This window comes from Mytilus edulis, chromosome 9, assembly GCF_963676685.1.
Source record: "Mytilus edulis chromosome 9, xbMytEdul2.2, whole genome shotgun sequence".
Classification (NCBI taxonomy): Eukaryota; Metazoa; Mollusca; class Bivalvia; order Mytilida; family Mytilidae; genus Mytilus; species Mytilus edulis.
This window is the reverse complement of record NC_092352.1, coordinates 76,375,733-76,447,821: the sequence shown is the minus strand read 5'-3', so window position 1 is coordinate 76,447,821 and position 72,089 is coordinate 76,375,733. Positions and strand designations below refer to the sequence as shown.

Here is a 72,089-nt window from a genome sequence, read left to right as displayed (position 1 = left end):
ATTTTTTGTAATAAGTCGTAATATGTATATGTATAGATTATAACATGCCCTTTTCCATATTGGCCTTGGTATCATCCCGAGACTCCCATATCGGCCCGAGGCTTTATACCGGAACCAATCAGGGGCGTAGCTAGAAAGAAATGATGTGCAAGCAACTATCGCCGAGCGGATCGAGGCGAAATTGTTTTGGGGACCCTTTTATGCAGAAACATGGTTTTTTTTCTTCGGTTTTCGGTCGTAGGACGGTTAAAAAAGGAGCTATATATGTAGATAGAACTTATAAAAAATTTCTGAATGTAAAACTATTAATAAATCTTTTGAATAGAGTAATACATAAACAACACATATTTGTGATACAGAATTTACTCAAAATTGTCCAAAATCTGCTCTTCGGGTCTAGGCAGAAACAAACTTCTGTAGTACTTTAATTGTCAACATTCACACTGAAATCCCGATGAATATGCAGTAATGCTTGTAACTGTCGTTGTTCATTGTTGATCATACATTTGTTTTCAACATACGTAGTACACTGATAGATCTCCATGGTAGCACTCGCGAGATGTTATAAACCAGCGTACGTGTTCGCCATCGAGCGACCTCCTAATTGAATTCGTCAAAATTACATGCCATGTCAGTTTCGTATCTCAGACCATAAATGTAATGGGTATTACATCTATATGCTCAGACAATGTTGAGATTTGTTCGTTGGTTATAGTTCTTACAACACGTTGAAGCAGATACAGCGCAAAGAAGCGATTTTCTGATAATACTAGACGCGACTCCACTATCCAGTTCCCTTATTATATGGTCTATGAACGCAAAAAATAATATGACTTTCAAATACTGTTTTAGCGTGTTTGTAAGGTCACTGTCGACCACATCGCCTCGGCATATTTACAACGATATCGAAGGGTTCTGATAATTCTAATGCCGATTGGTACATCTCATTCCAAACTGATGAACCGTACACTGTAAAATGTGCTCCAAAAAATACATGTCTAAGACTGAGTATTACAAATTCAAAACTTGTAAAAGATACAAGTTACTGTCCGATGATTTTGTCATAATTTTGAATAAAACTTTTATTTTGAAACCAAATGCCGTTATTTAATGATATTTTATCAATTTAACATTCAATCTATAAATTTTTATTTTGCCATTTTTAAAAATTTTTTTTGCATGCCGAATCGATGTGCACGTAACTGCGTGTTAGCGTATAGGGAGCTCATGGAAAAGACATGTTATAATCTATCTATCAAGTATTCAAATTCTATAGAAAAGAGAAAAAAAAGTTCAATTATCACAATTTAATGAAGCATAACAGGTAAAATCTTAAACATTTTGTCACAAAAGATCAATTATCGTTAATGATGCAATGACGTCACATCATTTTGAATCAGGGGAAACAATCAAAATACTCTTTTTTGCCCCTGTCACTTTAATCGAGGTTATTACATATGATCTCACATATGCAAAACCCAATGTATTCGTAACAAATATGTGATAGAAAAAAATACATCATAGGGTACTGCAAATACGTTTGGTTTTTTTTCGTGATGAACTTATGTAAAAATGGGAAAATGTGGTATGTTTGATAATGAGGCAACTCTCCACCCGAGACCAAATGATGTATAGAACTTATATATTTAAACCCAAACCGTAAGGTAAAGAATAAAAGGCTCAGAAATGAAAATGTGAACTATTCAAACGAGAAAACCCAACGTCCTGATATGAGTATAAAAGATTTAATGAAAATCAAATATGATATACAGCAACAAACGACAACCACTGAATAATAGGCTTCTGACTTGTAATCGGCACATGCAGAATGTGACATGTTCGATGGCGTCAAACCCTGCACTAAACGTGCACAGTTGTGTAACAGTACAACATACGAACAAATTATGGAAATGAACTGAAAAGGTTTATCATATCTAACCGATACAATGCATGGAAAGCTAGTAAATGAACAAACAACTCAATGTAGAGATCCGAGATTACTCGTAGTTACTGAAAAATTAACATCCCATAAAAACTTATCATGTATCTAGGACTAAAATATCAATCAGTATACATCCAACATCCAATGGATTGAGTTTAAAACGTCATAAACAGTCAGAGAGAAACACAACCTTGTGCAACGACAAAATGATATCGACTGATAGTCGGAAAGTGATTGTAAAGATGTGCATAGCAAGGATATTTAGTTTAGTTTTTATTTATTGTTAACAAAATCAATATTTCTACCAATAAAAACAACATTTAAATGTTGAAATTGTAATATTTAGGAAAACGGTTTTAAAAGGATTTATATGTTAATCTGTGTCGTATCTACGCTTACTGACTTGGTAAGCAACATCGCCGTCAACTTAGGATGTACAAACCCATTTGTAATAGCCACATTTTATAACCTTGAGGCTAAGTTAATAACATCAGAAACTGAATTTCTTCTGAGGCATTTACATCGAAGGTAATCACGGTACTTCTTGATCCGTAAAACGTAGATTACTGGATCTAGTAGAGGATTTAACAATGCGAAAATATTGTTGAAAATTATGAATAAAGTATCGTTTATGTCAGATCCATTTCCTATGTATAGAAGGCCTATAGCAATATATCGTAGTAGAACTAATAATAAAATAAGTGTAATTATCAGACCAAGCGTTATAACGTTTTTACGCATTCTTATTGTATCTGCCTTTGTCGACTGACTAGCCCTTACTCCAATAGTTCCAACACGTTTACGGGTTATCCGATATACCACAACTCCATAACAAGAGGTTATCAAAACAAAAACACTGATATAAGGAATGTCGTGTGAAAAAAGAATCAACGGAACAGCGCTGTTTTTAGCATCACATGCTATAGGTCCACTAATTGTTTGTATACCAAATCTCAACAAAGCACTAACGTGACAAACTATAAAACAAAGTATAACAGATTTGTTACTTGTTAAATGGTTCAATATTGTTTTCTTTAATGTGAATGTAGCATTAAGTCGCTCAAGGCATATCAATAAAGTTTGTATGAGAGACCATAATACTGTTCCGCATATTAGATTCGTCAACATCATGCACTGGTATTGGAATGTCGCACTTTGCATGCTTTGTGTATCAAAAAGACGCAGAATATTGTGATAGATGAATTCTAGAGCTAAAGCGATATCACTGAGACTTAGGTACAAAGCTAATACCACAAAACGGTTCTTCCTTAATTCTTTTGAAGAGCGCAATGTGTATATGGAGCAACCATGAAGCAACAACATTATAGTAACAATTCCAAAATTAGCTATCTTTACACCTTGCCGCATTTTTCAGTAATACAATGGGATGAAATTTAGACCATACAGGAGCATAAAATGAAGTCCATTCAATAGCAAGAAAATTAGTCCATACAATGGCTTAAAATTTAGTCCACGCACTGGCATACAATTTAGTCTATACAATGGCACTAAATTAAGTCAATACCATACTACGCAAGCCATAATAAATGATTATAATATAATCAACTGACATTTAACACCCGAGTTATATATATGATAATAGGTATTATTATAGAACAAAAATCAGTGTAATGAAAATCGTACAATCATTACTAATCAGACATCAAGGTACCTCCTGAGAAGGTAATGGAATAACTGTCAAATCTTCTTCGTAATAAAGATTTAATTTCTTGTATAGGATCTCAAAAAAACATATGAAAAACAAGAACTATCTTTAAAAAAGATATCCGACGTATTTAAATTTGAGTATATGTTTAAAACTATCATTTCGATAACCTTCAGAAGCACAAAGATACCATTTAAATAACGTTTTCTCTTGTTTGTGTTCAGTATTCTCGGTCCTGTTATTTTTCTGTTTACATTTACTAAAACCCCGCGGAAATCTCACATGCGTAGGTGCGTTCTAAAAGTCATGTACGTTCGTACATGAAAGTTTACATTAAAAATTATATAATTATCCCGAATAAACAGCTGTCACGGATGCAAAGAGCTATTGGAGAAACAATTATTTTAATAAAAATATAAATCTTTGTAAGATCTATATAGTTCAAATATTTATAGTCATCACTTGCTTTCCATCACGATATAATTAACGAGACGTTTTTTCAAACACAACCAAATCACCCACCATAACAGCATTTTGTCCAATCACAGAAAGGATTTTAGAGCATGCGTATTCTGTTGTCATAGTTAAGCGTCCTTAAGTTCAAAGGGCACAAACCGAAACTATACCGACTACGTCGGGAAAAAAAATATTATATGTATCTTCTTCGTTCTTAAAATTGATCATTAGTATGTATTTCCTCAGATAGAATTTTCTTATAATTTGCCAAATTGAATATTTGACTATGCTTTTTAAAAAAAATATAATAAAAGGTATGGGTCATCTCGCTATTTTTCAAGCTACAAGTCGTGCAAAATTGCCCAAATTCATGAGGAGAAAAAAACATTTTTGAGTATTAAAAGAAATCTATGAGATAGAAATTTGAAATAAAGTATAAAAAAATATGTTTTAAAATATGCTGTAAGAAAATGAAAAGCATGCGTATTCTGTTGCCATAGTTAAGCGTCCTTAAGTTAAAAGGGCACAAACCGAAACTATACCGACTACGTCGGGAAAAAAAATATTATATGTATCTTTTTCGTTCTTAAAATTGATCATTAGTATGTATTTCCTCAGATAGAATTTTCTTATAATTTGCCAAATTGAATATTTGACTATGCTTTTTAAAAAAAAAAATATAATAAAAGGTATGGATCATCTCGCTATTTTTCAAGCTACAAGTCGTGCAAAATTGCCCAAATTCATGAAGAGAAAAAAACATTTTTGAGTATTAAAAGAAATCTATGAGATAGAAATTTGAAATAAAGTACAAAAAGATATGTTTTAAAATATGCTGTAAGAAAATGAAAAGAAAAATTAGGAAATGAACTAGACCGATTGTGTACTGTGATTGTTTAATCCAAGATGACGGTATACCAGGAATCTACCTTAAATTGACCAAGGGGTTCATTAAGAACCAAAAGAATAATATAGTCAAATCAGAATATATTTGAAGAGGTTTTATAATGGAAACTATTTTAAAACTGTAAAGTCTTGAACGCGTGGTGCCTTTCTATTGTTACAGCTTGTTAATATTTATAGTTTTTGATTGTGTGTCTGGTTTTGTTTCTTTTTGTTTCTTTTTGTTTCTGATTGTTTTTTGTTGTTTGTTTTATGAATCAGTTAAGAAGAGAAAGGTTAAGATAGATGATAACTATATTTGAGATATATACGTTGGTTAAATATTTGTTGTTTTATACGTCATTTATGCCTGTGTTCCCGCGGTTGTGTTCCTTCGGTTTTGGTTTTTAATTCAGATTGATTTATGAGTATTCTACTGTTCTTGTTTTCTTTTTTTTTTTATGCCCCACCCACAATAAGAGAGGCATTATGTTTTCTGGTCTGTGTGATCGTTCGTTCGTCCGTCCGTCTCTTCATCCGTCCGTCTGTCCCTCTTCAGGTTAAAGTTTTTGGTCAAGGTAGTTTTTGATGAAGTTGAAGTCCAATCGACTTCAAACTTTGTACACATGTTCCCCATGATATGATCTTTCTAATTTCAATGCCAAATTAGAGTTTTTACCCCAATTTCACGGTCCATTGAACATAGAAAATAATAGTGCGAGTGGGGCATTCGTGTACTGGGGACACATTCTTGTTTATCATATTATAAATCGTCAATGGTGTTTTGGGTACACTATTTAGGCAACATTATATTTTATCCAATTACGTAAATTTGAGTTTGAGTAAAGACCATTGTATTTGAAATGCCGAAAGTCACTCAAAATGATTAGTTGATTAATAATTTGGCTATCACTGATCCTCCAGAAAGGAAGTCTAATTTTGTGCTTTCCGATCATCTTAAAGCGGCCAACAAAACTTACGAAACAAAGTGTAAAAACAGATTTTTTTCAAGTTCAAATCTGCCATAGAATTTGGAAGTGGTGAGAACATATGACAAATAAAAGTTTACATTAATTAATGTTCAAAATGTAAATTGGTGCATGAATATACATTTATGAATTAAGGGAGGTAATTCTGTAATTTTACTATAATTCAAAGAAAAGTCGTCTATAGAGCTTTCTCCATTTACCAGTCTTAACTGCGGATGAGAGTGTCTTCGTTTGATTTGTTTTATCATTTGATTTTGCCATTTAATTTTTCGTTTTAAATTTTTCCTCGGAATTCAGTATTTTTGTGATTTTACTTTTTTCAAAAATATTTGTTGCACGAGTACTTTTTTTTTAAATTTTTTGCTTTGTTTTGAAACTCTTCTAAATTGCCTGATTTTTACAAAGACAAACACGTTACGTAATTAAATCTTTATTTAGTAAAATTAATGTATGTTGGTTAAAGAAGTACATATATATAAGCTTAATAGGTGTCACCCAAAATTGACTACGTTCATTTAGGATCTCTGTTTGAAGGAGTATACACATTTTATTTTATTTTTAAATGAAAAGTGTGATATATAATTTAGTAATTAGATGAATTTTAAAATAAGTGTGCTGACCTTAAGGTTCATCATAACCTTTTGGCTAAAATGGCCGTATTTACACCCGAAATTTTACTCGGAGTACAGACTAACCTATACACCTGCAACAGTTTTAAGGGATGGCAGGAACTAGATATATAAATTTTAAATGCATTTTATGTTTCAGAAAATTGTAAACTTTTCTAGATTTTGCTATCCATTTTTTTTCGTTCCTGCAGAAGGTGCAAAAATTAACTAAGTAGTGAAAACGATTGAGAAGCTCCCCTCATATAATCAATGTTGTGAGTTGTATTGATTTAAATGGACAATAGATGGACAATAGACACCTGTAAACAATAGGTGATTTAACAGGTTTAAACTGTGTAACTGAGTGGACCGTATCAAATGAAACTCGGGTGTTTGTTTATTTTGCTATCTTCTGCAGACTGGAAAAAAATGAACATCAAAATCCAGGTAAGTTTTTAATTTTCTGAAACGTAGGCTTCATATAACTTTTATATATCTAGTTCCTGCCATGCCTTAAAACTTTCCTGGATGTACCAGTTTGTCTGTACTCATAGTAATTTTGGAGGGGTAAACACGGCCATATTTTTCAATTCCTTATGATGAACCTTAATTAAAAATTTACAAGTTTTTTTGTTTAGTCATTCCATAGAAACTGTGAATATGAAGACAATGATACAAGTTATTAAATGAATTTGTACAGGTAAACAGCAAAATTTCACCAGGTAAAGTGTGGAACTTATTTTATAGCGATGGAACAAATTATATAGAAATCATCTGTGAAAAAGGTTCTCCCACACCATATTTCCTGTGATATTAGTTCCACTGGAACTTTTATCACAGGAACAAATATGGACTCACACTTATACGTGAATCTCACGTGAAAATCTTCATTGTGATTTGACGTGAATGAATCTCATACAAAATATTTCACATGAATCTCATATGAAATATTTCACATGAATTTCATGTGAACTTTAAGGTTCATTTGGACCCTATGGCTAAAATGGCCGTATTTTCACCTCAAAATATTCTCTGAGTACAGACAAACGTGCGCATCTGTAACAAATTTCAGGCATAGCATGCCCTAGATAAATGAATTTTAAGTATGTTTCATGTTTTAGAAAAACAAAAACTTACCAGGATTTTGCCGTGCACTTTTTTTCATTCCTCCAGAAGGTGCCAAAATAAACTAAGTTGGGAAACAGGTTTGACAACTTCCCCACAGGTAAAAATTAAAGTGAGCATTTTTTATTGATATGGACATTACATGGACAATAGATACCTGACAATAATTGGTTATTTAAACTGTGTACCTGAGTGGACCATATCAAGGTAAATTCAACTGTTTGTTAATTTTATCATCTTCTGCAGAGACGACAAAAAGTGTACGGCAAAATCCAGTTAAGTTAAGAATTTTCTAAATCATACAATGCATTTGAATTCTATTTATCTAGGGCATGCTATGCCTTAAAACTTTTCCAGATGCACAGGTTTGCCTGTACTCACAGAAAAATTTGAGGTGAAAATACGGCCATTTTAGCCGTAGGGTCCACATGAACCTTAAACCCCCTCTCTAAAAAAAAATGAAAATCACATGAACTGATTTCCCGTGAGTTTCACAATATCTCAGTTGAAACGTTCTGCTCGTGCATGCTCACACTATACGGATATCATATACAGAAGTGTGCGCCTTACGCAGAAACATCTCCATCAAAGTTTTGAGGAGGAAAGATTAAAATGACACTCCGTGAATTTTATGGACACCACCACGAAATGGTTGATCCATATTCTGTGACTGTGTCTAAACTAGCAAAGGATAGTTTTACCACGTCTTAGATTGTGGTTTACCATTTACGTCGTTTAGTCTTTAAAGTACCGAATATGACCTATTCCCGAATATGACTGTTTTTCATGCGTGTGAATTTGCATTGCTATAAGACATGTCACTGTTTTTTTTGTATCCAACATTCATATATTTAGTTAAAATGCGGTATTTGCAATTCTGATCGGATATTGTTAAATGTATTATCGTTTGTAGTTATGTCACCCGATCGACAATGTCGGGTGACATATTGCTTTTCCTCTGTTTCTTTTTCTGTATTATTATTATTATTATTATACTTCCACCTATTTTGTCCGGTAAGTTTTTTGGAGTGAAATGGAACCAATCTTAATGATAGTTCACTATAAGGTGGAACAAAAAATTTCGGGGTGCAGGTGGGTCTAAGACCATAAAAAATGGCTGCCGTTTCCATGGAAACAGAATAATTGTGAAAAATTCCAGTTTTTGGTTTTGGTGAATAATTTGGAGATTCTTAAACTCAGAATCATCATATTTTGATACAATGTAAGTGCCAGCCATATACTGGTTTTGGATGATTTTGGCAATCATTGGAACTACTACGTTGCCATGGAAACTGCACCAAAAATTTCAAAAATATCAAAATGCTCCAAAGTTTTTGAAACTTCATGGTAACGATGAGCAACATTGGTAGATGTAGAATTTGGCGTTGGAATTTCCAAAATGTCTGCTGTTACCATGGAAACAGAGCATAAGTGTCAAAATGCTCTAAAAACTTCAGGGTTTGGTGAATAATTTTGATATGCTTGAACTTGAAATCAACAAATTTTTACACAATATAGTTATCCACTATATACAGGTTTTGATTGATTTTGACAATCATTGGAACTACTCTGTTACCATGGATACAGGATCAAATATCTCAAAAATTTCAAAATGCTCCAAATTTGATGAAACTTAATACGATTGTAGACTGGCAAGTCTGGATGAGACTTTTTCAGTTGGAATTTCCAAAATGGCCACCGTTGCCATGGAAACTGCAAAAATGTCAAAAATTTTCAAAATGCTCCAAACTTAATGAAACTTAATATTATTGTAAACTGGCATGTATAGATGAGACTTTTGAATTTGAAACTTTCAAAATGGCTGCCGTTGCCATGGAAACTGCAAAAATGTCATGTTTTTAAAAATGATCTAAATGTACTGAAAATTTACAGAAAAATGTATAGCCATGAAAATATGTCTTTTCACTGTTAAAAGTTTTTGAAATGGCTGCCGCTTAGTGGCAATGGGGGGAAGGGTGACATCCGCTATTGCTTGCAATGGCAATTCTAGTTGTAATTCTAATCTTTTGAGTTTCTATACGTATGTAAAAGTATAGCTAATTTATAATCACCCAGTCATTTTTATGATTTTAGTTTAACGCAATTATATGTACATGTTAGTGTACGATTTATTTGTTTAACAATTAGATTTAGAAGATATATCGACATAGCTAGATAATACTATTAATTATTCAATGACTAATTCAATTATGTATTAATCGTGTTAATATTCTTGACATTGTTAGAAAATATATCATGTAACATAATTACAAACCTAATCTTGAATTACATCATTCTATTTTTTTTTAATTTACATGTGACTCTACTTTTGTGGGATACCGACGTGTGACGCACAGTTCGTGGTTCTGTTGTGTTGTTTTTGCGTGCTCTCTTAGATTGTTTACACCCGTAGGAAAATTTCAACAGGAGTTCAACTGGACTTCAGCTGGACTTGAGACGTATTCCAGTCTGACTTTGAAAAGTCCAGTCTGACATGAGCCGTACACGTACTTTTTCTTATACTTCGGTTATTTGCCAGCCGGTATTTTCTTAAAAGTCCAACCGCACTTTTTGTAATTCTGACAAGAAAATAAACACGGCTGGGCTTTTGAGGGAAATTATTCTTTCTGTAGAATGATCAGCAGGATTTTTGTCTTAGAAAATTTTACAGTCATTTATGAGCAGGAATCAAGACTTAGAAAATATTCATCAGCCAAATCTGCCCTTACAGATATAAAAAGTTTGTCACTAGGATTCTGTTCTTTGAAAGGAACAATTTCTTTCAAAATGGAAAAGAGTTATAAATGAAAATTTGCAAGTTATAATAATGATATCATATTTTTTTACAATATACTTTAAGATCAAACTATAAGATGTGATCTTTTCCCCTAAAATTTTCAATTCCATTATAAAATATCTAAAATAGACTGTAAATGGAAAGTTGAAATTTAATATAGGTGATATAATTTTGATTGAATTATATCCCAGTTAATATGTTTTCAACAATTATTTAACATTTTCACTTTTTCATTAAATAAAACCCCTAGCAAAATTACATCTATTAATTGGTTAAATTTATACATTTTCTAGTATATTTATATTTAATAAGATGAATGCATAAAATAAATAATTATCATCATTCTTTGATATCAATTAGAAATTTGAGCCATAACAGTGATTTAATAGCAGTAGTCTTGTAGAGAGTGCCATCTGTTTTCAATTAACCTCAGTCTGGACAGGTCACAGGAAGTAGCATCTACACAGAGGTTGATCATGAGGCCATTTGAAGGATAACACATTTCTAAATACATATATCTGCAATAACTATCACTTTTATTAAACATTTCATAATTGAACAAATTAATAATTGATTTTCTTTTTTTTAATATATCACATATTCAAAATTAAGACATAATTTGCAAGAAGTCATAAGAAGAAAAATTTTCACAGCTCCTCAAACAACCTCATGTATTGCAATACAACAAAATTTGAATTTGGAATAAACAGGAAGATGTGTCTTCTTTCTTAAACAAAATGAGAAATTTACATTGGATTAAAGCAAATGTTTGGAAGTAGTTCTTTTCACATTTTATTAGAGAAGATGGATCCTTCTGACTGGCATTAATTTCAATTTAGGAAGATTGCTGTTTGCATGTTTTTTGGATTGCATATTCTGGTAAGTACAATCTGATATGCTCTTTTTCTTCAACATATTGATGAAATGATTACAACATTAAAAATAGCTTAATTTTTATTTTTGAAGAGTAAAAAGAATTAAAAAAACTACATTAAATATTAAATTATTTCAGTTTGAGTGATTTTCAAAGCTTTACTTTTATTTTATTCACTTTAAATTTATTTAGTCTTAATATGTATAAATCATGATAATTTAATATAACCTCACATTTTTAGGAGTAAGCATTTAGCTTCTCAATTCCCTGTTTCTTGATTTTTTTATCCATTTTGATAGTAAGACAGTAGAAAAAAGAAAAAGAAATAAGCAGTATATGCATATAATGCCATCTGTTGTTTTTTTTTCAGATTGTAACAAGGGATGCATATCAAATCAGAAGAATCCACCATCTGAAGAAAAACTAAGCAGCAGTAATCGAGAGGGAGGGGTTCTGCAGGGGTGGACCCCCCCCCCTCATTTTTTGTGGATCAACCCCTACTGAGGTCATCTTTAAAGGTCAAACAGAACTTTTTAAAGTCCAGCTGAACTTTTATGAGTTCAGCTGGACTTCTTAAAGTTCAGCCGGACTTTTTAAAGTCCAGCTGAACTTTATAGAGGCCATATTTTTGCCAGAAATGCCGGCTGGATTTTTTCAGACGTACTTTTATGAAAGTTCAGCTGGACTTTCTGAACCGGACTCCTGCTAATTTAAATATTTCGAGCCGGTTTACGGCTAATTTCGCTGAAAGTCCAGCCGGGTTATCCATTTAAAGACATTCAAAGAAAAGTCCAAATGATTATTATAAGTACGGTTCTCAGTACGGCTACTGTCCAGCTGGAGTACGTGTCATGTTTTTCGTACGGGCGTGTTTGTTGTTATTCTGTGGTTAGCATGTCGAAATGTACTATTGTATTGTGTTGTTTTTTTTGTATTTCTCTGTCCTGAATGTTATTGCATGTATTTGTACTGTATTCCTATCATGTAATGTTATCATTTTAGAGGTTAATTAAACATTGTTATAAAAGCGCGTAAATTGGCTTGCCACAAAACCAGGACCAACCAATCGTGTTTGCTTAAAATGTCCTGTACCCAGTCAGGAAAATAGCAGTTGTTCCTCTTATAGTTCGTTTATGTGTGTGTTGCATTGCCGCTTGTTTTTGTTGCACTTCTGTATTTCTGATGTTTCGTTGTTTTCCTCTTTTAGTTGATGTTTCCATCGGTTTTAGTTTTTAACCTGTATTTGTTTTCTCTCAATCTATTTATGACTTTTAAGCAGCGGTATACTACTGTTGCCTTTATTAAGAATAAATATTCGAAGCCAAAAAGAACTAACAAAACAAATATAACACAGATAAAAATAATATTACAAAATGGTTGTATAGGCATTATAAGCCAGTTTATTTCCATATTCATCAAATTTGCTGGTTGGTCCTTTTTATAGACTTTTATATATGTTAGCGGCAATAAGTGAAATTAGGCATTAAGCTTAAATCCTAGGCAATAAGCTAACGCCTAGGCATTAAGTCTAATGCCTAAATGATGTTAGGCATTAGTCTTAAATCCTAGGATTTAAGCTTATATCCTGAAAAATGTGTCCAGGCATTAAGCTTAATGGCTTAAATATAAATGCGAGCAAATAATAGACATTTATTTAATTAAATAAAAATTATACATTTGTTACATAAAAACATTACGAGAACTGAAGTTTAAACTGTCATCTACTGGGGGAAAAAAATCACAGATAAAATATGTTTTATATTAAAACTCATCAAATATTTAGACATCAAAGATTCAAGAAATTTTTCTTCAATAGGCATGGTGTCACTTAATGCGAATAATTCAGATAAAGAAAAGAAAAAGACAAGATAGTTTAGGGTATTTAACAAATATTTTAACAAAGAAAATTTACTTATCCAATAAAATGATATGAGCAAAAAATCATATCTTAATTTTGTCTACTTTTGACTAGTTCAAACTAGCTTGACCAGTGAAGTGTAAATATTTTCAAATAGTTATTATTAGGATTATGTAGAATCTCCCCTTTTTAATGGGATACAAACACTTTTTAAATCTTTTTTATTTTTTGTACTTCCACAAAAAATATGAGTTAATTCTGTTTTAAATAAGAAAAGTAATAAAATTTGAAGATTTGTCAGATAAACATATTAGGAAAATAATTAAGAAAAGACTTTATTTCAAGAAAAATCACTAAAAACACATAAATTCCAGATTTCACTTATTGCCTAAAATCATGTTCGGCAATAGGATGAATAATCATCACCAAATTTCCGGTAATAAGCTTAATGCCTAGGCGTTAGCTTATTGCCTAGGATTTAAGCTTAATGCCTAATTTCACTTATTGCCGCTAACATATATATAAAACATCCATTCGTATGTTAAGGCATTTACGTCGATTGTTATAACTTTATGACTAAAGATATGAAAGTTGTAGCTTTTAGCTCAGAATTATATTCCAGTGCTTTTTTTTAAATTTATTTGGGGGATGGGGATAGTTTGGTGTACACGGATTGAAAGTAAAGGTATTTTATAAAAAGCTGTGCAAAACAGTACTAAAAACTGAAACCTCGAGAAGATAGACGTACATAAATTCGTTAGTTTTATCGTTTGAATTATTTTATTGTCATTTTGGGGTCTTGTATTGCTGACTATGTGGTATGGGTTTTGTTGAAGGGCGTAAGATGACCTATAGTTGTTAATTTCTGTGTCATTTAGTCTCTTATGGAGAGGTGACTCATTGACAAGCATACCACATCTTCTTTTTTATATGTTCATATAATTTCCATTAGCAGCAAACAATGCATCGTACAGACAACCTGATTTGTTACAGACATAACCTGTTGTTGTATAAAACCTGTCCAGACAATAAGTTTGAAAAGGCAAACAACCAAAACACCTGCACAGTCTAGTTGTCAAGTGTTTTCATTTACAATATATCTACTAACGATTGCAAGGTCTAAAAATACTTAACCAAAAATCAAAATGCATGCTCAAAATGGTCTCACTACACCAGAACGTCAACCTCTTTTGTTGAACACTGTCTTTTCAAAGATCGTAACAACATTGCAAATCATTGATAGTTTGAAATTTTTCAAAGATCATTGTACAACGAACATGTTTGTCAAACTTTTTTTTGTCTTTAATGAAAGGGATTTATCGGTTGTGCATCTGTTTTGTGACCTGAATCAATTACATGCACCGCGGCGCAGTTCCAAGCCTGGTATTTGTCTTGTCTTTCTTATTATTTAACAGTCGGTTCTATCTCTTTTTAGTTTTTCTCTTTTGATTTTTTTCATTTTGTGTCATGTAAAGTGCTTTTGTAGCGTACTATATAAAGTAACCCGCTATTTGAAAGTCATAATTCGAGACACAAAAAAAAACGACATATTATACGATATGAATGAGGTCAATATAGTTGAGACCTGCAAACGTTGAAATCCTCGTTTTACGGTTTCTGTAGTCTGGTTGATAGTTGATTCATTATAACACTTCTCCTTATTATTATTGCGATATATTTCACACATGAACTTTATTTCTTATTGCAATTATAGGGAATATTTCGAACATTTTAGTTGAGAGCATCACCGATATATGAAATTAATAAAGTAAAAACAACTTCACATTAAAGGGGCACTAGCTACGAGATGTATAAAAATTTAAAGTATGATTTGTTTCTGTTCAATCAATAAAGTGAAATAGTGAAATAATAATTCGCTTTTTGCCAGGGTTGGCAAAAACCCGGGTTTTATGAGTATTGCCCAGCCCAGTGGGAAATACTGGGAAAACCCGGGTTTTACTGGGTTTTAATGGGCAATACTGGACAATACTGGGTAATATAAAATACTAGCCTGAATTTTAAAGAGGATTCAGTGATCAAACTCAATTGCAATACATTTAAGATATTTATAAACACATTTTGATTTATAAATTAGTTTACTTGTTTTAGAGTGATAATACATTTGAAAAAGTACTATTCTTGCAACTATGAGACAAGTAAACATGTAGGCACACATTACACAAATATTAATGGAAAAGGCCTTTATCAATAATTCTCTTCTGAAAGTCTATTAAATCACCCTCTCGTCTAGATTGGTCAAAATGTTAACATACATACAAAGAATTCATTTTTCAAATGTATATATCTTACATTAAGAATTAACAAGAAAATGTAAGAAAATTACTTTTGCATAATTTATATGTACATCACTAATTAATAAGTAATTATTCAGATTTGGACATTGATATGTTTATATAACAATATTCAGCCTTTTCATTTCTATAAGGGTTAATGACTTGACCCTGTAGGGTGTTTATTTAGCAATATGATTGCATAGACATTTAAATTTATAATTCACATAAACACTACTATAAAATGCATTTTCTTTTAAAGTTTGGATAGTTGAAATTAACAAGGTATTAATAATCCTAAAATATTCAAATTTTGTATTCTGCCTACATATAAGTAGTGGAGAAAAGAATGAAATTGAATTTTCAATCTTCTAGAAACATGACTCTCAATGGTTATCTGTATAAAATGTATATATTTAGCTATAATACTATGGAACTACAAAAAGACTTTACTATTTTGTGTTAAAATAAGCTTTAAAAGTCTTATTGCCCAGTATTACCCTGTATTACCCATTTCAGGGAGTATTGCCCAGCCCGGGAAAACCCGGGAATTCCCGCCTGGGTTTTCCCGGGCGGGTAATACTTTGCCAACCCTGCTTTTTGCAGCCAAAATGGTTCAATTTTGTCAAATTAAGCTAAATAATATTGATAATGAAGTATACACTTGCAAGTGAATAAGTCGACCTCATTAAATCCGTATTCATGTGAACTTCAATTTAACACCTTAACAAGAGATGGACAATGCATACTTTGTACGTGTACTGTTTATTTAAAGGAAAGGATTGTCAACATTGACAGAGAAACAAAGGTAAATCATTTGATGACTGATTCGATCCACAAAAAATCTTTCTTCTACATGTAAAAACGATGAGAAACATATATTTTTAATATATTAAATAAAATTAAACATACCTATAAAAATCCAACTGCACGTGTTGGCTTAATCTATTTATACCTAATCATTAGTATATTTATGTTTACATCGCTTATATGGTCATCTGAGGTCAACTCTATATTTAATTAGATGGAGTATAGACTAAAATGCACACAAAACGAATCTACATATTATTGACCCTAATTTCTGTAAACTGTTTATTTCACACTTTTGATAGTTTGGATAAATGTTTTACATTGTTATAAATAAAATATGAGAATTTGAGTCAAATCACGGTGGGTATGGTTGTCCTGCGAGAGAACGTACTGTGCTGGTGATTTGGTCCTGACGGGTGCTGGTGGGTCCTGATTCTGTGCTGGTGGGTTTGTTTACATTGTATCAAAACAGCAATAAAACGACTGTTTTGTTGCTTAATTTTTCTCTGATGTGTCATAAGTACCATGCAAAGTATATTACAACAATATTATATTGCAAAAGTTTTGCAAGTTCGTTAAACGGAATTGTCCTGACGCTGTGCTGGTGATAAGAAAAACGGTCCTGGTTCTGTGCTCCTATGTCCTGGTTCTGTGCTTTTATATTTTAGTTAAAAGTGGCATATATTCAAGATCATTGATGCTGTACTGTTATTGACTTATTAGCTGTTGTCTGCTTTCTTGAAATTGACATTGTTGTGAATATGATAACTGTTATTATGAGAGAAAAAAATACCCCTATTTTTTAATTTATTTTTTAAACTATAAACTGTAATCTTATCTATTGGCCTATTAATGGAACCCTTCTTGTCCCCTTTTAAGATAAGAAAATATGTTTACGATTTTCGGGATTACGATCATTTTGCAAGATCACCAAAATACGTTGTAATTTATACAATACTTATATATAGTAGATGATGTGGTATATTTGTTGTAAATGGACAAATTTCCATAAGAAACCAAAGGAAGTATGTGTTAACAACCATACGCCATCGTACGACCTTCAACAATAACCCATAAAATAAAAAATGTAAAAGGTTTTGCATAAAAATGGAGAGCAAAAATATAGAACAATTAAAGGACTTTCTGAGCGTTTGAATCATGTCTTTAGCAGCTTAAAACACATTTGTTTGTGAACAATTGAGTGCTGACTATAAGAATGACAATAGTATTGCGGGTTTGTTTGTTTGGTGTTGTTTTTTTGTTGTTTTTTTGGGGGGGGATGGGGATAAGTTAGAGCGAGGTTACAGTGAAAGCTTGGAATAGTTTCCCGTAAGATTTAAAAGTTGTATTGTAAAAGAAAAATGTATCTTTAGCTATTTAGAATCACTTACTGTAAGATTTTTCCAACAATTTTTTTTTGTCTAAACGGTTATCATGTATTTTTTTTCGAAAATTCGATAGAACACTAAAAAAAATCACTATTTTATGAAAGGGCAGGCTAGAATATGTCAGAGAATAAAGACGAGATAACCTAGAGAACACTAATAAAATTAAGATTTCTTAGCTTTTTTCATTTCAAAATAAATATTTTTGATAAAGAATTCTTTCTTTTCTTTTCTATATATAAATATTTTTCATGAATAAAAATAAAATGTGCCTTGATTATAATTGAAAATGAGTAAATGGAAAAAATACCCAACTAAAATACACTTATATTTTAATATTGGTAATATCACTAAGCTTTTAAGTTTTGTGTGTCAAACACACCATATCTGTAGTAATTACTCCTTACTAAGATATTTCACTTCATTCATTTTTTTCTGCTTTTTTTTTATATTGTGAATTCATAGAATTATTATATTAAAATGTAGCCTTAATTTATATTAAAAAAAAAATGAATCTAAAGTCAGATATATCAAACATTTTTGTTTCCATCTATCCGTTTTCAGGACTTTCACAATCAACAATAACACGCCTGGAAAGTAAAATGCGTACTCGGCTGTCTGTAATCGACCATTTTTAGACACACCAGGCTCCTAAAAAAGCAAGCCGGGGTGGTGGTTCAAAGATGCAAATTAAGTACTTATATCAATATTTTATCTTTTCGTGTACGGTTTATGACCCCTCCTGTGGCCTGTCAATTCCGAAATGTGCAAACTGCAATAGTATCAAAACAGCACAGAAAATGAATAATAGAGATATAATTTTGTACATATATCAAGGGGAAACTTCTTGCAAAGCATTATTATTTATTATTGTTCATTATTGTATTTAGTAGAAAAAGAGAATTTAGTGAAAACAAAATCACTATTTTTGTAGAAAATTCACAGACCTTTGTACAGAGATTTTTGTTATGTTTAGCATGGGATCAACACAATGGTTCATTACCGAGTAAAAAAATCAAAATGTCTATCTACCTTGCACATTTCAGAAAATTCAGATCAGATAACGAAACTGGTTCCAGCAACATTTATAAGCAATTTAAGATTTTGACCCTCACAGTTTCCATTCACCACAAATATTCTCGTTACAACGAATCATTTTAAATACAAAAATACGTGTTGCATGCAGCCTTTTGTTTATCTATTAATATATGTATACGGTTAAAGTTATGAAAGGCAGCAGGGTCATCAGGGTGAGGAGTCCATGTCATCTGAAATAAATGCTAAGCATAGATCTAGAAAGCGACATATAATCATGACATTAAAAAAATCTCTTCTTTTCGACTTTTTTCGAACAAATTGACACATAAAATGAATTATATAGTATTGTGGAATTTTTAACTTATTTTAGATACTATATATTGTTATCTGATATTGGACGAAAGATGTTGCCCTTTTATGTTATTATGTTATACAAGTTCAGATCATTTGAAAACACATATTAAACAGCCAAATGGATGCACAAGAGCTAAAATAGGAGTCATAGATCCTGTTGGCAACAATTATCTGGCTAATTTTATTGATTTTGTAACATTTGTTTCAAATATGACCAACTTCTTATCCAAAATCACCAGCACCGTATCAGGACCCACCAGCACAATGACAGGACCCACCAGCACAGTATCAGGACATGAATAAATTGAGAAAATGCAAAATTTTAATAAATTGCAATGTTTTTTCACAAAATTGTTTTGTCGTGTAGATTGCGGTATAGAAAGCGGACTCTATGAGCATTTTTGTTTTATTTTTTCAGTTCGAGATTTTCTGAAAATGAGCATTTTTGTGTTACGCTTTCTGAAACAGTTTACAGGGTCATTTTTGTTATGGTTTATATATGAACCCATAAGAAACGAAATTGAAAAATCTCAACTGTTTTCTACCATTTTTTATGAGTGAAAACGTCAAAAATCATCATTTTCGTCTTTGTTTACATTTTTTCATTGATCACCAGCACCCGTCAGGACCGAATCACCAGCACAGTACGTTCTCTCGCAGGACAACCATACCCACCGTGCAAATCGGTGACCAAGAATTTGACAGCTAGTGCCCCTTTAATGACTAGAAAGCTGGGACAATTTGAAAACGTAGTTGACAAAAATATTCCTAAAGGGAAATCACCTTAGACTATGGGAATACCTGTAAAAGTATGTAAACATTATTGTACAATTTAACAAATCCTGGTCATGCATCCTAGCTAGTTAACCTCTTTTGATGTTGTGATGACATTCACATAAACATGGATAAAATGAAAACAACATGAACAATAACATGAAAAAACGTAAAAAAATACACATTTTATTTAGATGAAGTATTGTAGTCTCATGCAAATTTGTTTTTGTAACATAATTTAAAATTTGACATTTTCTTTTTTAAGTGATGAAAATAAGTGCAAGTGTGTCATTGGTTAGTAAGAACCTATATAAATGAACAATTTGGATTCTTCGGAGGATTATTTTACTCAAATTGCATGAAATTTGCACTGCATACAAATCTAGTTATAGGAACATGGATCTTACTCTGTGGAAGTCAGTGTTTATTCTTGTAGTTACTCTAAACACATTTACTACAGGTAAATTTTGTTTTATGTATTTACAAAAATTTATAAAAACAATTAGACAAAATTTCACCACATACCAAAAGGAGATGGAAATATACATGCAACTATCAAAACCATGGACCATCGTATGGTCTTTAGCAATGAGCAAACTCAATACCGTAAAAGAAGCTATACAAGTAAAGGTTGTGATATGACAAAATGTGAAAAAATAAAACAAGAAAAAAACAGCCTGATTTATGATTACATAGGTATTAATGATATACAGCAAAAAATAAAGTATCAATGAAGTACAGGTACCTGAGACAGTGATACATAATGACAAAATAAGAACACTTTTTAAAAATCAAAAGGAACGGGTTGAATAATCAAATCGTGCGAAGCACAAAAATCAAATAACAAAGTGACAGAGCGAAACAACACACATTACAGATATCACATTTACTGGCAACTAGTTCAGAACAGATCACAACTTAATTATATAATTATCAATCGGTACGCATCCAACAGATTGATTTAAATGACGTCTTAAACAGAGAAAAGCATGTTATTGTAAAATGCGCAAATATTAGTCCACCAGGATTTAATACAATACGTGTCTTCAATACACATTTTGTTCGCAGCTTTGCTAGATTTATTTGTGTTTCTTTGAATTTGGTCACTTATGTTGTCTATAAAATTGAGAAAGGAAATGGGGAATGTGTCAAAGCGACAACAACCCGACAATAGAGAAGACAACAGCCGAAGGTCACCAATGGGTTTTCAATGTAGCGAGGAACTCCCGCACCCGTAGGTGTCCTTAAGCTGGCCCTTTAAAAATATGTAAACTAGTACCGTGATAATGGAAGCCATACTAAACTCCGAATTATACACAAGAAACTAAAATAAAAAATCATACAAGACTAACAAAGGCCAGAGGCTCCTGACTTGGGCAATGTTGGGACAGGTGCAAAATTGCGGCGGAGTTAAACATGTTTATGAGATCTCAACCCTCCCCCTATACCTCTAGCCAATGTAGAAAAGTAACACATAACAATACGCTCATTAAAATTAAGAGTCCGATGTCAGAAGATGTAACAAAAGAAAATAAATAAAATGATAATAATACATAAATAACAACAGACTACTAGCAGTTAACTGACATGCCAGCTCCAGACCTCAATTAAACTGATTGAAAGAGTATGTCTTCATCATATGAATATCAGGCACAATCCCTCCCGTTAGGGGTTAAGTATCATACCATCATGAAATATATGAGAAGAACATAACCCGTGTCATGCCAATAACTGTTTTTTTTTTAAATAAATGTGTTTATTTCCGATGCAAAGACCCTATAAGTGAATCAATATTAAAGCCAAAATATGCAATCTTTAATGACCTGACAACAGTATCGTAACTATATCCCTTCTTAATAAGTCTGTCTGCATGTTGAGTTATATTTACGAATTATTTCCTTGTACCGATGATAAAATTTAGTAAATGTTTTTATCGAAAACCCTGGTGTAATAATTTTTCAGTAATACACAAATTTCTCTCGCTAAAATCTAATACGTTGTTACATACACGAGCGAATCGTACAAGTTGAGATATATAAACACCATAAGATGGTGACGAGGGAACGTCACCATCTAAAAATGGATACTTAACGATAGGAAATGAAAAAATCATCTCTTTTATCATAAATTTTTGTATTAAGCTTCCCGTTTATGATATAGATATCAAGATCGAGGAAAGGGCAGTGGTCATTGTTAGTATTAGCTTTATTTAAAGTAAGTTCAACAAGATAAATTTCATTAGTATACATATACTGAAGTCGTCATTATTGACTCTGTCTGTTTATTTGGAATTTTGGTTCTCAATGCTTTTCAACTTCGTACATTATTTGGCCTTTTATATAAAAAAAAAAAGAAGATGTGGTATGATTGCCAATGAGACAACTATCCACAAAAGACCAAAATGACACAGACACTAACAACTATAGGTCACCGTACGGCCTTCAACAATGAGCAAAGCCCATACCGCATAGTCAGTTATAATAGGCCCTGATAAGACAATGTAAAACAATTCAAACGAGAAAACTAACGGCCTTATTAATGTAAAAAAAATTAACGAAAAACAAATATGTAACACATAAACAAACGACAACCACTGAATTACAGGCTCCTGACTTGGGACAGGCACATACATAAATAATGTGGCGGGGTTAAACATTTTAGCGGGATCCCAACCCTCCCCCTAACCTGGGACAGTGGTATAACAGTACAACATAAGAACGAACTATAAAAATCAGTTGAAAAAGATTTAACTCATCAGATGGACAAAAATACAAGTAGACGTGGCCGGGTGGATCATCACTTATGAATCTGTTGTAGACGATACTCGCGTCGGCGTAAATACAAAATTTAATCCTGGTATCTGTGATGAGTTTTTATATATATATGTTTACATAGTTTTACATGTTTACGACTTCTCATCCCAATTATTGTCACATTCACTTATTATGTCTGTTTGGGTTACTCCCGCAATTGTGTCGATATAACTGAACTTTAACCCATGGCGATACAAATGGGAGGTTTCACTAGCTAAATAACCAGGGTTAATCCATAATTCCCTTCTGAAAATTACCAAACCAAGTCAAGAATATGACAGTGGTGTTTAATACTTGTTCCGTTGGTCAACTACGGTTGATTGTCAGTTTTATGGACTTTCAACTTTTCAATTAGTCTTGGGGTTCTGTACCCATTCTTCGTTTTACTTCTTTAAGCTATTGATTTTGGCATTTGCTTAGGTGACTATCAGTTTAGCGCTTTTATGGAGTTTGGTATTTGTGTAATTTAACATTTTAGACCTCGCCATCCCGGTTAAGGAGGCTCGAGGGTATAAAAATTTCAGAAAAAATATTTAACATTTTTTTTTCATTACAAATTTTATTTATTACTTTATCAGTTGTTACTTTATCATATGGTACACAAATCATTCAAACAATTCAATTCGTTTTGGCATCAGATGACTTTTTAAATGTATGTTTCACTGAAAAAGCTCCAAATTACCCCCCTTTGGTGCAAAATACCATTTTTGGCAATAAAATTGAAATATCTGTTTTAAATCATCGGTGACCTATATTTTTATTATTATTTTCAAATAAGCTGTACTTAAACTAAAATATTGTAAGATAGCGATTTCTGTAATTTAGTTCTTTTTTTATTTCGATATAACCTCTTTTTCTCCTATTAGTTCAACAAAAAAAATTAGTTTTTGCAAAAATGTTTGCTTCTTTCGCAGGCAGATTGTGAGCGTAAATGAACGGTGACCCCATTTTTTTATTTAATTTTTCTTCCCGAGATAAAGTTCATTTATAGAAAAATATAGAGAAATTCTATATTAATTTTTTTTATTTAGACCCGCGAGGCCCCATATAACATTTGATTGCTTCGAAGTCGAACCACGATCATTACTTTCTTTAAGTAACAAGTTGATCCTACTGGGAAAAACAACACGTGAGCAGTTTCATTTTAGAAACTGTTCACAAATTTAATTGGTGTCGTATTGATTTGCCTATACATGATCATACATAAAGTATTAGTTTTAGTCATTGTTGAAAGTCATTCGATGACCTGTAGTTGACACCTACTACGTCATTTGAACTTTGGCGGAGAGAAACTGTTGTATCATTGCCAATCATGCTAGATCTTTTTATTTCAATAGTAATTTTCATTCTTAGTATTCATGAATCTTTTGTTGTCTGTAAAGACAATCTAAATCCAATTGGTCTCATCGAAAGAATATAGACTGAAAATGGACCTTTACAAGAAGCAAAATCAATGTAAACAGTAACCAGTATCTTGTAAAAGAGGGACGAAAGATACCAGTGGGAGAGTCAAACTCATAGATAGAAAATAAACTGACAACGCCATGGCTAAAAATAAAAAGACAAACAGACAGAAGACACAACATTGATTGTTCTTTCATTTGATCGTTTTCCATGTGACTTTTATTTTTTAGATTACAAACATGACAGTTTTTTAATAATTTGTTAAAATTGTTTGATTCAAATACCAATTCACTATTAGCAGATTGTTAACATGATAACAAACGTAACGTAGAAGAAAAAAATAAACTAATTAAGGTATCATCGGTTTTTATCTATTCTACTTCAACATATTTAATATATACACACTGACGTACGCATTTCTTTTTAAAATAATAAAGAAGTTAATGCATTCGTTATTTCAGCATCGGTTGATCCCAAATGTGTCGCTAAAGCAAACAGAGGCGATTGTCAATTTTACCAATGTTTTGAACAGCAAAGACAGTGTGGTAAATCTGGTTATCTTATTGGATATGGCTACAAGTACTGTAACAGATTCAAAAGTTTTTACTCGAGTTTTACCACAGCTGGAAAAAAATGGATCAACTGTGTGAGGCCTTGTTTAACAAAAGCTCTGATAGGAAAATATGAAGAATCTCTGGGGACAGGACAGAAATGTAATCAATTGAAGACGTACGCCTTTGACACACATGTCAAATGTTATCTGGATTGTGGATTCTGTAAAGTCTATACATCTAACATTTCAGCATTGCGTAAAGTTCTGAGTTTCTCCGATCTTCTTTCAGTAGATGCATTGAAACAAATCATAAAGGTTGGAAACGAATGTATTTTTGGTTAGATTGAAACTGAAATTTTTTATCCAATAAAGTAATGAATTCTGTATTCTCTGTTGAGTGTTATATCAACTTTCTTTCAGCAAAAGAAACACTACCACACACACAGCTGCAAGACAAACAACTCTATCTATCCTTCAAACGAATATATGAAATCCTTCTGATTTACTGATTTCACTCCCGGTTTTTAGTGGAGTTCGTGTTGTTTCTTATTTATTATTTATAACTGTTGATGTAAATGTCCCTTGGTTTTGTGAGTCTTTGTTTACTCGACATTGATTTTGATTGTTATTGAATTAAGACTCAAAATTATTTATACAGCCATATATATATATATAAATGATTTTCGGAACTGTTGGCATATGTTTAGACTACACTAAAGATGAATTTTGTTATATGTACCCTTAACACCATTGAATGTTGCCCACATTTCGATAGGCATAGCTATGACTTTAAAAATGCATGGTCGAAACAATTTTAAAGGGCATGTGGTAATAATAATAGCTTGCAAGTCAATTTACAGCTGAAACTTAATGATCGTGTCGAATATAACCTTAATTCTTTAATGTTCAATTGTATTTCTCATCTGATATTGTTGAGAACTAGTTTCAAATTTGCGGTCATTTTATAAAGTGGACACTATATGAAAAGTCAAAAGTACATAGTCTGCAATTGTTTTAGCATACTCATATCTCATTTCCATGGAGATTATTAGACCCAGTACCTTCGGTCATGATTTATTGACTTGAAATGTTTTGCATAGTTTCTAGTCAAGCAATGCCATTAATATTTCAACATTTGCATTTTACTTCCTATCGAAATAACATTGTTATAAAATGTGCTTGATATCTCTGTGTCAACAGTTTATCCTAAAACAAAATTTATATGAAATGCTGGCGGATCTTTACAAATAGTAGATATTGTTCTTGTTAAATTCCTTACCTAATTCTTTAAACAAATGGTAGAATGAGACAATTGAGAGCTTATCATGCTCTATGGTATGTTTTTTGAAGATCATATTTCAGTAATTCTGAATGGACTAGCAAAAGTGTACTTTAGAAGGCTGCTTAATAATTCATACATGTTTAGGACAAATCTAAGAACAATATCTCAAATATACAAACGGGTTTAGCCCTTTTCAACTGATTTTTATAGTATGCTTTTATGTTGTACTATTACACCATTGTCACATGTAATATGAAGGTTTGCATGCCTTCAAACTAGTTTAACCCGTCACATTTTGTATGTGCCTGTTATTCATTGTTTTTTCTTAGTTGCTGTTTAGTGTATTTTTTTTTTATTCATTAATAATGATCTTATTTTGTACATAAATCAGGAAATTAGTTTTCTTATTTGAATCATTTTACATTTGCATGTCATTTCAGTCCCTGTACATGTGTATAGACCTTACTGTCTGTGATTCAAGAAGTCACAGAAACAATATCCCTGTTTTAATGAATGCTCAGCAATAAGAAATTTTCAATAAACATTTAACCAACACATTATCTTCTTATCAATATAATATTGATAGATGAAATGGGTTTTATAAATACACAAAACAAGTTAACAACAAAAGCTTTTTAAAATTTAATTTTTAATGCACCAGCTCTTTACCATTTTATTGTTCTTTTTGAATATATCACAATCATTTTCAATCACTTTCTCAAAGTCAGTGATAAAAATTATAAATAACAAAGCAATGATCATGTAAACATAAATAATGTGATTTATCCAAAACTTTCTGATATAATTAGTTGCATTCATTTTAGTTTTATACAAATTACAAACTTTATGTTCAATGAACATTCAAAAAGCAGCACAATTGTTTTAAACTTTAAATGTAATTGAAATTCATTGAAAAATTATGGTAACTAAAAATGTTCACTATTTATTTAGAAAATTCCATCATGTTCATATTCTTGCAAAAATTCTTTTTCAAAATGCTTAATTAACCCTGAATATTTATGTACTGATTCAAAATCTGATTAATAAAATATCCATAAAAAACTTAATTACAGAGTATTACAATAGGGACCAGTATTGTTCTAAATTAAAAATGAAATTATCCTAGTTTGCACAGATAAAACCTGTTAACTAAGCTTCCATCTAAAAAAAAATTATTACATTAATAATCAATGTTTTAAACTGTGTGTATTGCACAATAACTTAAATATATATATAGTCATGTTGATAAGCAGTAGATTGATCTCATAGTACATGGAACAATCAACTGTTTCATTTTCCAGAGTCAATATTGTGAAAGATGAAGACCAAAATGTGGCCTCATCATATATTTTCCTTTAACTACTGTAATTCCTGAAGGTATTTATGTTCTATGTTTTGTGTACATAAAAAGTGGTGACAAAATCTGAATATCTGATTTTTTTAACTATCAATGCAATCATTACCCAAAAACCTTGCATAAGTATATATTACAAAGTTTCAAAAACAGTAATTTCAAATAATCAGACAAAATGCACTCTGTTTGTCATAAACTTGTCTAAGTAAATTGATTGATCACTTGGGGCTCTAAGTTTTGTAATCAAATACAACAGATTGCCATGATGTTTTATGAAAGTACTAAAATTGCATAAAAATTACATTACTATCTAAAACTTGCATACATTTCTTTATATTCTTGCAACTGTAAGTTCAATTTTAAGTTAAGCATCAGCTACTAGTATTAAGTCAATTGTGACTCAAGTGAAAACAAATCTTACTTAAGTTGTCTTCATGATTTGCTTTCAAACTTTATCCAACAAACAACCTTAGATACAAACACAGAGCTACATCATATATAAAATCTGTCAAGAAAACAGAATAACATCACAAAATTATAAATTTCAATTTTCTGGTCCAGACGTTAGTGAGGTCTCAGATTCCTCGGTAATTGTCTCATATCCAGATTTTGGATTGGTCTCTGCATTCAACGTCTCTCTCTGTGCTTCTGTTAATTCTGCAATTGCTTTATAAAAGTCTGAAAAATCAACATATGGTTCAATTTTACCGTCTTCATCAAGTTCTAGTTTTGCGCATTGGTAAAATCGACTCGGAAACCTGGTATCTCCACTACTTTGTGTTGATGATTCTGTACTGGTACCTCCATTACTGGTATTTAAAGTGGAGTCAGGTAAGGTTGATGCTAGTGTACTTGTTGTGGTTAGCATGATGTCCCTAGGTGGTGATCTCTGTTTTGTAGGAGTAGGAGTTCCAGCTGGGGATTGGGAACTGCTGTGATCCGACAGTTCTATACTTATAGATGGAGTCAGAGGTAAATGACTCGGGATTCTTGCTGGAGTGGGTGGAGATAACGGATTATAAGGTCCAGTTCGGTTTGGTGAATTAATTGCATTTGCCAATGGATAATTAAAATTTCGAACCAGTAGAGTTATGTCCCCTCGTTTCTTACACAAACTCTTTATTTCTGGGGTGCCAGTCATATATGCATCATGATGCATTCTCACAACCTTGTCAACGACAGCTTGTGCCACACCGTGCAATGTGCCCTGAATTGAAAACTCTGCTGCCACCATGCGAGCCACTTCAACATTGACACGATCACACTGGATGGCATCTTGTAAGGCTTGATATAATCCATCTGACATGATAATCAGGAAACTGGAGGACTTGTCCAAAGGTATACCTCCATGAACATAGGGATCAGCAATCACTGGTTCCCTGCTTGCATCCCTGAAAAATAATTGAAAAGCAACTTCAGAATATTGATGATTTATTATTAAATCAGCAGATTTATTCAATCCATAAAAATGATTAATCCAGAGTAGTTTTAAAATCAAAATAGGCCCAAAAGACAATTGCAGTTTTTGGAATTCATAATCTTTGTGTACCAGGTACATTTACTTAAAATTTTGTTAACTTAAAGTTTATTGTTCTGCCACATTTGATGTGCTTTAGCTTTTGATTTTGCCATTTGATAAGCAACTTTCCATTTTGAATCTTGCAATTCAGTATTTTTGTTATTTTACTTCTCAAATGAAAATGTTTATAAAACTATTTAAAGGGAAGTAACTTTTGTAATAAATAAAGTCCAGAACCAAGCATACATACAGCAATAGATCAATATCTTTATATCCTCCTTTCACATGATAATCTCCTAGACATCTCGTACTGTCAGAACTTCCTATCAGTCTATGTTGTTTCAATTTCTCCATGTCTAGACCTAACAATGCCATCCTGTTACATTCCTCCTCATTGACTAACGAATGGTCCACTGACAACTGCATGACTCGAAGCATGCCCTCTTGGTCAGTGATGCATAGCAAGGCCCTTGTATCACCTGCAATAGAATTTGAAAAATGTCTGTCAAATTCTGTTGATACTTTGAATTCATTTATACCCGGCCATATTCCTTTCTTTCTTGAAGATTGTGGAATACTACAGACTTTTAGTTAAATTACTTTGAATGAATGTAATGATGATCCACAAAAATACATCAAAATAGTAAAATGTTCTCCAATTACAAAAAGTAATAGAAACAAATAAATACATGATAACCTTGAATACCAAATCTTTTTATTTACCACAAGAAAAACTAGAGGCTCTAAAGAGCCTGTGTCACTCACCTTGATCTATGTGAATATTAAACAAAGGAAGCAGATGGATTCATGACAAAATTGTGTTTTGGTGATGGTGATGTGTTTGTACGTCTTACTTTACTGAACATTCTTGCTGCTTACAGTTATCTCTATCTATAATGAACTTGGCCCAGTAGTTTCAGTGGAAAATGTTAGTAAAAATTTACAAATTTTATAAAAATTGTTAAAAATTGACTATAAAGGACAATAACTCCTTAGGGGGTCAATTGACCACTTTGGTCATGTTGACTTATTTGTGAATCTTACTTTGCTGTACATTATTGACGTTTAAAGTTTATCTCTATCTATAATAATATTCAAGATAATAACCCAAAACAGTAAAATTTCCTTAAAATTACCAATTTAGGGGCAGCAACCCAACAACGGGTTGTCTGATTCATCTGAAAATTTCAGGGCAGATAGATTTTGACCTGATAAACAATTTTACGCAGTCAGATTTGCTCTAAATGCTTTGGTTTTTGAGTTATAAGCCAAAAACTGCATTTTACCCCTATGTTCTATTTTTAGCCATGGCGGCCATCTTGGTTGGATGGCCTGGTCACCGGACCCATTTTTTAAACTAGATACCCCAAAGATGATTGTGGTCAAGTTTGGATTAATTTGGCCCAGTAGTTTCAGAGGAGTCATTTGGGTCATGTTGACTTATTTGTAAATCTAACTTTGCTGAACATAATTGCTGTAAACAGTTTATCTTTATCTATAATAATATTCAAGATAATAACCAAAAACAGTAAAATTTCCTTAAAATTACCAATTTAGGGGCAGCAACCCAATAACGGGTTGTTCAATTCATCTGAAAATTTCAGGGCCGAAGATCTTGACCTGATAAACAATTTTACCTCGTGTCATATTTGCTCTAAATGCTTTAATTTGGTTTTTGAGTTATAAGCCAAAAACTGCATTTTACCCCTATGTTCTATTTTTAGCCATGGCGGCCATCTTGGTTGGATGGCCTGGTCACCGGACCCATTTTTTAAACTAGATACCCCAAAGATGATTGTGGTCAAGTTTGGATTAATTTGGCCCAGTAGTTTCAGAGGAGAAGATTTTTGTAAAAGATTACTTAGATTTACGAAAAATTGTTAAAAATTGACTATAAAGGGCAATAACTCCTAAAGGGGTCAACTGACCATTTGGGTCATGTTGACTTATTTGTAAATCTAACTTTGCTGAACATTATTGCTGTAAACAGTTTATCTTTATCTATAATAATATTCAAGATAATAACCAAAAACAGTAAAATTTCCTTAAAATTGCCAATTTAGGGGCAGCAACCCAATAACGGGTTGTTCAATTCATCTGAAAATTTCAGGGCCGAAGATCTTGACCTGATAAACAATTTTACCTCGTGTCATATTTGCTCTAAATGCTTTAATTTGGTTTTTGAGTTATAAGCCAAAAACTGCATTTTACCCCTATGTTCTATTTTTAGCCATGGCGGACATCTTGGTTGGTTGGCCGGGTCACTGGACACATTTTTAAAACTAGATACCCCAATGATGATTGTGGCCAAGTTTGGTTTAATTTGGCCCAGTAGTTTCAGAGGAGAAGATTTTTGTAAAAGTTAACGACGCCAGACGCAAAGTGATGGGAAAAGCTCACTTGGCCCTGTGGGCCAGGTGAGCTAAAAAAATATGTACAGGTTTTTTTTAAAAGTGTGCCATAAATAATTAATCTTTAAAAATGATAAATGCTTAAAAAATTTAGTTTTGATAATAGATCATAAAAGCAGAGTATTTGCGGGAAGCTGTTGTTTAATTTTTGGGATTATATTGTAGTAAATGAACATTTGTGAATTACAACAATTTACACGATTTAATCTAGTGGCTCAAAACTCTCAATTGTTTAAAAGAAAGACATCTTGTAGATTTCAAGTTTACTTTAAGCCCACGAGGAAATAAAAGTTACATAAAGATGCATCTGCCATAAGAATATAAAATCTCTAAGACTTCACTGAATACCCACCTACATTGGCCACAAATAATTTATTTTTATAGATAAGTGAGACTGTAGCAGTTGTCCCCCCTGATATTTCTTTTTCTAAGTTGTCAAGCTGTTTCATGGTGTCTGGATACTGTTTACAGGCTTCATAGTGACTGATACCCTGTAATGAAAATAAAATTATCAAGATAAGTAGATAACAGAAAAAAGCACCCAGCTTGCAAATTTCATGAACAAAGTAAATTTTTCTTTTTCCTCTTTTAAATACATGTTGATTGCTTTAAATTTTACATCCTTTATTACTTTAATTTAAACCAAAACTCTGTAAACCATTCTTCATGCAAGCCGCCATCAATTTTTGTAGAGCTATTTCAAGAATTACATAGTCTTTTATAACAAAACATCATTTTCAGGACGGCTCTATTAAAATGTATGTCATATGTGGTTGGATCAGAAGGGATTTCCAATATCCCGAAACAATTTACATATTCTATTTAATAATTTTACCTTCATCAAATAAACATACAAGATTTTTTTATGTTCCACCACCCATAATTCATATTTTCATTTGTAACAGAAATGTTATCATGGTTATTGTGGTGTCAAACATATTTCGTGGAATAGTCCAAATACCCTTACTGAAATATTTTTACCCATAGAAGGATTTTTACCTCTGGTAGTTGTAACTGTATTGTGGTCTTTTCAGCAAAAATATGGTCAATGGATTCAAAGAAACTCTTTTCAACAGCAATAAAGGCCTGAAATCAAAACAAAACTCATAACTTAATGTTTAGTGCTTACATATAATAGCAAAAACTTGAAATGAATTACCTGTTGAAGAAACTTATCCTTATGAAATGAATTACATGTTCAAGACATGTATACTTATGAAATGCATTACCTGTTTAAGAAACTTATCCTTATGAAATGAATAACTTGTTCAAGACATGTATACTTATGAAATGCATATCCAACTTAAATACTAGTAGACCCCATTATCATATTTACATCTGAGTATCATTATGAAAAAAACAGCAAAAAAATGTTCTTTTATCTAAACTTCAACCTTTAATTAAATTGCTACCTATCAGGCCATAATCTTGGCGACAAAATGACAATTTAAGTCCCAGAAGAATATAGAAAATAGCTAAAACTCACCTGTATAAGGGAGACAATTTGTGATTTACATGTGGCACAGGTAAAAAAAAACATGTTAAATTTTTAAAATGATCTAGGACTGATAGTGAGATCAACGATTACAAACAACATATACAGCAGTAACTTTGAATATCGTCTAGGTAGTACCAACAAACATTAATGCATTTAAAAGATCCATTGATAATTATATTGTATTTATTACCTGATAAAGTATTTCTTTAATTTCTTCATCAGTATTGTTGTTGTTCAGTTGTCCAAGAAGAAGTTCAGCTGGCATTCTCTGTGCAGCAAAGTTGGCCACTCGACTACCATCATGTCCATCAAAAACTCCATATAAAAAGCTTTCTGTATCTAGTAATCTATATCAATAGTAGAAAATTAAATATAATATAATATATATCAATATTATGCTTAAAGATAAAAAAAATATATATCTTTTTGTCTCAACAATGAATCAACCAAAATATACTGTAATTGGTAGATTTTCGCAGGCACATACATAAAAATTGCTGCGGGGTTAAAACTTTTAATCAATACCTCTGCATGTACACTTTTGATTTGGCGGGATTTATTTTGGCGAATTTGTTCTATCTGCGAAAATAAGCGAAAATTTATACCCCATGAAAATGACCAGCTATACAGTTCATGTATGTAGAAATAAGAAGATGTGGTTTCAGTTCCAATGAGAAAACTCTCCATCCAAGTCACAATGTCTGTAATAAGTAAACAATGATAGGTCAAATTAGGGCCTTCAAAACAGAATCTTGACTCACACCAAACAGCAAGCTATACAGGCATGACAGAGTGTAAAGCAATTCAGACTCATTAAGAGTGTTTTTATTAACTCATAAATGGTAATCATATCCATAATATATGTTTATTTATTGTTAAATCTGTGTTCTCCCAATGAATATCATAAAGTATCTGGTATATCATTGGAAATTGGAATTCCCTATGAATATCATAAACATGATAAAGTATCTGGTATATCATTGGAAATTGGAATTCCCAATGAATATCATAAAGTATCTGGTATATCATTGGAAATTGGAATTCCCAATGAATATCATAAAGTATCTGGTATATCATTGGAAATTGGAATTAAATACCATGTATCTCATCAAATGACAAAGGCTTTGAAGTGATGTAGGTGAAGCTGTAATAACACCATTTAGTTATTACAGGGATACTTTTTTTCTGTATCTACATGTATCTAATGAAATAAAAGTTTAGTATACAGAGACGATAATAAGATAAATAGAACTTGTATACAATTTAACAAAAACAAAGTACATGTACATCTGACAGTGTACATAAACTAGAGGCTCTCAAGAGCCTGTGTCGCTCACCTTGGTCTATGTGCATATTAAACAATGGACACAGATAAATTCATGACAAAATTGTGTTTTAGTGATGGTGATGTGTTTGTAGATCTTTCTTTACTGAACATTCTTGTTGCTACAATTATCTCCATCTATAAAGAAATTGGCACAGTAATTACAGTTGAAAATATTTTCTAAAAATTTACAAAAATTTATGAAAATTGTTAAAAATTGACTATAAAGGGCAATAACTCCTTAAGGGGTCTATTGACAATTTTGGTCATGTTGTCTTATTTGTAGATCTTATTTTGCTGAACATTATTGCTGTTAACAGTTTATCTCTATCTATAATAATATTCAAGATAATAACCAAAATCTGCAAAATTTCCTTCAAATTACAAAAATGTACTAACTTGGGGGCATCAACCCAACACATTTTGTCCGATTTGTCTGAAAAATTCAAGGCAGATAGATCTTAACCTAATGGACAATTTTAACCAGTCTGATTTGCTTTAAATGTTTTTTGGTTTCAGAGATATAAGCCAAAATCTACATTTTACCCCTATGTTCTATTTTTAGCCATGGTGGCCATCTTGGTTGGTTGGCTGGGTCATGCAACACATTTTTAAAACTAGATACCTTAATGATGATTGTGGCCAAGTTAAGTTACATTTGGCCTAGTAGTTTCAGAGAAGGTTTTTGTAAAAGATTACAATTTATGAAAAATTGGTAAAAAATGACTATAAAGGGCAATAACTCCTTAAGGGGTCAACTGATCATTTTGGTTATGTTGACTTATTTGTAGATTTTACTTTGCTGAACATTATTGGTGTTTACAGTTTATCTCTGTCTATAAAAGTATTCAAGATAATAACCAAAAAGGACAAAATTTCTTTGTATGTTATTTTTCTCTCATTACTTATCTAAGTTATACCCTTGACAAATTAAAGCTATACATTTGTACTACATTGTACTAGGTAAGTAAAATCAATTGAATTATACCTAAAATGAAAACTCCTGTCTTCAAATTCATGTTCTTCTTGTCTAAACCCGTCTTCTCTGTAGAGTTGATTTGTTGAGAATCCAACCCCAGAAAGCTGACAAACAGGCAAGTCATCAGTCCAGCTCAATGCATGACTCTGAAAAATATAAAACAGAAACATTTGACAAACAGGCAAGTCATCAGTTCAGCTCAATGCATGACTCTGAAAAACATACAACAGAAAAGCTGACAAACAGGCAAGTCATCAGTCCAGCTCAAAGCATGACTCTGAAAAACATAAAACAGAAAAGCTGACAAGCAGGCAAGTCATCAGTTAGCAATTTTTCCATAAGTAAAGGGTCATAATTCTAGAATGGTAACAGTAACACCATAAAAATTCATACTTGATCTGTGTTTTGTGGTACAAATGTAATAAGCATTGTCTATAAGTTGCATAACATTTGGTTGAGGCAAACTCAAACTTGTGTAAGTTGGAGAATGGAAACAAAAAAATTAACAAGTTTTACGTTTTTAAAGGACTTAAAAGGGGCATGTCTCTAGAACGGTAAAAGTGACACCCCAAATTACATACTTGATCTGTGTTTTGTAGTATTAAGCATTAGGTATAAGTGTTATTCGGTCATACATTTACATGTTACCCCATGTTTTAATATATTGCTAAAGTGTGCCCTCCCCTACATTGGAGTCATTTTGAAATATTCCAAAAGGACCCTTTTAAAAAATATTTAGGTGGCAAGTTTACCAGCTGCAGATTCTTAACTTGGTACCGAAGTGGCTGGAATTCGTGTTGGGATGGCTAAGGAAAGGAAAGAGTCAGAGCCAGAGGCAGAACCCCTACCAGAGCCCTTCCTCTTCCTCATGTACACTTTGACATACACATAGATCAAATTTCCATAATCTTTGATTATTATAAAAGTAAAACCGTACCCCTAATCTAGGAGGAGACCCTACAGATCCGTTTGCAAGTCTAGTTGCAGCCATATCCCGTTAAATTTGGCAATGAAAATGAATTTCTACATTTTTTTAAGAACGGAAGTTGTTATCATTCGGATTCTTTCCACAGGTGTTGCAAAAACCTAAAGCATTGCCCCGATATCAAATTACTGTTAAAAACCGATAGATAAAATTTAGCAAGGTAATATCACCACGACCTTCAATGAGTATCGAAGGCTCCGCTAAGACTGTCGCTGTCAGTGTCTTTTTGTTCATTTAACTGACAGGTTCAGCGTTAAGAAATGTACTTAAATCATAATTTAAAAAATCTAGAATTTTGAATTGAGAGACAAAACAAGACAAGACAATATTTTATTGGCATAAACGCATTTACAATAAATGGTAATGCCGACCGAATGGATAAACAATTTGCAAAACATGGTAGTAAAATACAAACAATTGTCTGAAAGATTGTGTAACAATACCGATAAATAGATGGAAAACAAAACACTAAAAAGTGTTGAATATCATTGCACAAAGATGGAAAAACTGAACAGATGATATAAATTATACAATAATTGCAAATATTTCGGCTCAACAAATGGCCTTCTTCGGTGACAAAAGTTTTAACAATAATGAGATATAATGTATAAGGTGTAAACATAGATCACTAATAATACAGGTAAGTTTTGGTCGATTGATTTTAATCCAAAATCCTGAATATAATAATATTAACACTAGACTGTAAATTTAATTATTTCTTTCTATTGATTCCATCTGGATATATATATATATATGTGAATAAATGATTACAGGTATAATGAACATCTATTGCAATAGATTACTTCTAGCATTTAAACAATTTGTTACGAAAGACTGGGAAGATAATTTTAGTGCCGTATAAGATGTACGTATTATTAAGTATAAGATTTATTTTATTCTTATCGCACAATGGGGTTATGATTTTTTCCTGTAATTTTGAACATTTTTACAAAATACAAAAGTCTCTCTAATACTGGAGTAACCTCTGCAGTGTAGCAGCATGTGCTGTTCATTTTCAATTTCGCCACCGGTTTTTACAGATTTCACAAATTTTTTGATCTCTTGGCACTTTTAAATATCTTCCTCTTTCAATGGCAAGGTTATGAGCACGAACTCTTAATTTACACAATGATGATCGATCTGATCTATTTTTTAAAGCATCGACAAAACCTGCCCGTTCACTCATTTTGTAAACACTCTGGAAAAATGTTAATCAAATTTGGAGATGCTGAAATATTTGCATGTTGTTCCTGAAAACCCTGGTCAATTAGTCTTTGTTTTATAAAACCAAAAAGGGGTTTAATAATAAGGTTATCATTTGACAAATAGAACAGAACAGAACAGAACATATTTTATTTCCAATTAAGGGCCCACAAGGGGCATACAGAGCATACATGAATAAGGAAAAAGACTATTGATTTGCATAGATACATAGATACTAACAATTTTTTACATGCAGTTACAATACAATTACTAACTCATATTCACTTTAATAAATTTACCAACAGCATTAAGGACCTGACCTAAAATATGATAAACATAAGTTTTGAATAATAATATTAATCCTTTTAAGTAGGTTTGTGTAGCATTATATATTTGGTGAACTAAACTTCCTTCTGAAGTGATTAAATGGTCCCAGAATTTAATACTAGATAACATTATCCTATTTTTCAATGACAGTCTTGCAAGTTCGGAACGACATGCATCATTCGAGGCCTAACAATGTACTCCCAAGATTTCTTTAATAAATTTTATATGCAACTTTTCATAGGCATCACTGTCTTTAAATGTCGAAATAATCCCCCACATTTCGCTACAATAAAGGAAAATAGGGGCTACTAAGGAATCAAAAAGTTTTTCCAGAAGTTTACGAGGGTTATCTAATCCTATTGGTTTCTTTATTCTAAAATATGCCGCTTCCTTATTTTTTCCATAAGCGAAGTGATGGCGACATTAAACTGACTGCCATTAGGGGACGACCATTTGATATTCTGGGGGGGGGGGGGGAGGGGGGGGGGAGGAGGATTTTGAAAATGAATAACTCAGCCTTAATAATCACAAAAATAAATGGTTTGTTCTGTGGTAGTTTGAAAATAAATAACCTGACTTACAATGTATTGAAAATAAATAACTCAGCGGGTCTAATCGAAAGTATGAGATGGCATCAGATTCTTCATAAAATTTATCTTTTTTCCACACAAAAATCGGGAAACACTTCCCAAATCTTTTAACAATAAAAGTATAAATATTATCAAATATACTTGAAATGTCTGAAAATAGGTTTGATTTCACTTGAGGTATCTTTTCTCAGGAACACTTACCTCACTTTTATTACAGGGAAGTAACTTCATTGAGGCAAATAGGCTCATGTAGGAAATTTCAAAACCAAAAGCTTGTCTTCATATCAAATTGTTTTCACTGAAAGCTTCTTGCAAGAAGCAAGTTCTGTTCTCCTTGGACATGGCCCCTGTTTTTTTCAGGATCAATGTTTCTTATTTATTTGTCTTTTGTTCATTCTGTATTCTGTTAGTGTTGCATTCCTTTTGCAATTTAGTAATTTTGTTATTAACTTAATCATGAGTTAAAAAAAAAACCAGTCACATACTTAACTATAAGAATTACATGTTTGCCTTATCCTACATTTTGGTCTTTTAATGTAGTCCCTATACCAAGGACGTATAACTAACATACGTCCTTGCCTATACACACTTAATTCTTACACTGAATCTACACATTTTGCTTTGAGACCAAAATATTGTCAAAAAAGATTAAAGCAGAACTTGCATTTTCAGATTTAGAAAAGGTCTGGGATTAACACCCAGAAAGCATGACTTAGCATCATTTGTTCGGTAGCTTCTTGGGGCTTTCAGCAGCATCAAAACCCTTCCAAAAAATGTTTGCCTCGATCCGCTGGGCGAAATATGTTTGGCAATAATTAATAAAAAGGCAAGTGGCAGCAAAACTTTAATACTGTGTATGTATGAAATACATGTATACGCAGTTGGCAAGATTCATTCCTGCAGAGGATAATGGTTAATTCTAATTAAATTAATGACAATGATTATACATAATAGTTACATGTATTATTTGTAACATGTATAATAAAATTCATTTAAAAATTGTGTTTTTAAATATTATAAATATAGTTGTGAAAATGAATAATCAGTCCCTTGTTTTAATGAAACTGAAAAATCTTGCTTCAACAGTGAAGAAAATAAATAATCTGTCCTCTTAGTTTACAAAAATAAATAACCGATCCAAAACAAATCATCCTCTCCCCCGCCTCCCCCCCCCCCCCCCCGGCCAGAATATCATATATCTAATATTGATACCGAAGTAACAATAAGTACTAACTGTCTCTTTATTTTAATTTTTGGTAAAAATGGTAGTTTATATAACTATGCAGATGACAATACTTTGTCTTTTTGTACTCCAGACTTCGATTTATTAATTTCAACTTTGGAATCTGATTTAAAAATACTTATTGAGTGGTCCAGGGTGAATAAAATGCAAGCAAATCCTGACTTTTTTCAAGTTTTGGCTGTTGGCAAAAAGACCTTTGAAAAGAACCCATCTATACATATTCAAAATTCGAACCTCACTTGTGAAAAAACAGTAAAATTATTAGGCATTGAAATAGACTACCAGCTAAATTTTGATGTTCATATCAGCTCAATCTGTAGGAAGGCAATTAAATGTTTTAAAACGTTTAGACTCATTTTTGGATAGACTTAGTAAACCGTTACTATATTTCATACTTTTATTCTTAGTAATTTTAATTTTTGCCCTTTGGCATGGCATTTTTGCACTGAGAAAAATTCTAAAAAACTAGAAAAGGTGCAGGAAAGAGCACTCCGTTTTGTGTATGATGATTTAACAGCTCCTACGAGGACCTCTTACTTAAAGCTAAGGTGCCCTCCTTGCAGATCAGACGGATAAGAACAATGGCTCTAGAAACTTTTAAAATTATAAACAACATAGCTCTTGTGTGCTTACAAAATTTGGTGAATGTCAAAAAATCTAAATATGCTTTCAGGTATGTAAATATTCTTGAAATTCCACAGTCACCCCGTTACGGTAAAAAAATCGTTCAAATTTGCTGCTGCTACTTTATGGAACAGCCTTCCAAACCATCTCAGGACTGAAAACAGTTTTTTTTTTTTTCTATGGTCGGGTTGTTGTCTCTTTGACACATTCCCCATTTCCATTCTCAATTTTATTTCACATTTTAAAAGTCTTGTTCAGTCCTGGAACGGTTTGGAATGTCGCTGTTCTGCTTGCAGATAATTCTTGAGCTGTTTATTATGTAATGCTGCTTTTGGTTGCTCTGGTCAAGCATGTTGTTACTTCATTCGAAAATTTGTTGCTTATTTTTATTGCATGCTATGTATGTGAAATTTCAACTTTGTATTACAGGTTGTTTTAAATGTCAAAATGCACTGGTTTTATGTTATTTATATGTTTTTATATTCGGTCAAAAGCTCCTTAGAGCTTGTGTTGCTTATTTGTACTTATGCCGAATCAAAATAAAGTTTTCTTATCTTATTATCTTATCTTATCTCTAAGGGTTTGCCATTATAATGAAATTCGTTTAGAAAAAACTTTCCGTTTGAATCAAAAACCATTACTTTTGCTTTCTCTGTATTGACTTGTAATTTAAAAACCCACAGGCACTTGTCTCAGATTTATATAACACGTGTTATTATAAAAATGTAATTATAAGACGTATTGAATGCTTATTTTAGTAAGTTCATAGGTTAAAAGAGTTGACCGTGCGCGCATTTTTAGAATGCTTCTGCGCTTTATACAAAATGTACTTCGGTCAACGCTTTTACACCCCAATGAATATTAACGCAAAGAAGCATTCATATTCTTAATTATGTACAAAAACTAACAAAACATGTTTTTTATATTAACCATTATAAATATGTTCAGATTTTAAGAATGTTCCCTTGAATATGATTAGCTTGCTGATTAATAGAGGCAAAAAATTCCAAAGGGACTTTCAAACTCATAAGTCGAAAATAAACTGGCAAAGTTTTGAATAATAATATACTGTTCCTAAACAACAAAAAATTTTTAAATAAAACAATTGTGAATCTACTCCTGTTACTGGAGGTGGTCCTATATAGGACGGAACTACTACAAGACAAGACAAGACATGGCTAAAAATTCTTCAACATATTAAAGTTAAGAAGTATTGTGTACAGTAGATGAGGAAACAAATATTTGAAGTTGAATTGGAATTAATCTGTCCCAAACTCATTTGATTCTCTCTCATAGGAAAACATCATATAGAACATTAACTGGGGGTAAATTATTATAGCATTTCAAGGTTTTAGCAAATGATATCGACCTGTGCGCTGTCTTGTAAATTTTCTCTTTGGTCTTCAGTTAGATTTCAAATTTATTCGGATTTTCTCTTAGTTTTACCTTACAAATATTGTTTTGAATTTGCAGACTAATTTGACAGAGACGTATCATGATCCAACTTATGAAGTAATTAAACCCCGCATAAGTTGCAATGTCCAATATATCATCTTGTTTAAAACTATCGTCATTCTAAAAGTAAAGAATGGTAGTTAAAGACTACATCATATGCTTGCAACAGGTGAAATGTTTGACCCCCCCCCCTAAATGAAAGACATGCAGAATACTTGGGTCTGCTAATTAAATCAAATGGTAATCTCAGTCATAGTACAGCTGAATTAACAAAAAAGGCAAAAAAGGTTTTGTTTTCTATTAAAACATATACTAATTCTCATAATTAATAAGACATAAGACATAAAGCTTTATTTAGAGTCGGTATAAGCAAGCAATTACAAACATAAGCTCTGAAGAGCTTTTAAAACCGACATAACAACAAATAAAACAAAACATACATATCGAGTCATGCACACAACATTAAACATATAAAGCAAGAGTTCAATCAGTATATAAACATGCAGCACAAAAGTTCTTTAAGCATCTTACAAGTTTAACACATACTGGTACATGCAATTATGAGATAAAAACACAAAAGCACAAATGAAATGGTTTGCACATAAAAAGCATAAAAGCACATTAAGTTTCTAAAATTAGCACAAAAGCAGCAGAAGCACTATAGTAAAGATATTAGAATAAATTTGCCATGCTGAAAATAAAGCAACAAAACAAAAAAATAATAAGCAAAATTCTCTTGACAGCCTTCCTATCAGAGTGTCAAATAACTTATTTGACACCTTAGTGAGACCTATATTAACTTATAATTCTGAGATAACATATTTGGACTCATATATAACATATTATTTCAAAGCTAAAAAAAGAGCTTTGTTTTCTGGAAAAATTGTGGACCCATTTAATTTTATTGACAAGACTCCAATAGAAAACTTGCATCTTAGTTATTGCAAGTTTACCACAGGCACTTGTTTCTATCCATACGAAGGTCGACTATCCATATAAATATTTTATTTATTTATTATTTATATGGATAGTCGACCTTCGTATGGATAGAAACAAGTGCCTGTGTTTTCACCTCAAATTTGAATCCCTTATTATATGAATCTTTTCAATTAACTAAAACTTTGGATTCTAGTGGCTCCTATTCATGGTTCACTTTTGCAAAAGATATTCTTTCTGAATCTAACATTGATATAGATAGACTAAAAACCTGTAATAATTTAAAACAATTAAAAAATATTAAAAGCTATATTATAAACCCCAAATAAACTCATATTACAACAACCTGTTGATGAATAAGTTAAAATCTATTGATTATAAAAGTAAATTAAATTTTTATAAAGGACTTGAGCCAAATCTATTGATCAAACCTTACCTCTCTAACCCAAACTTTGAATTTAGAAAATTAATTACAAAACTTAGAATCAGTGACCATTCATTATTAATTGAAAAAGGAAGGCATTTTAAAATTCCTCGCGAAGAGAGACTTTGCAAAAAATGCAAAGTAGTAGATGATGAGAATCATTTCTTAATAAATTGTTCCCATAATTCAAATATTAGATTAACATATTTTAATTGCATTAACAGAGAAAGTAATTCATTTGCTAATCTCACTGACAATGACAAAGTTATATATATACTTAACCCATCAACACCAACACAAGTGAATAAACTAGGATCCTTTATAAAAAAGTCAATGGAACTGAGGACAGGGGACCCTTTAATATTTACCTGAATTTGTGTATATATATTGAGTTACTTAGTTATTGTCTTTATTTGTTTTTGTTGTTGTTATATGTCACAAACTGTATAGTTTATATGGCAATAAAACTTTGAATTGAAAAAATAAATAAATTGAAAAATAATAATAACACAAACACAACATAAAACAGATATATATATACATCATTTACATACATGTACAAAAATGATGTATGTAAAGCAAAACTATATCCGAGGAAAAAATGTAACAGTAGTGTTGTTATTTTTTTATCCGGAGGAAAATATTTCCCTGGGATATTTTTTCCTTTGCTGTAAAATTCTATCTGGGTAGTTAACTTATTGAATAGTTATTAAAAAAAAACTTAACCTTTACAAATACTATGAAATATTAATAGTGTATTTGAATTAACGTGGCGGTACCCAAATTGCACCTATTTTGACAGTTTTTTCACCAACGGTTTTTTATGATCAAGAAAAAAATGACTGTGTTCATTGTGTAGCCCTATCCTTCTATTGTTTAATTGCTGCATCATTACTATTTGTATACTAGTTGTATGGGCCTTTGCCAATTATTGTAATTGAGTTTGTGCCAATGTATAAAATATTTGTATTGGTATATTGGAACAAAAGCAATTTCAACAGCTGGAATGTATTTATCTGTGAAATGTTATCTTTCTTATCAAATCATGCTGTAAGTTATCTTTTTATATAAATGAATATATTAGAAATAAGATTCAAGGACAAATTTCACTATGAAACAGATTCATGAATATATTATATTAAAATCTTTAAAATATAAATTGCTCATAATAACCTCCCTTTGATTGATAAATTATGCAAATTTGTTCTACATGTTCTTCCTAAAGTGAAACATTTTATAATTATAGTCATGATAGTCAGGTATATATTGATTGTGAGTAACTTACATACATTTTGTAGTAGTAAATTGAACTCTCTTTCACAAGGTTCTGTGAAATATGGTACGGAAAATGGTACATACTATCTTTTAATTATATATTTCCAGTGATGTCATTAAGAGGAGAAGTTCTCACGCTTTATAGAAGAATATTTCGACTATCCAGCAAATGGAAAAATATCACAGCTAGCATTGAAGATTCATCCACAGAAAAAAATTACATCCAAAATGAAGCTAGAACATTATTTCACAAGAACAAAAATGTAAGGTGGATTCATCTGTGTGGTTTATGTTATAACATAGTTTGAAGAATTGTAAACAAAATTTGTCTTAATAATCAAGTTAATGAAAGATAATAAGAGTTATACATATTGTAATATAAAGTACAAAAAATTAGTGGCTTATTTAAAATGAGGGGGGAAAAGGGGGGACAATAGGCCTGGGCCAACCCCTTATGGAGCTTGCAAAGACTTCACTCCAAATAATTGTTTGCCGTAGGGTCTCCTTTTTTAAAAATCTACTGACGTTTTTGTGATCTTTATCATGTTTATGGAGCATGCAAAATTTAGTGAAATCCTGAATTGTTTTTTAGCATTATTATATTAAATTTATATGATTTATGGGGGGAATATTTTTATTTACTGTTCATTATTAATTGTTGGATACCAATCTTCGTGGATTTAATGGGTTCAGGGAAACCATAAAGTTAAATGTTCCAAGAATTGCAAATTTACTGTTGCATATATTTATCCAGTAGTATTCTGGAAAAACCACCATCAGATATCCACAAAATGCAAGTTTTCCTCAATCCAAAATAAAATTGAAACCAACAAAAATAAATAAATCAACAGTAAACTGTTGTTTAATCTGATATTGCTTATTGCCTAATATTTCAAACAGAACAGAACATGCAGAAGAAGCAATTGAGCCATTACAAGATGTAATTTATCTTTACAGTTACAAAATGAGGACCAGATAAAAATGCACATTAAAGAAGCAGAAACAAGAGTAGAAATGGGTATGTTTTTAAAACCCTGAGGATAATTACCATTAATTAATTTGCACAGTGACCTAGCTGTAAACAAGAGGGCTCATAAAACAATTAGGAAAATTTCAGGGCAATTAGTCAAGCAAGTAACCCAATGTCAAAACTTTACACATTGACAGATTTTGAGATATTTAAATTGAAAAAAAATGGCTTATCTTATTTGCACTAGTCATGCTAGTGTATAGCATGGATTCTTTGTCCAGAAGTTGCTTTACTTTTGATCCTATTATAGTTTTATCAGCTCTTCAACATTTGTATATTAGGTTCAGACTTTCAAATATGTTGATTGATGAGACATCTATAACATGTATAAACTCTATTTTTCAATATGGTAAAATTTGTTATCTTTAATAGCTTTCCATTATTTTTGTTTGTCAACAACTTAAAAGTATCAATGAGTAATTTTAAATTTATTAAACATGATAAAAACAGAAAAATATGTAATATATATTAACATTCATTTTTGAGATCACATGCATCATTGATTTATAAATTAGAAAATTATGACAATATGAAGGGCTAATTTGTGAAGGACGTACCAACTATTACATATAGAAATATGATATTGTTTATGGTGTATATATTTTTCAGCAATACATTACAAGATGCCATACCCAAGACCTGTAAGTATCATCTATATAATATAGGGAAGTCAAATCAGGAAAGAGCTTCTTATCAAGTACTTGCTCAGTAAGAAAATGGAAAATCAATTATGAACATATTATGACTTTTTGGTCACTATCTAATGGAAGTTATGTCATAGATACATTATTATTCAAGGATTTATATATCATAATTAAAGGCTCCTTAACTTCATGTAGAATCATTGAGCTAATTGAGTAAACACATATCTATGAAGAAACAATTAATTGATACAGATCATGCATTTTGAATATTAAAATTCACTGATATGGCCTCAAGAAAATAAATTTAATAGACACACCCTACAGGGTATGGGTATGGGTATGGGTTTTCCCTAAAAAATATAATTCTCCCTAATTTATGTGAAAATCATATTGTCATGCAAATTTAAAAAAAAAATATTCTGAATGCTGACTTTCCCCAAACCTTTTATCATTTTATATAAGTGTCAAATTTAAAAAAAATTAATTTGATCGGTAGTGTTAAAAAAACTAAAAAAACCAACATATTGCTCCATTTTAAGTATAAACATTTTCTAAGGTTTTGAAAAGTTTGCTTTTTGAAATTCCTGTGTATCAATCATGTTTTTCTTCTTTTTAATATTATCAAAAACTGACTTTCCCAGAGAAAAGAAGTATTCCCCCTCCTAAATGTGTTATGTTATGTATACCACACAAAATTGTTAGGATTCAAATAAAATTTGTTAATATAGAATTCTATGTTTCACAGTTTATAGTAATACAGATAAGAGTTTAATGTTGATGGTAATAATAGGTAAGGCCATTCTTTTAAAATCGTGTGGGAGGGAATCCCCCTACAGCCAAAATACTTTTTTTTGAGTAACTAGGTTAAACAAAAGGACAAATTCCTGTACAATCATAAATGACTCATAACTTCTCAACATACCCTCCCACGTTCATTCTATCGGAAAATGACTTATTAAATTGACACATGACAAGTCTCAGGTGGGCTCGCAGATGTTCCAATTGATTGAAGAATTATAGCCAATATAGGTTAATTTAAAAATTTATATAGTCAATTCATTAAACTGTTCCTTGTGGACATACATTTGAAAGTGATTAAAACAAAGAACACTCCTAAGAGAACACATTATAACCTTTTGTTCATGACTGCAAGCCTTAAGTTTTATATTCTAACAAGTTCTTTTAATTTATATAGTTAGGTCACTGACTTTTGTGTTACATATTTAAATATGCTGTTTCAGAATCTGAAAAAAAATAGAGATATAAAATTATTTGTTGGAAACCAAAATTCAAATAATGTTCATTAATTATTGTCATTTTACTTTGATAGTTTCTTCTGTTATCTATTCTAACGTTGGAATCAGACTTCTTTAAACCTGTCCCAAGTCAGCAACCTCTTGTCTTTGTAAGTCTTGTATGTTTTTATTAATTATGATTCATTTATATGTTTCAGAGTTTAGTGTTTAGTGTGAAGTCCATTTTCATTGAACTAGTATACAATTTTAATTAGGGGTCAGCAGAAGCCTGACTCAGGGTATTGGATTTTCTTGTTGTATTAAAGACCTATTTGTGGGCTTTTTTTGTTTTTTTTTGGTGAGGTTGTGGTCTCTTTGACAAATTCCCTGTTTCCATTCTTAATTTATACTTAAATTTTAAAATACAATGTTGAAGATCTCATTAGTTGATTGCTACTTTTTTGACAATTTTAATTATTACCCAAAATGCCCTAGATTTGGAAACTGCGTATTTATAGTGTAGCGATTAGACAACTTTGACAACAGTCCTGACAGAATCTATCTGTTTTATCAACTTTTGAATGGAAATTCAATTTATTTTATATAAATACCAGGGGCGAATCCAGCCATTTAAAAAAGGGGGAGAGTGTCCGAAACCAGGATAAAGGGGTGGTTCAAACTATATGTCCCCATTCTATTGTATTGATCTGCCACTGAAAACTGCTTTTCCTCTTCAACATTTATCAATAGTCAATAAGCAAATCAATGAACCTAGTTGTGATATCAGTGTTTTGTACAGTCATTGATTAAAAATAGCACTATGTGATTTTGAAATAGAACACTTAGAATAAAATTAAAGTAACATATTTATGATGCATGTTAAAATGTAAAATTTATTCAGATAGCACTGTATGTCATTCAAAAAGGGACACCCAAAAAAGAATTCAAAATGTTAGGTATTCTATTACATATTTTGATTGTATTTCAGATGAATTTACCTCAGACGTTATTACCACCCACAGGCAAGAAATTAAAGAAAGCTCAGAAAAGGATGTTAGAACAGTCAAAACCGTTATATTTAAAGTCTTATGATGATACATGAAATATTTATGTAAATAGTATTGTACATAGATTATATTATTTTAATGACAAGATTCATGTTATTTATACATAGATATACAAAAGTAGATGTGGTATGATTGCCAATGAGACATCTCTCCACAAGAGATCAAATGACACAGAAATTAACACCAATAGGTCACAGTATGGCCGTCAAAAATAAGCAAAGCCATACTGCATAGTCAGCTTAAAAAAAACCTTAAATATACATACATATAGTATGTCCTGTCCAGAATTATGACCTCAAGATTTTTGTCAGTTCTTCACTTGTTATGTCTGTCACAGCTAATCTCCAATTCAAGCATCTGGACAATTCTACCATCTTTCAAATCTCAAGCTAAGAAATAAAATCCCAGATGGAAAGGAGTACCTAAGAAGCTGCCATTTAATTTTTATGGGGGTTGCTAGTAGGAAAAATTTAGTCCTGCATTTGTTTTTAGTTGTAATCTATGTCCTGCCTTTTTTTTACTAGTTTATCCTGATTTTATTTACATACATTGTCATCCTGTCTATTTTGTTTTTCAAAGTGTCTCATCCTGCCTTTTTTTTTACTCTAAACTCCTGTTCTTCCTTTTTCATCCTAGCCCCCAATAAATAGTAAATGGTAACTCCCAAAAGTACTTGATGACTATTCCATATTTGCACTTAATGTTTAGAATGCATAAAGAAACTTTCAAAATATGTACTTTTTGATTTGCATACTTCTGTCTGTCTTCCAGTTAAGTTTTAGTCACGGTATTTTTTGATGAAGTTGAAGATCAATCAACTTGAAACTTAGTACATGTGCTCCCTATGGTTTTATATTCCTACTTTTAAATAGAGCTTTGACCCCAATTTCTTGATCCACTGAACATTGAAAATGAAAAACAAAATTCCAGCAAATTCAGGTTTTTATAACATACTTAATCATTAATTTTTGACAGTCGGTGTTATAAGGTTTTTAGATTTGGGTTATTTAGAACATATGGCTATAACACTGATCCATTGTTCAAGAAAAAAGTAGAATATTAAAAAATACTGAATTCCAAAGAATATATTAATTAGAATGTCCTGGTCAAATGGCAAAATCAAAAGCTGAAACACATCAAACGAATGGAAAACAAAACTGTCATATTCCTGATTTTGTGCATATATACATTGATAGTTTAGTCTTAGTTGCATGACTTTTTTATTAGTTGTTAGTGGATTTGAACTAGCTGTCAGATAACTGCGAGTACTCTCATATCTGTTCATTGTGTCTTTTGGTGTCGGGATATATAAGTACCGGGCCACGTCCACTTGTATTTTTTTCCATCTGATGAGTTAAGCCTTTTTCAACTGATTTTTATAGTTCGTTCTTATGTTGTACTGTTATAACACTGTCCCAGGTTAGGGGGAGGGTTGGGATCCCGCTAACATGTTTAACCCCGCCACATTATTTATGTATGTGCCTGTCCCTAGTCAGGAGCCTGTAATTCAGTGGTTGTCGTTTGTTTATGTGTTACATATTTGTTTTTCGTTCATTTTTTTACATAAATAAGGATGTTAGTTTTCTCGTTTGAATTGTTTTACATTGTCTTATCGGGGCCTTTTATAGCTGACTATGCGGTATGGGCTTTGGTCATTGTTGAAGGCAATACGGTGACCTATAGTTGTTAATGTCAGTCATTTTGGTCTTTTGTGGATAGTTGTCTCATTGGCAATCATACCACATCTTCTTTTTTATATTACCTTTATATCAGTATGTGGAAAATGTTGGATTAAACTGATTTTATGACTAGCTAATAAAACTCTCACTTACATGACACTCCCATTGAATTCCATTATGTTTACAACAAAGACTGTAAGTTGACCACAGGAATTATTTGGCATGCTGTCAAATTGAACTATACCCCACATTTATTGTTGTGGATCAGGCTGTGGATTGATATGTGTTTTTTTCAAAAAATAAAGTATCAACTCTCTTAAATTACAAGGAGCATACATGAACTATTTTCAACTTGGAATTTACCAAATGATCATCTAATCAATCCTATTTAGTTATTCATTGTGCAAATTTCTAAACTTTCTTTCAAAAGCTTCCTGATGTAGATTCAAGAAAGAATTTATACATAGTAAGAATCTTAACTATATAAATCCTTATATTTCTATAAAAAGGGGAAGATGTGGTATGTTTGCCAATGAGACAACTATCCACTAAAGCACTAAAGACCAAAGATGAAGGAGTTAACAACTACACTATGTTGACTTTTGACTACATCTTATAATCCTTCCTTCCAACAAGAATTTAAATGTATCAATATACTTTAATAAGAATTATTGATGTCGGGTATATATATAAGAAGATGTGGTATGAGTGCCAATGAGACAACTCTCAATGTAAGTTTTTAAAAATAAACTATTTAATATAGGTCAAAGTACGGTCTTTTTTACACGACGAGTTCAAAGCACACAAAACAGCCTAAGATCATTAAGCATTATGAATTTACTCATTAGTCAAAGTTTTCATTTACCTAAAATGACAAATTATATTGAAGACCATTAAGGTTAAACTGTCTATATATCAACTGTAAAAGAGAGGCAAGATATACCAATTGGACATTTAAACTATAAAGTTAAAAAATAAACTGACAACTCCATGGCTTATAAAGAACAAGATGAACAAACATCGGTACACAACACACAGCATAGAAAACTAAAGACTGAGAAACACAAACCCCACTAAAACTGAGGTGGATCTCCGGTGCTCTGGAAAGGTAAACAGATCCTGCTCCACATGTGGAATTTATATTTGTTGCTGCAGTCTAAAATTGTGCATAATCTACATAAATCAAATCTATGTCTTGGTATAAAAAGGTTTATTGCTTGAAATAATCGAACATGAACAGAAAAATGACCGTACAGTATGAATGATATCTATTATATATATCAACACAGGAGTACTTGGTCGGTGATACACTTAGGAATGAAACACACAACTGCTGCAACATTCCTGGGATTTAACACTCATTGATACAGGACTTACAAATACTGAAATAGACCTTTTCAACAATTGCAGTCTATGGAAGAAGCGATTCGTTAAAAACTTTTCTTATATCAACGAGCGATATTGGATCTATTGTCTTATATCAACGAGTTGCATTGTGGGAAATTTCAGACGAATGTTAGCATTTGTACGAAGAAAGGCAGTTTCTCGGCATAAAGTAATGACTCTTTTCTTAAAACAGGGTGACATTTAACACGACATACGTCTGGTGTATAATGGTATCAGGTCCGTTCGCGCCCAATATACTTTCGCACCCTACACGTTCGCACCTCGCACGTTCGCACCCAAGGTCCGTTCGCACTCTACACGTTCGCGCCCAATTTTAATTCAAATTCCAGTTGAATAATTGGAAAATCATGATTGTTGTTTTTAATTGCTTTCGTGTAAATACTGAATGTATTTATAGCTTGGTATGAGTAAAAGATTTAAGATTTTAAATGAAAAACACAAAAGATAATTGTTTTTAACAGCTTGGTCCCTTTGATCTGAAATAATGAAACAATACACTATTATATATCACTATACATGATAAAATTTAATCCAACACACACAAAAAAAAAGAAACGTAGTCAGAATATCACTTCATTTTGAAACAAGTCAATGAAACAAAAGTTATAGCAATACACTAACCAAAACATGATAAACAATTATTCAACACAAAATAAAACGTTGACAGAATCCCACTTTATTTAGAAAGGAATATAAATTTTTTTAACAATACACTCCCTTACAGAAATGAAATGTTTGCAGCAGATCTGCTGCAAACTTGCTGCAGGTCTGCTGCAAACAAAATGCTTGCAGGAACCCTTTGAATAATGTTTGCAGATGTTCGCAGCTAGCTGCAAACCTCCTGCAAACATTGCAGCTTTTTGCTGCAAGCTTGCGGCAAGGTTGCAGAAACAAAATATGTTTGCAGTAAGATTGCAGGAAAAACTAGAATTTAAGGGATGTTCGCAGCTAGATTGCAGAAATCTTTGACAATTTTATATGTTTGCAAGAGCATTGCAAGAAACTACATAAAACGACTGGGCATGCCTATTGATAACTTCCTGGAAGATAAAGATTTGAAATTTTAAAATGTTGGTGATCTTTGTGTCATGATATATATGTCGTGTACAAGTTGCGATTTTGTACAGGTTATAACATGTACAAAAATATTGTACATGTTATAACTTGTATAATGCAAAAATACAAGTTATAACATGTACAAAAGTACCTCATACATGTTATAACCTGTACAAAATATTGCTTAAAAATGGTTTTAACTTGTACAAAATCGAAAAATAAGGATATTTTTCTATTATCGCAACAGATGATATTGACCTCAACAACATTTTCATAACTTTTTTTATTATTCCTTCATGTTAGTGTGTTTTGTCCTTTTTTGATACAGTTAATGTCCAGGGGTCGGTATTACGAAGCATTCCTAAGACCTGTCATAAGATATATCTTAGGACATGTCTTATGGTCCTCTTATGACTATCTATGGACATATCTTTATTTGATGAATTATAATTGTGAGAGTTCACTTTGAAGGCAATAGTAAAACACTTTCATTCTAGTTGACACTAAAAGACATAAGAGGATAGCCAGAATAGATGTGTCTACAAATAAAATTGGGAATTGACACGGGGTATGTGTGTAAAAGACAACAACCCGCCCATGGAGCAGACAACATCCAAAGGCCACAAATACATGCTTTCAAAGTAGAGGATATATATTTAAAATATCAAAATGACATTCGCCTCATGCAATGATCTTATAGTTTATAAACAAAAATTGAGTTATAAATTTACATAAGTCATGCTGAAGGCCAAAAATGTTGAAGAGTAGATCCAAAGATATTGATAATGAAGCGTGGTCCGATGAAAACTATTTCCTCTCTCTCTTGCTTTTACAGGGTAAGCATATAAGACATTGTTTTAATCTTTGCATGCTATAAAAACTGGCCTATTTATTGTTGTTTCTTTATGCATGTTATGCATTTGAGAATTTAAATGTATATTTTACTTCATTAAGATTTATTTTAAATTTTGTACAAGTTAAAACCATTTTTAAGCAATATTTTGTACAGGTTATAACATGTATGAGGTACTTTTGTACATGTTATAACTTGTATTTTTGCATTATACAAGTTATAACATGTACAATATTTTTGTACATGTTATAACCTGTACAAAATCGCAACTTGTACACGACATATATATTAGTGTTCAGGGAGGCATTATAGTTTGGCAATTAACAGATTAGTTTTTAAAGACATTATTAGTAAGTACATATTCATCGTAGAATGTTAACTTATGAAATTGATTCCCTCCACAGATATCTGCATGAGGTTTAAAATACATTTTCAAATATGTAACCATGCAATATACAGTACTCCCTCATATGCTTAGAGATTAAATTATAACTTACAAAATATATGTAAGTCTAGTTGAATTTTGTGACAATTTTAGTTTAACTATAGCTAAAAATAATGATATACTACGCAAATAAAATTTCAAATAAATCTTTTTAACTTTAGATTCATGCATGTAATTCATTTGAGAACGTACTTGGAATTAATTTAACTTATTAAACATGTAAAAAGGTATAATCTCATGCTATGATAATTTTTCAAATGATAAAGTAATTGAATTATATTATGAATGGATGGTTGTAACATAACTTTTTAAGAATTTGCTGTGTAATATAGATAAAATGATGTGTACACAACATGACATTGGTTAATTGTATAACAGATTGATTTGAATAAAAATGTTTGCAGCAGGTCTGCAGCAAACACGCAGGAGAAAGATTAATTTGCATAAATATGTTTGCAGCAGGTCTGCGGCAAACACTCATTTGCATATAAATGTTTGCAGCAGGTCTGCAGCAAACAGGCAGGAGAAAGATTAATTTGCATAAATATGTTTGCAGCAGGTCTGCAGCAAACACTCATTTGCATATAAATGTTTGCAGCAGGTCTGCGGCAAACAATCATTTGCATGGTAAAATGTTTGCAGCAGACCTGCAGCGTATTTGCAGCAAACACGCCGCAAACATGGACTCTATGTTCGCTGCAAGTCTGCAGCAAGTTCGCAGCAGACTTGCAGCAAATGTTTGCAGGAGGCTGATTTTTTCAGTAAGGGCTATCCAAAACATGATTAAGATTTATTCAACACAAAAAAAAAATGCTGTCTCACTTTATTTTGAGACCATGAAAACAATTATACTTATAAGAATACTACTTGCCAAAACTTGATGACAAAGTTATTAAACACAAAACCAATTAAAATTGGGCGCGAACATGTAGGGTGCGAACGGACTTTGGGTGCGAACATGAAGGGTGCGAAAATGAAAGGGGGCGAATATGAGTGGGTGCGAACGTGAATGGGCGCGAACGGACCCGGATTCGTGTATAATTTCCATGAATTATTTTATGTAATAACAAGCAAGGTGTATTTAAACGAGAAAATTAAATTGTTGAATAAATGAAACATAAATGCACGATTTATCATTTGTAGATGTACACATTCTATAAATATCATGTAGCAAATTCAGTGGAATACAATTGGGATGAATTCAATTGTTTGCTAAGCCAAAATCACCTATAAGTCAAAGATACTGCTATATTTTTTTTTTATATCAATGCGATATTTGTCTTATATCATAGCGATGATTTTTTAATATAAAAAATTTATGAATGCGATACTTTTCTAATATAACTGCTATAGTTTTCTAATATAAAATGAATACGATGACACGTCACAATGCATGTCAAGAAAAATGCAAACATAATTCAAAAACTTACATCATGTTTAATGTTTTGGGATCAATATCACTAAAATTTCGTAACTGTAACAAAATTAACGCTTACATGAACATATCATTTCGAAAATGTTGCTTGACCCTATTGATAGTTGAAAGTGTTAACAACCTGTTCAGTCTATTGTTTTCAATCACATGGTTTAACCGACTAATTCTATTTGAAGTGATGATGCAATGGCGGAATTTAAATGCGGTTGCAAATAGTCTACCGACCGATAAGATTCTAATATACTGGTCACACTGCTATAGCCTATCCACCTTGGTAATATCGAAATAGACAAAAAATATTATTACTTAAAAGAAACATTCATTCAAACAATCCAATCCAATACAGCTCCAAATTAGAATGAATATTCAAATGGTAAAATAATTTAATCCAAACAATTTAAAATGTACAAATGCTGATGTCCCGAACTTTGAAGATACCAACTGAGGTAGCCTCAGACTATAAATTGGACAACTTCAGATACAACGAAAATCAAAAATCTTGTCAAACAGAAAAAAAAAATTATTATTAACATAGAAAAAAAATTTGAGAAGGAAAACAGTTCTTTTTGGATATCAAAGACTTTTTTTAAGTCAAGGTCAAAGGTCAAGGTCATATTCTAATTTTTGAATTAGGCTTATTTCCACTCATTTCCAGAAACCGTATAAGATATCGACAAATTATTTTGACTAAATTGTTAGTTGCGACATGTCGTAACTTAATAATTTAGTTGAAAGGGTGCGTAGACAATGAATGGGAGTTTTTGCCCCTATCATATCTAAAATTATGTGTAAAGTGATATAACTTATTAACCATACGTATTAGAGACCTAGGGTTTTTTGATTTGATATCCTCAGTTTGTGACTGAGGCGATTTGTTGGATAAATTCATACGTTATAAGTCGTAGAGGCATTCAGTCTTTTGATATGAAGTCCTTGGTCCATTTGAAGAAAATTGAGGTCAAGGTCAAAGGTCAAGGTCATGTAATAAATTTTGAATTTTGCTTGTTATCGTTATTCCAAAGAAACTGTGACAGTAAATGATATGATGTGTTTGCCAAATAACTGTTTACAAAAAGGCGCAACTTCAACCTATTTAAGTCGAAGAGTTTTTGTTAACCCTTATAGGAGTTTTTCCCCTGTTGTTTTTGAAATCAGTATTTCTCCACAACCATACAAGTGATTGTCCTGTTTTTTTTTTATTTGAGATCACTGACCTATGACCTCAAAATTGAGGTCAAGGTCAAAGGTCAATTTGACGTTCTAGATTTTGACCTTTGCTAAAAATACTTTCTGGTTCATTATAAAACAATTAAGTCTTCTGCATAAACCTATTAATCTTTTTTTTTATATATCAGTTTGATTTACCATATTATATCAACACGGAGTGACATTTTCTAACATCGTTTTTTAAATTTCATTCTTATTATCGAGGTGGAAAGACCTTCAATTGGTCTCTGAAGATGATTAGCTTTGCTTCCAAAACCAATTGAGAAATTTGTAAGATGTTACCAAAAACAATTTGAAAACTAAGCAATGGTCTTAAAACTGCTTATTTACATACAATACTACTAAGATGTAAAATCACAAAAATACTGAACTCCGAGGAAAATTCAAAACAGAAAGTCCCTTATCAAATGGTATAATCAAATGATAAAACACACCAAACGAATGGATAACAACTGTCATATTTCTGACTCGGAACTGGCATTTTTAAATTTTGAAAATGGTGGATTGAACCTGGTTTTATAGCGCTAAACCTCTCACGTGTATGACAGTCTCATCACAGTCTGTCATATTTACAACGATGCGTGATTAAAACAGACATAATAGGTAAAATTGTCAAAATATGGGTACAGCAGTCAAATATTAATACTAATAAGTACTTATATTGATATAATAAAAACACTGCTATGATATTTAAAAAGTATCGCATTGATATTAGAAATAATAGCATTTGTATATTTATGTATATAAGAAAACCACAGCACTTCAAATTTTACACGGACATAAACTTTAGCTTCTAACTAACTTCTGAATGTATATTTAGACTCATTTTTTGTTTATATTTGAACAATAAGTTTTAAAGTTAGTATTTTCTTAATTTTTCGTTGCCAAAAACAACATTTCCCGCATGGAATGTCTGCATATTTGCAATTGATATTATACAATATCGCTATGTGATATAAGAAAAGTTTTTATCGATACGCTTCTTCCATAGACTGCATTGTCTACACCTACAGTTGAGCAGGACTACAACAGGTAAGATGTGAGGGGTCATCTCAAAAATAAAAATTGAAAATAATAGTTTCGATCACTATTGATTTTATTGCGTGAAATTTACTTGAATAGCAATGTTACAACTTTCCAACAGAGTTCAAATGACATGCATTTTTTTTATATGTTAGAATGAAGAAAAGGATTAATTTAACGGTGAACAAAAAGTTTTAAAATAAAGAAAATAAAAAAAAATAAAAAAAAACAGCGGTCTCTGATCGACTTAAAAGGAATCAAATATAATGGAGAAATCATAATGTCAAAATATCACATAATTTACTATAAGAGGGACGAAAGATACCAAAGGGACAGTCAAACTCATAAATCTAAAACAAACTGACAACACCATGGCTAAAAATGAAAAAGACAAACAGAAAAACAATAGTACACATGACACAACATAGAAAACAAAAGAATAAACAACAAGAACCCCACCAAAAACTAGGGGTGATCTCAGGTGCTCCGGAAGGGTAAGCAGATCCTGCTCCACATGTGGCACCCGTCGTGTTGCTTATGTGATTACACATCCGGTAAATAGTCTAATTCGGTAGGTCACATTCATGAAGGGGAAGGGGATTGTAGTTACGACGTAAGGAAATATCCGATATCATTTGTGAAACGGTTATTCCATAACGGTCAACCAACTCGTGATGGCGTCCGTAAAATTTACGAAGGGATGATTTCAACTTCACCATTTGGAACTCCTGGTTTAATAGCTTCCATGTGAGCAGTAACCCTCTATCAAGAAAATCATGATAGGAAATGCAAGCTCGGGAATATCGTATCAATTGGGAGATATATACCCCGTATGCAGGTGCTGCTGGAATGTTGCTACTTAGAAATGGAAAGTTCATAATTGGAAAGCTGAAATCATCTCTTTTGTCGTAAAGTTTTGTTTTCAACCGACCCTCATTGTCAATTTCTAGATGTAAGTCAAGATATGAAGCCGACTTAACTGTATCTGTAGTATCCTTTATCTCCATTTCGATGCGTTCCACATAGTCACCAACAAAAACTTCTACCGTGTCAAGGACGTACAAATTACCAACATAAAGCATGTGTCGAGGTTTAACTAGTCTTTTTGGATCCAAAACCTGCCTTGTGTATGAAATAGAGCAACAATTTCTGATCCATTGACAACCAAAAACAAGAACTATCTTTGAAAAAGATATCCGACGTATTTAAATTTGAGTATATGTTTAAAACTATCATTTTGAAAACCGTCAGAAGCACACAGATGCCATTTACATAACGTTTTCTCTGTTTGTGTTCAGTATTCTCGGTTCTCGTATCTTTCTGTTTACATTCACCAAAACATCGCGGAAATCTCACATGCGTAGGTGCGTTCTAAAAGTCATGTACGTTCGTACAACAAATAAAATTGAGAATGGAAATGGGGAATGTGTCAAAGAGACAACAACCCGCCCAAATAAAAAACAACAGCAGAGGGTCACCAACAGGTCTTCAATGTAGCGAGAAATTCCCGCACCCGGATGCGTCCTTCAGCTGCCCCCTAAACAAATATATACTAGTCCAGTGATAATGAACGCCATACTAATTTCCTAATTGTACACAAGAAACTAAAATTAAAATAATACAAGACTAACAAAGGCCAGAGGCTCCTGACTTGGGACAGGCGCAAAAATGCGGCGGGGTTAAACATGTTTGTGAAATCTCAACCCTCCCCCTATACCTCTAACCAATGTAGTAAAGTAAACGCATAACAATACGCACATTAAAATTCAGTTCAAGAGAAATCCGAGTCTGATGTCAGAAGATGTAACCAAAGAAAATAAACAAAATGACAATAATACATAAATAACAACAGACTACTTGCAGTTAACTGACATGCCAGCTCCAGACTTCAACTAAACTGACTGAAAGATTATGATTTCATCATATGAACATCAGGCACAATCCTTCCCGTTAGGGGTTTAGTATCATACCATCATAACATATATGAGAAGAACATAACCCGTGTCATGCCAACAACTGTTTTTAGAATAAATGTGTTTAGTTCCGATGCAAAGACCTTATCAGTGACTCAATATTAGCGCCAAAATATGCAATCTTTAATGACTTGACAACAGTATCGTAATTATATCCCTTCTTAATAAGTCTATTCAAAGGTTTTGTAAGTTTCTGAGGTGAATACTGACACCTTTGTGCTTTATAAAGAATATTACCATAAAAAATTGGATGTGAAATACCTGAACGTATTAGAAGTCTGCATGTTGATCTATATTTACGAATGATGTCTTTATACCGATGATAAAATTTAGTAAATGTTTTGACTAGTTTGTGATATCGAAAACCCTGGTGTAATAATTTTTCAGTAATACATAAATTTCTCTCGTTAAAATCTAAAACATTGTTACATACACGAGCGAATCGTACAAGTTGAGATATATAAACACCGTAAGATGGTGACAAGGGAACGTCACCATCTAAAAACGGATAATTAACGATAGGAAATCGTTTACGATAGGAAAAGTTTACATTAAAAATTATATAATTGTCCCGAATAAACAGCTGTCACGGATGTAAAGAGCTATTGGAGAAACAATTATTTTAATAAAAATATAAATCTTTGTAAGATCTAGTTCAAATATTTATGGTTTTTCACTTGCTTTTCATCACGATATAATAAACGAGACGTTTTTTCAAACACAACCAAATCACCCACCATGACAGCATTTTGTCCAATCACAGAAAGGATTTCCGAGCATGCGTATTCTGTTGCCACAGTTAAGAGTCCTTAAGTTCAAAGGGCACAAACCGAAATTATACCGACCACGTCGGAAAAATATAGCAATGACAGTGTAACATATGAAACCAAAGATATTTGATCAACACGGACCCAATTTAAACTTCACTGCTAAGAAATTCCCGCTTCTTGTAAGAAACCCAGAGGTCATTTCTGAGAAATGGGGAATGATTCTACGATAAAGTGACAACGTATGTTGTTTTTTCGGGACACGTAAAAATATATCGGTCAATCAGTTCTTGAGGACGACCATATAACTAGACGAGGGATAACCTAAGTCATTTGAATCCCTGTTTAGCACTGTCCAAAAAGAATTTGCAATGACAACAAACTCTTCATTAAATAACGTGTTGAAGTATAAATTCCATACGCAGGTATGTAATGCTTAAATGATTTAAGACCGGAAAGAGAAGTCAATACCCCCCCTCCCAATTTATCAAGGAAATATATCAGCGTTAACAATGAAGCGACGAAGTGTCCCTCGTTGATAAAAATTGCGATGTGATATTTTCCTTTGACCTTTCAAAACAATATGTTTTACACCCCACCCCACCCACCCCGAAATTGAATATGTTCATCGGGTAAAGTTGAGATCGGTTGGAAAACACCAGCTCGACCGTGTTTACAAGTGTGTAACAGTCGGACGATAGTCCAGTAATTATTCTATTCAAAGTTCTCATAAATTTTCAGAAAATTTACAGATACAAATTCTATCGTTATTAGCATGCGGCATAATCTTAAACTTGAAGATAAAGATGATCAGTATGCGGAATGATGTCAGTAATTTTTTTACTCAATTTAACGTTAAATAACGTGTAATACATGCAATAAGAATATAACATAAAAGAGAAATATATCTAATTTTGTTTTTTTGATATATCTTCTGTAGCTATATATAACCGCCAAATCGAATTTATATACGTATAGTGATAAGCAGATCGTTTCTGTATTAGAGACGACCCCTACATTTTACCTGTAACATTTTACCTGTAAACTGTACGTGTCATTAGTCGGTTTCGAGAGTTGTTGAAAAGGTCTATTGGTACATACGGTACATGCACATATTCTCGCTTATTTACACTGAATAATAATGAGTGACAAGCGAAACTTGCTTAACAGCATAAGGAAATTTTACCTTGACCTATGTGTAATAAAACCTATAACATGTATAAGTGGTTGTTAAAAGTTGATGCGTAATATAAGTTTGTTGTTCGGATGTGTTTACATCAATTTTATAATAACAATTACATCGACTTGTTCAGATCAGGTAATTTTATGTATATTTTCAATATTTAATCATTATTTAAATAATCAGAAAAATTAGTCAAATTAGCAAACAAATATTCAGTAAGTACAAACAAATATTCAAACAGGACAAATTAATATTCAGTAAGGACAAATAAATATTCAGTCAGGACAAAACAAATATTCAGTCAGGACAAACAAATATTCAGTCAGGACAAACGAATATTCAGTCAGGACAACATTTTATGTCATTTGAAACGAAATTTTGATTTAAAAAAAATGATTAAAGTATAAAAAGAAATCAAGGAATTCTGTTCTCTCCATTGAATATGTTGTTTTGTTTCTTATACAATATTTATTTATTTCTAAATTTACATTACAGTTTTTCTAACCATGGCGACAGAACTGCTACCCGAAGAGATAAATAACTTGAGACTTTCTGCTCTTTTACTGAAAACTGGTCCTAGAGCTGTTCGCGTTTTGTTTGACCGATTTTTCCCTCCTGGAGGATTACAAACAGTTTTAAACATGGAAAAAATTTCTCTCGAAAAGTTAAAGAAAAAGAGAGTGATTAACCAAGCACAATGGAATCTCCTATACGGTACAAGTGAGTTAAGGAATTCAAAGTAGAAAATCATTTTTTTTTTCATTCACTTTTATGAATTTGAACATACATGTAATAGCAAACAATGTACTATTAAGAGAATAAAGGCGTGTTGAAAATGATTTAAACAAGTGAAATTGATAAGTTGTTTTAGAACTGTTTACTTCAGTTTACTCTTAAGGTAGTTAATTTAGCACACAATATGATTTATATATACATAAACAGTAGACAGCACTATTGTTGACTTAAATTATCATTGAATACAGATATGGTACACATTAAAAATTAACAGTTCACAAAAGTTTCATTTTTCGAAATACTATAGATTTTCTTCCCCAGCAAACGACTACCTTAATTAGCTGTATTTGTCAAAACTATTCGGGAATGTCGGTTCCCAATTATCTTTAACTTCGATCTTAAGTTTTTTTTTCGAACGGCGTCACTGATGGATCTTGCAGACGAAATACGAGAATGGCATACAAAAGTGGAAGCCTGGCATTTATGATGAGTTAATATTATTTAAGAAAATGAGTTTTATTCTTCTCAAAATGCAGTGTATCACCTAATAAGTGATAAAGTACGGGAACAGTAAAATCACAAAAATACCAAACTCCGTGGAAAATTTGAAAAGGAAAGTTCATAATCAAATGTCAAAATCTAAAGCTCAAACACATCAGACGAGGAAAGGCATTATAGTATGTAGAAAATGGTGATTTAAACCTCAGGCTGGTTTTATAGCTAGCGTAATCTCTCACTTGTATGACAGTCTCATACCATTCCTTTGTACGTCTTAGTTTTTTTTGCTTTATATTTCGTTTATCATACTTAGGTTAAATGTTGCTGGTCTAGGACCAATTTTGTTTGAAAAAAAAACCCGTTATTGTTTTAAACACCTGGGAGATTGTACAAACCAAATATGTCTCATTTAGTAAACTTTGTGGTGTGTCATTGTTTGAATTAGCTGAGAAGAATAACGAAAAAGACACCCTGAAATCAATGTATCTTTCTAAGTTACGAAATTAGTTTAAACATATTTATTTATAGTGGATTGGGAAACAAGTTTTTCAACTTATATTAATCCCTTTTCACAGTTACGAAATATACTGTACATATGGTAGCGCAGAATAAATTTAGTTGTCTGAATAGAGGTCATTTATTAGTTTAATATGTAATAGATATATATGAATGCTATATTTTCAGGGACTTCTCAAATAACTTCAAGCGAGTTCGACATAACACTCATGGCATGTTTACTGAGGAATTTAACATCTTTGTCTATTAAAGACACAATGCCAAGTAAGACTGACACGTCTCCTGGTGCTGACGTTTCTAGAATAAAACATTTCAGAAATCAGATTTCGCATTCTGAAGATGGAAAAATATCGCAACAAGATTTCAATGAAACTTGGGATAATCTTTCAAATGTAAGTTCTTCTTGTCATAGATATGTTTCTTAAAGTTTGTGTAAAACAGACCTACGATAAAATCACTATTTTGTAAAAGAATCCCACCACTGTTTTACCATTTGGCCAGTAAGTAATGTCTTGGTATGTATAATTTATTTGCAGTAGCAAAATTTTTAGTTTTCAATCTTTATAATTTTGCTAAAAATATATTTTATTCAATAGATATCTTGCAGTTTTCACAAAGCCTATTTTCAGTTATTTTCTTTCAACTGAAATAAGGATTTCTATATATCATATTCTCCCTTGGTTAATAACCTCATCGCAGATACAATGAATTTGTACAAAAGACGTGAGTTTCGTCTTCATAAAACCCATTTATTATGCTCTAATCAAAAACGATAAATAGACCAAATAAGGTATGAAGTTTAAGAGCATTGATACACAATGCATTTGTGTATTTATTTAATACGTTTAAGCAGCATGTGGTTTTATGATTAATTATGATCTAATCAAACATCCAAGTACGAGAGGTCATGTGTTCGACCAACGACTGTGTCCAATCCAAGACTTCAAAATTAGTATTGCTGCTTCTCTGTCTTCTAAGCACACGTATTTAGGAGAAAGATCAAATATTTGTCGTATCTGAGTTCTGTAAGGATAGGATAACATAGGTCTCTTTGGACTGCTACCGTGCAAACAACTATTTTATAAATATATATTACAAATGTGGTACAGGCGGTCAGTCTGATACAAAGTTATAATTTATAATTATTAAACATAACCATGTTCCACTGTGCGTTAAAATAATAAAATTAACGGTACTAATTTTCTTGCACCAGATGCGCATTTCGACAATACATGTCTCTTCAGTGATGCTCGTGGCCAAAATATTTGAAATCCAAAGCTTATATAAAAGATGAAGAGCTTTAATTAAGGCACTAGTAGTATACCGATGTTCAAAAACCATAAATCTATTGAGAGAAAACAAATCCAGATTACAAACTAAAACCTAGGGAAACACTATAAGAGGAAAACAAAGGAACTACAGGAACACTGAAGTGCAAGGAACCGAAACGCCAACAAACATAGACACGAACTCTTTGATAACAACTGTCACCAGATTCATGAATTGGTACAGGACAGTATAAGAAACAAATGGTGGGTTGAGCTTGGTTTAATATGGTCGGGTTGTTGTCGCTGTGACACATTCCCCATTTCCTTTCTCAATTTTATTAATAGCTAGCCAAACCTCCCGCTTTATGACAATGTTAAAAGTTATCTTTTATAATTTTGACAATTAAAATCAATTTGATCCATTTAATGCATATTATATCACATTTTAGTCATTCAGAGTCACATCAGAATTGGACATTGAATATAAAAGTATTTATTTATCATAAAGTTTAATTATATTTTCATGCAGGCTATTGTTCGTTTAGGTGGTCAGTCATTCGTTCAAGAATGCTGTGATATCAAAGTAGCCAGTCTCAACCAACATGATAAAGAGTTGTTACTGGAAATACGACAGAATACCCAAGAAATACAAAACCTTAATGAAGTTGTAAACAGTCTGAAAAACCCAATTCCGATCAATGTTAAAGGTAGAATTAAAAAAAAATCCATTAAGCATTATTTCATTGATACGTTTATAGACGATCTTTCGTCGCATTTTTTTTTTATGTACTTCTCAGGAAGTTTTAGATATTTTTGATTCGATTAGACTTATTTCCGGTGGTTTTACACAGTGTTATGGAGATTGAACATTCTTTTGGTTTTTTTTAAAGTTCACAATGAGTGTTGCTATACTGGTAGCCTTAATACTAAAAAGTAAATATATTGTTCCTCGTGTGACTTCTTTCATTATGATAGAAAAATATGTTATAAAAAAGCTTCGTAACAATAAAACCCTTTGTCAATGTTTCTCTCAAGCTATTTTGTTTTTTTTTCAATTAAATTTTGTGTATCTAATTACACTGCAGTTTAATTGATATTATCAATACATATTTATTTTTCAGAAATAATGAAGTTGAAAGTAGAAACATGGAAGACAGAAAATAAATTATTCGTCGAAACAAAGGCTGCAAAATTTCTACTTGGTGCAATAAGTGAGAATAGCATTGTTACTGTAATTGGAAACCCCGGAATTGGAAAATCATCTTTGATTCATCACGTAGCTATGTGTCTACATCAAGGGGAAAATTGCGAAATAGTACCCGTTCATTTTCCCCTAGATATTATGAATTACAACAACCCGGATCAAAGTCAGGTGTTTATTATCGATGATGTATGCGGTAAATACTCTTTGAGTACTCAGCTTGCTGAGTCGTGGGAAATATACAAGGACGATATTGAAAGTATCTTACGTGCTCGTCACACCAAAATACTATTGTCATGCAGAACAAACATATTTAGAAGTCAAGGTTTTCAGAAATTAAAGCTGTTGACATCATCTGTATGCGATTTGTCGTCTCCAAATCTTGCATTGTCAACCGAAGATTTAGGTAAGATAGCAAGCGTGTATTTGTCAAACCCCGAGGCAGATATCGTTAAAGACATTTTACCTTCTTCACGTTATGACTTTTTTCCTCTGTTGTGTAAGTTATACCCCGAACATCGACAGCATAACATTAAAGACTTTTTCACTAGGCCCGTTCATGCAATAGAAGAAAACTTAACACAGTTACAATTACAAAATGACAAAATGTCATTTTGTTCTTTAGCACTTCTGGTCCTTTACAACAACGCCATTGAAGACAATTGGCTTTCCTCTATCTTATCTGACGAAGATAAACAACTTCTACAGCTTTTATTCGAGGAATGTGAAATGAATTGCGTGCCGTCAAGAAAGACATTAAAACGTCAATTGGAAATGTTTTTAGGGTCATACGTCATACATGATGAAAACAAGTATAAAGCGCTACACGACAAATTGTTTGATATTTTAGCTGTCTTTGTTGGTACTGAAATGTTTGATTTTATACTCCAATATGGTAATATAGAGTTTGTATCTGAACGTTATCAGTTTGAATCCCTAGAAGCAGATAACAACGGATGTTATATACCAGTTCCCATAGAGAAAGAGTGTGAGTACTTTAAAAGGATACTTCGACATGTTGACAAGGCATTCGATAACAGACAGCTTGCGTTCGAAATATATCGAAAGAAATTTACTTCATATTGTTATACTAACAAGTTAGACATCGTGAAAAGACTACGACAGTTCGATGAATCAGATAGAAGATCCCCTTTAGTTATAGCTGTCACTTCCGGTTATGACGAAATTGTAAAAATGTTGATAGACTTTAAAATGAATGTTAACATCCGGGATGTGATTGGGCGCAGTATGGTCAGTATAGCAATCGAAAATGAATACACGTCAACATTATCGATCTTGCTTAAGGCAAAAGCCGATGCAAATATTGCCGATCAGCAAGGGTTTACCCCTTTATGCGTTGCAGCCGGAATGGGAAAAAAAGCTCTTTGCCAGATGTTATTAACATATGGTGCTGACCCGAACAAACGTAGTCTTGCAGGAGTATTTCCACTATATTGGGCATCATATAATAGGTTTCCTGATGTTGTCAAAGTGTTATGCGACTTCAATGCAGACGTAAATTTACAAAACAATAATGGTTGGACTTCACTGTATGTTGCTTGTCGAAATGGAAGCACTGACATTGTTGATCTTTTACTTCAACAGAAAGCGGATCCAAATATTTTGCAAAAGAACTTTGGTGTCTCTCCACTATTTGAAGCCGTTTCACGTGGACAGTTAGGAACTGTCAAGATGCTCCTTGACCATCATGCAAACTTTAAAGAGTTACTAAATGGGCGTTATTGTCTTTGTGAGGCAGTAGAAAGAGGTCACACAGATGTCGTTCGAGTTTTATTAGAGTATGGTTCGGATCCAAATGTTAGTGACCAAGATGACAACTATCCTTTACTACTGGCTACCTCAATAAATAACGTCGATATAACGAGCGTTTTAGTAAGATTTGGAGCGAACATCAACCAGTGCAGTAAACACTTGCACACTCCTTTGTCAATTGCTTCATATTTTGGTCGTGCTTCTTTAGTGAAATATTTACTTGAAAATGGTGCTGATATCAGCAGTGTTAATGATAACAATGAAACAGCATTGCATATAGCAGTCAGAAGTACAAATCCAAAGGTTGTTGAGTTATTACTTGCACATAAATCCGATCCAAACGTTTGTAATATCCATGGAAATTCTTGCCTTTCGGAAGCAGCTTTCTATGGAAGAGAAGAGTCTGTGAAGATTTTAATAAAGAACAAAGCCGAAATCGATTCTTCAAACAAGTTAGGAGAAACACCATTATTTCGTGCAGGACGTGCAGGAAACTTAAAAGTTGTAGAAACTTTGCTTCTTAATAATGCTGACGTAAACAAATATGACAATGAAGGTAATTCCCCGTTGTCTGAAGCATCATTCTATGGATATTTTGAAATTGTTTTGTTACTTTTAGAACATAATGCAGACCCTAATAGTGCAAACACCATTGGTAGCGGTGCATTGCATCGAGCTGCTGGTTCTGGTAAATGTGAAATTGTCGAGGCATTATTAAATTTTGGTGCAGATCCTTCAATATGTAATAGTTTAGGATTATCACCATTGGATATTGCCTCTGTATGTCAGCATCACGATATATATGAAACTATCTTGCACTTTGAAAGTTTCTAAAACTATTTAAGTCATACAGAGTGTGACTGCGTTATTATCGAAATGTCATATTGTAAGATATGACGTTTAAAGCAATATTTCAAGAGGGGGAAAAGGTTAACAGAGGAATACGTAAAAAAGTTGTAAACTGCCACAAATAAAGGAAATATTAGTATATCGCTGTTCAATAGTCATTATTCGATTAAGCACAACAAATCTGGGTAAAAAAAATAAAACCAAGAGAAAGACATCAAATATAAAAGGAAACCAATGGAACAACAGAAAAACTGAACTACAACAAAAGCAAACGCCACCATGCACAGAAACGGACTGTAGAATACAACTGACTTAATTGGTACCGGCCGTTTAAAAAAAAAATGGTCGTTTGGACCTGGTTTTATGGCTAGCCAAACCTCCCGCTTATATGAAAATGTTTAAAATAAATACTTCTAAAATGACAACACTTCGTAAAAGGAATACAGTAAAAACAAACGCAAGAACAATGAGTACAATAAAATATATAAATGAATTATATAATAGTGCACTAAAACGTTTAAACCTCAGAATAACAATGGACACCTCCCAATAATTTACGAAACACAAGAATACCACAAACAAAATATAAACTGTGCGTCACATTAATAGATCAATGTCATAAAACTTTTTTTTTGTGACGTTTATATTATCACAGGTAAATGTCTAAGCTTAAACTAGATTTAGAAGCATAAAACCCCACACAATATTGGATAACTGTTTCTGCACTCAACGTATCGGCAATGTTTTGAAAGGATCTTGTTTGCCTGTTTGAGGGGGGGGGGGGATGTTATAGCAACCTTCATTTCTGTATTCTCAAACTATAATGGGAATTTTCCTAAAAACGTTTATCATTTAAAACTCATAAAACAGATTTTACTATTATATTTTTCTGTAATTTAACGCTTACTTTGTTCTGAACTTATCAGATTTAACGTATCACTCATTCATGTAAAATTTTGTAATGAAAATCTTTAACAAAATATTTTTCAAATAAGGATAGCCATTTTTTGTATTTTTTGATATCATCAACATGATCAATAACACTATAATAATGATATTTCTTGAAAAGTATTTACTAAAACTAAGAATTTTGCAATAATGAAGTATTTTTATCTATCTTTTATTTTGTGTCAACACATCTCTTTATCGTTGGAGAACCAACACATTATTATGTTCTTTCGTTTTCCTTGAATTTCAAATTAGTTCGAACCTAAGAACTTAGCTTTAAAATTCTTTCGTTTGTCCTTGACGGAGACCAAACCTACGAGGCTCAGCTTAGTTTTAGAATTCTTCATTTGACCTGGAAGGAGATTGAACCTTAGAGCTTAGTTTTAAAATTATTTGGTTTAAACCGGAAGGAGATTGAACCATAGACCTAATTACATTTGTTTAAAGTCCCTCGTTTGACTTTGAAAGATATCGAACTTTTGACCTACGTTTTAAAATTCTTACGTTTGACATGGAAGGAGATCGAACGCAAAACTTCCCCATTTCAAGTAAGACCAAGCAAGCAGATACGAAAATAAAAACCATGATTGTATACTTTGTAAATAGTACTTACTATATAGAAGTAGTATAATTATATATTAGATTACTATCTACAATAATATAATTCATCTAACAGTAATGTATGGTTGCATCTCAATCTATAGTTTCCTTAAAGCTATTAGATTTTATATCTTCGCAGTAGTCCATTAGATGATTAAACATTTCATTCTTGTCAATTACACTTCTATTATAACTGCATATATTGTGCATTTATAAAAATAAGTTTCGTTTGAACAGACTTACGCTTTGCTATCCATTCTGTTGGTGTGTTTGATTTTGCCATTTGATAAGAAACTTTATGTTTTGAATTTTTATCGGAGTTCAGTATTTTAGTGATTTGTACCAGCAAAAGAAACAATACGAATAACAAAAAAAGTATATCAGACTTTAAAAAAAAATTGAATTACTCAGACACCAGTTTTTTTTATATGTACACGATGTAACAGCAATATATATTTGACTTTTAATAATTTAAAGCTTCAGATTCTAAAGCGGCAAATTCTTAAATTCAAATATTATAAGTTTTATTAGATTGTTTTTACGATATTTTTAATCATGAACCATTAATCTTTAATAAAAAAAAAAAAAGACACATCAAACCACTTCCCACCTGACGACCGAGTAACTAGAGTCTTATCAGGAATCGGGACTAATCTCAAAAGCTTTCGAATGTTAAACTCCATAAGTTGCACCCATCATGTGTTCATGCAAGGATAAATTTGATGATAATTCGCCTTCAATTGAGGAAAATAGCATGGTATAATATCTGTGGTAATCTGATACTCAAATATTCCAACCAAATAATGGCGACGTTAGTTAACATTGCGAGAGATCACAACAAATTGACCATTAGAAATCCGTTGTTCAGTAGCTATATTGAAAGCTACAGTCCATGACAAGGCAATGGTGTTATACCAAGACAGCTCGGGAATATGGTATCAACTAAGAGATCTTCGGTTAAGATATCACTTCAATAGGAAAAGTTCATTTTGATAGTGTTATCCTGATTAATACTCGGATTTTTCAATTAGATGTTTTAACTCCTTGAGGGTATCACCAGCTTAATATCTGAATATGGAATTAACTCCGCTTTTAAAAAGTTGTCAAATTCTTAAACACCTGTTAATTCCGTCGTCCTGAGAGCTGATAAAGTTAATGACCTTTTCACTTATCCAATCATCTACTGAGATTATTTGCAACCACACGCTGATTTTTTAAAACAATAGGTCGAAAAAGCGTTATATAGCGTAAGAATTAAAATCTCGAAGACAACAGTCTGTGCGGTGCCGATGAATATTTAGTCCGCGAAAATGCAAATAGCTCACCAACCCCTTCCCAAATTTAAAATTGTGAACCTCTTAAGTCTAAAATGAACAAGCCGATTAGCCTTTGCTACACCTTTTTTGTATGTACACATATATGCACATCATATGTTAGTAATTGAGATTCTAGATAAAATAAAATTCTCATAAAATATGGCAAATGATATTTGCAATAAACTGAATACAGCTTTTGCTTGGTCGATACTGCTTTTCCAAAATTTTTGTTTCGAGTTTTTTCCGGAAAAGCTCTTGTCATGCGCACTGCAATTGTTATCAAACATTTATTTTTATAGAGGGTCCGGATAGGATTTAAAGAATAGAAAATAATAAATTAAATAAATTAAGAAAAGACACGAATTGGACAAACTTAAAAAATGATGTGGTGTTAAAATATAACGAACGTGGGATAATTAACAAATAAAAAAAGAATGGTTAAAATGTGCAGAAAAAACAAAGGAACACAGAAATTAATATTTCCTTATTCGATAACCTCATACTACTATAGAATAAGACTTAAATAACATTTCCGCTGTATTTTTAAATGCCAACTTTACTTTAGGATACGCAATATACCGAAATCAATAGCCTGAAATATATATAACTAAGTCTTAATCACATCGGACGAAAACTCTATCAATAACAATATGACGCATATGACTTGAAAGTAATTATCCTATATGATAAAAAAAAATGCCTTAAGGTTCTTTTTGTTAATATAAATGCATCTGCCCCAAATACTGATGTTATTGATAAATTGAGAATATAATTACAAATAACACGAAGTGAATAAAAATAATAGAATGCTGATCCAATGCGAAAGGATATTATTGTAAAGGTTGATTTGAAATGGCTCACTTTAGCGTTTATCAATAGAAATATCAATTTAGAGATGAAGAAAAACTGAGCGAAAGAAAATAATAATACAAATATTGGAAATACTTTCGAATTACTTTCTCTAATGGCCAATGTTACTATTGCACCAGCACATGCGTTAAATATTACAACAACGACAATCTCAATGGACAATGGATCTTCTTTGACAACCGAAATATCTAAACCAATAATGCACTGGCGTTTGGAATATATTCATCTGGGACTGGTATTTCTATTCATTGAACTTATAATATTCCTTCCTATAATATTCGGAAACACTCTTATTTTGATAAGTATATTCAAATTCAAGAGGCTGAGAACCCGGATTAACATGTTGATTGCCAATTTAGCCACATCGGACTTGTTAATTGGGACGGTGATGATACCATATGATTTATTTTTCATTTTCAATGCTCCAATGAGACATGATAAAT

General features: G+C 31.9%; 4 protein-coding genes and 1 long non-coding RNA gene across 10 annotated transcripts in view; 4 read left to right on the top strand and 1 right to left on the bottom strand.

Moving 5' to 3' along the window:
- Nucleotides 1-19,996: 19,996 nt before the first annotated feature.
- LOC139489062 (uncharacterized) lies at nucleotides 19,997-25,005 on the top strand. Its single transcript, XR_011656140.1, has 2 exons — nucleotides 19,997-20,309; nucleotides 24,528-25,005. It is a non-coding gene; the product is annotated as an uncharacterized lncRNA (long non-coding RNA).
- A 1,528-nt stretch (nucleotides 25,006-26,533) lies between these two features.
- Nucleotides 26,534-36,074, bottom strand: LOC139489061 (TGF-beta-activated kinase 1 and MAP3K7-binding protein 1-like). The gene is made up of 7 exons (XM_071275174.1): nucleotides 35,924-36,074; nucleotides 34,996-35,132; nucleotides 32,874-33,030; nucleotides 32,185-32,271; nucleotides 31,538-31,676; nucleotides 29,025-29,253; nucleotides 26,534-28,646 (listed from the first exon to the last, which is right to left on the bottom strand). The coding sequence occupies exons 1-7, from the start codon at nucleotides 35,975-35,977 to the stop codon at nucleotides 27,800-27,802; spliced, it is 1,650 nt and encodes a 549-aa protein (XP_071131275.1). The 5' UTR covers nucleotides 35,978-36,074; the 3' UTR covers nucleotides 26,534-27,799.
- Nucleotides 36,075-41,341: 5,267 nt separating this feature from the next.
- Nucleotides 41,342-48,109, top strand: LOC139489060 (LYR motif-containing protein 1-like). 3 transcript variants are annotated; one of them, XM_071275172.1, is made up of 5 exons: nucleotides 41,342-41,470; nucleotides 44,157-44,311; nucleotides 45,006-45,066; nucleotides 45,688-45,719; nucleotides 47,946-48,109. In XM_071275172.1, coding segments are annotated over exons 1-5 (363 nt in total). In that variant the 5' UTR covers nucleotides 41,342-41,469; the 3' UTR covers nucleotides 48,060-48,109. The 3 variants fall into 3 exon arrangements, with proteins under 3 accessions (XP_071131273.1, XP_071131272.1, XP_071131274.1); XM_071275171.1 differs by having other exon boundaries at nucleotides 41,422-41,582; XM_071275173.1 differs by having other exon boundaries at nucleotides 41,445-41,539.
- A 12,916-nt stretch (nucleotides 48,110-61,025) lies between these two features.
- On the top strand, nucleotides 61,026-68,051 carry LOC139489059 (ankyrin-1-like). Of its 4 annotated transcripts, none has more exons than XM_071275166.1 (5): nucleotides 61,026-61,207; nucleotides 61,568-61,792; nucleotides 62,990-63,213; nucleotides 64,619-64,796; nucleotides 65,211-68,051. In XM_071275166.1, the coding sequence occupies exons 1-5, from the start codon at nucleotides 61,156-61,158 to the stop codon at nucleotides 67,895-67,897; spliced, it is 3,366 nt and encodes a 1,121-aa protein (XP_071131267.1). In that variant the 5' UTR covers nucleotides 61,026-61,155; the 3' UTR covers nucleotides 67,898-68,051. The 4 variants fall into 4 exon arrangements, with proteins under 4 accessions (XP_071131267.1, XP_071131268.1, XP_071131271.1 ...); XM_071275167.1 differs by having other exon boundaries at nucleotides 61,100-61,207; nucleotides 61,568-61,786; XM_071275170.1 differs by having other exon boundaries at nucleotides 61,158-61,207; nucleotides 62,990-64,013; nucleotides 64,131-64,796.
- Nucleotides 68,052-71,628: 3,577 nt separating this feature from the next.
- LOC139489058 (histamine H2 receptor-like) overlaps nucleotides 71,629-72,089 on the top strand; it is a 1,419-nt gene continuing 958 nt past the window's right edge. The window contains exon 1 of the mRNA XM_071275165.1: nucleotides 71,629-72,089. This exon is cut by the window's right edge and continues 958 nt beyond it. Within this exon, the coding sequence (XP_071131266.1) occupies nucleotides 71,741-72,089 (349 nt within the window). The 5' untranslated portion in view covers nucleotides 71,629-71,740.

Coding starts and splice junctions, on each gene's coding strand:
- LOC139489061 (XM_071275174.1), bottom strand. CDS start 35,977: ATGGCTGCAACTAGACTTGCAAACGGATCTGTAGGGTCTCCTCCTAGA. Junction 35,133..35,923: donor GGTCTCCTCCTAGATTAGGG/GTACGGTTTTAC, acceptor TATATTTTTCAG/AGTCATGCATTGAGCTGGAC. Junction 32,272..32,873: donor TTAAAGAAATACTTTATCAG/GTAATAAATACA, acceptor TTTTGATTTCAG/GCCTTTATTGCTGTTGAAAA.
- LOC139489060 (XM_071275171.1), top strand. Junction 45,067..45,687: donor AGAAACAAGAGTAGAAATGG/GTATGTTTTTAA, acceptor TATATTTTTCAG/CAATACATTACAAGATGCCA. Junction 45,720..47,945: donor AGATGCCATACCCAAGACCT/GTAAGTATCATC, acceptor ATTGTATTTCAG/ATGAATTTACCTCAGACGTT.
- LOC139489059 (XM_071275166.1), top strand. CDS start 61,156: ATGTGTTTACATCAATTTTATAATAACAATTACATCGACTTGTTCAGA. Junction 61,208..61,567: donor CATCGACTTGTTCAGATCAG/GTAATTTTATGT, acceptor TTTACATTACAG/TTTTTCTAACCATGGCGACA. Junction 64,797..65,210: donor AATTCCGATCAATGTTAAAG/GTAGAATTAAAA, acceptor TTTATTTTTCAG/AAATAATGAAGTTGAAAGTA.